General features: G+C 46.8%; 2 protein-coding genes across 2 annotated transcripts in view; both read left to right on the top strand.

The window, feature by feature from the left end:
• LOC144128678 (sushi, von Willebrand factor type A, EGF and pentraxin domain-containing protein 1-like) overlaps positions 1-30,116 on the top strand; it is a 51,984-nt gene extending 21,868 nt beyond the window's left edge. The window contains exons 12-34 of the mRNA XM_077662272.1: positions 40-252; positions 1,217-1,596; positions 2,379-2,574; positions 3,503-3,661; positions 3,998-4,159; positions 6,049-6,210; positions 6,409-6,660; positions 8,106-8,260; positions 9,734-10,019; positions 15,687-15,951; positions 16,989-17,193; positions 17,912-18,062; positions 18,163-18,231; positions 18,382-18,516; positions 18,871-18,993; positions 21,187-21,224; positions 22,129-22,227; positions 22,305-22,356; positions 23,130-23,278; positions 23,877-24,191; positions 24,894-25,018; positions 26,423-26,610; positions 29,756-30,116. Coding sequence (XP_077518398.1) covers positions 40-252; positions 1,217-1,596; positions 2,379-2,574; positions 3,503-3,661; positions 3,998-4,159; positions 6,049-6,210; positions 6,409-6,660; positions 8,106-8,260; positions 9,734-10,019; positions 15,687-15,951; positions 16,989-17,193; positions 17,912-18,062; positions 18,163-18,231; positions 18,382-18,516; positions 18,871-18,993; positions 21,187-21,224; positions 22,129-22,227; positions 22,305-22,356; positions 23,130-23,278; positions 23,877-24,191; positions 24,894-25,018; positions 26,423-26,610; positions 29,756-29,967 — 4,091 coding nt within the window. The 3' untranslated portion in view covers positions 29,968-30,116. The remainder of the gene's footprint in view (positions 1-39; positions 253-1,216; positions 1,597-2,378; positions 2,575-3,502; positions 3,662-3,997; positions 4,160-6,048; positions 6,211-6,408; positions 6,661-8,105; positions 8,261-9,733; positions 10,020-15,686; positions 15,952-16,988; positions 17,194-17,911; positions 18,063-18,162; positions 18,232-18,381; positions 18,517-18,870; positions 18,994-21,186; positions 21,225-22,128; positions 22,228-22,304; positions 22,357-23,129; positions 23,279-23,876; positions 24,192-24,893; positions 25,019-26,422; positions 26,611-29,755) is intronic.
• Positions 30,117-35,669: 5,553 nt separating this feature from the next.
• Positions 35,670-69,690, top strand: LOC144130451 (vitamin D 25-hydroxylase-like). Its single transcript, XM_077664370.1, has 10 exons — positions 35,670-35,793; positions 44,636-44,686; positions 55,637-55,872; positions 56,818-56,939; positions 57,151-57,257; positions 61,110-61,414; positions 63,332-63,447; positions 66,600-66,858; positions 67,335-67,525; positions 68,256-69,690. Exons 1-10 carry the CDS (start codon positions 35,791-35,793, stop codon positions 68,432-68,434), a joined length of 1,569 nt encoding a protein of 522 aa, XP_077520496.1. The 5' UTR covers positions 35,670-35,790; the 3' UTR covers positions 68,435-69,690.
• The last annotated feature ends 1,478 nt before the right edge of the window (positions 69,691-71,168 follow it).

Raw genomic sequence — 71,168 nt, 5'->3', positions numbered from 1 at the left:
CTTTGCATTTAATGCTCGCATTTGTTCTTTGATCTGCAGCTTACCCGTGCCCTTATGTTTCTCCACCCAAGAACGGATTCGTTACATGCGACTCGGAGATCAGTCGGCAATTCTGCAGCGTCTACTGTGACAAAGGTTATGACTTTGTCTTTAAGCCCGAACCTCTCTATCGCTGTAAGCAAACCCGTGAAGGCGGACAGTGGAGCTCTTTCTCGAGAGGGAGGCTTAGGTTTCCATGGCCAGACTGCGCAGGTAAGAAAAAAAATCTTATTTTAATCATGAAACACGCATGGTCGCCGTGGCTGAAGCGCCTTGATTATTTATTTCCTAATGCCAGTTAGAAGAAATGAACAGAAGAAACGGTGATAGTTTACAAGACCTAGCATTCCTTTTTCCTTCGTTTTAATTGTATGTGTTTATGTGGTGCTTGTGTGTCTGGTGCACAGCCAGTGTATGATGGCCCCTTGCAACCTATCTTGGCCCTCATTCTAGCCAACTTTGGGGCATAAAGAATGAAGTGAGATCTGTCTTGCTGCTTTTAATCTTCTGACCCTTTCTCTATGAACGGCAAATGTGGGCAACACTTGCACAATATAGCAATAAAGCGCTTGCACAGGGGAGGCTTTTTTCACAGGCGCAGGCATGGCGCAAGAACAACAAAATATGAAGGTCGCTAAGACGCAAAATGGTAACGAGGGTGCAGCACGGGCCGAATTTCCTAATGATCCACTTCATTCGGCTAGACGTCAATCGTGACGCCGGTCCGCCAGTGCGACAAAGACGCGGGACACGTTTGCGCATATAAGTGGCATCGCGGGTGTGTTCCTGCCGCGACCAGCGTGACATCTTCTCCCACGGCCTACGTCACTGGGAGCAGCGACCAATGGCAGAGGACCACATGTAGGAAAAATGAAATGGATCATTAAAATATGCGGCCCTACATCTAGCACAGTGAAGGAAATGGTGAAGGCCATCAATTAGAGAAAGCAAGGACAGGTCGCCTTTACGTGCCGTTCATGAGCGCTGCGGCCAACGTTGAAGAATGTGCCCGTTAGATGGCTTTACTTGTCACGCGCCAGAGGTGTGCCTGAGTATACTCATAAGTGCTATCGCATTCCTACGCTCCATACCCCCTGAAAGTGGATTGCTTTGGTTTTCGTACACCTTTACTTTCAAATGACGACAACGGCTGAATGTTTTTCCTTGCTTCCTCCAGCGTCATCAAAGAGCAAGAAAACAGACTTGACAGTTGACTTCACGTTCGCCACCAACTCCTGTAATATAACCGAAGAACGCAAAGCGGAGCTGAGGAAAAAGTTTTTCGAGAAGATAACCAAGCGGTTGGCAAAAATTCCGGGCATGTGCGAAGCCTCTAGTGGCTGCACGGTGGACAACGTGGCCATTGACTGCGAGGAGAGGAAATCTTTGGACAAAGAGCCCCGGGTGCACCGCAGAGACCTCAGTGGGCGCCGCCGCTTCGTCAGGAGGCAGGCCACCGACGACGAGGATGGCGAGGACGACTTCGGCTTGAGGATCTCCTTCAAGATTCCACTGGGAGAAGACTTCAACGCGACGCAGCTGATCGACAGTTGCAGTGTGAGAACTCATGGGTGTGTTTGTTGTATGCGCACTTGCGCGCTTCAGGGCATGTTTGTGATATCATGCGAGAAGTCATTTTTGTGGAGTCGACCTGTTGCTCGAGGTCTTCGGCTACTCGGGAGACCAACCACTCTGTCAAGTTCATGCGAGCTTAGTTAACCTCGGCTCACCTCAGCTCGGGTTACACAGGTTCTTGTCAGCATCTTTCACTCCCTCACAACTAAGTACATTGATTAGGTTGGGGCGACCTAAAAGAATGAAAACTAATAAGCCCCTGCACAACTAAATAGAGTCAACTTTGAGTAACTAAGCTTAATATTCTCAGGTCGTTTAGTTTAAACTCAGTTCAGTTCACGTTGCTCAGTCGGTCAGTTAGCCGAGTCAGATCAGTCAGTGCTGGACAGCAAGTCAGGGGAATGCAGCCTGTGGACTTGCGCTGTAGTAAACAGAATTATTAGGGGGAACAACGTTGGGTCAAAATACTTGGTACATACGTCATTGGTATTACGTTCACACTCACAGCAACTTCTTGTCCACAAAGTTAGCAACCTTTTCCTACTATTTTTTGTACTTGAAGCAAGGTACCATCTCATTTAGGCCCATGCAGTTTTGTAGACAGCAAAGTGAGTTGCACGCCGTATCAAATGTCCGCAATTCCATAGAAAATTGGCCAGGCATACTGGTGATGACGAGAGAATAGTGGACCGCTGTTAACACCCTGCAGTGCTGTTCTTGAGCTGCATGTTCTGGGTAACTTATGGCATTATATTTTTCATTAGGACTGCAAGAACACCAGCCTGGTACACCCAAGTGCAGTCGAGGCGACAGCGATCGCTCAGGCATTGGAGGAAGCAGGCCTTGAAGTCGCCAACAGCACAATGGCTGAAATACTGCCTGAGGCCTCCTTCGTCGAAACAACCCATACAATAAGAGCCGTCTGCGACAGAGGACAGGTTTCCAACGAACTATTGTGCGGTAAGCTCTAATGTTTGCTGACAGGTTGCAGATGACCTTGCTAGTGTAAATAACTACTTATTCAATCCTGCTTTGCGATAGTTGTCTTCAAGCAAGCAATTGTTGCTGTTACTAAACGGTTTTCTGTCATAACTTTTAAAGTGTTTGAAACTAGCCAATTATCACCTTGGGCTGGTTTAAGCAGGTGTCGCTTAGCCCTCTGCCTTCAGGCTTGTGTAGTTCTGCTAGTATTCAGCTCTTTTGTGAAGACGGAAGTACCAACTTCCGGGCTAAATGACCGGCTAATCGTTTTGCGATCCCCTCGTTAAATATTGTTTTTTTTTATGCACATCAATTTTGAAAGGGCAGCATATTTCGTTCCTGCGTTGCAGGCCTTTCTCGACCGCCGAAGAGCACACGTTTGCGGAGGTTACCCGAGCAACATGCGCCCTCTTTGCAGGTGTTCTCCCCCCCCCCTCCTCCCCCTTCCACACACGCTCGCTGCGCCCCTTTCCTAACTGGTATGTGCATGAAATGTCAGGAATACAAGTCCAGCAATTTCGGACAAAAATTTCTAAAATTGTAAAATTTTAAGATACTTCTGCGGCAATATTGAAGGTAATGTTCCATTCTTCTGATACGGAGCAAAATATTTCCTTTAAAGTGTTTCCATCGGTCGCATCGAACAGTTAAGACTCCCATGAAAAACAAAAGGGTAAACGCTTATGACGATAGCAAAAACGAGAATAGAAGAAAAAATTCAAGACTGCCGTCGGGGGATCTGTCGACATATTGATTGCTACAGTGAAATCTTATTTTATATAAAAAAATTGCGTTCATAAACGGTTTCCCGCTCAGAAATGCTTGTTTCCAGAATTTCTGGGTATGTGAAAAAAACGTTGCGTCCGAAAGTGTCATATTTTATATTTGCTCCGCCTTTCTTTTGCAGTGAACTGCCCGTTAGGGACCTTCTACGGCAACGAGACCACTTGTCTGCCGTGTCCGATAGGCACCTACTCGGACCGAGAAGCGGCAGACTCGTGCATTCCCTGCCCGGCCAACAGGACCACCCTGGTGGAGAAGGCAAGCTCCGAGTCCGAATGCCGAGGTAAGCTGAAGGCCGAGGCTGCTTCGAGGAGTTGGGCACTGCCGTTTTAACTCCCATGAAACGTTCCCTTCCAGATTTCGTTTTACCGTCACTGCGCCCTCTGTGGGCGATCCAGTGAAATGTCTATCCTTTATCTGACAGCAAAGTCTTTTCTCTGATAACCTACTCCATCCTTCCATTAAATGAATCCTTTTGCACTCATTCCTTGCTACAGATACTATTTCGGGTGTGCTTTCCAGCATGCGAATAACCGGAGAATGGGAGCCGCAAATGCTCACAAATTCGAAATAACCACTGTCACGTGATTATGCATCTGTTGTCTTTCCTCGCGAACAGAGCTTTGCAAGCCCGGCACGTGGTCCACGACCGGAAAAGCGCCATGCACGGCGTGCGCCCATGATTCCTACCAGGACCAAAGTGGCCAGTCGTCCTGCAAGAAGTGCGCCACCGGCCTGTCGACGGGACGTTTTGGCGCTGACTCACCGGCATCCTGCAAAGGTACGTTGCTAAATGCAGACAAGCGTATAGCAGTTATTCCGGAGCTGAGTGTGCCTGAAACGTGCCTTGCGAGTGAGGTCTACCGTCGTGCAGTGCCCGTCTGTGGCGTCCCCTGTTTAACTCTGCGAAAACATGTCTGCGGAGATAAATGAAGATTGCCTTCTTCTCCTGGTATCCCGTCAAGTAGGAGTATGTCACTTATTTGCGCTTGATCTTGACTTTCGGCCCTGAAAAATGGTTGTACGAAAACGAAAGCGCGTGAACGATGGCGGTGGCCCATGGCGTTTGAGATTGGAACGTGTGACGGTCCTGATTAGGGTTGCTCACGCTTTCTACGTTTTTGAGGGGTCACGCAGAGTTGAGAGGAAATGAAACACAAGACCCGGTAACAGAGAAAACAGGTTTATTTATTAGTTTAAACGGCGACTGGCTCCTGTGGGACCCGTCCACGGGATGCGGAACGTGTCGAATGAGACGGCAGCACGAGTCTCACTGGCTCGAACCACGTGATGCTGCTCTGCACTGGAGTCAGGAGAGGGCCGGCTTGTCGGTGGTTGCTAGGCGAGGTGACGGTTGCCGGTAGGAAGACGGCCGGGATTTCAAGAAGTAGTCCAGTCTCGCCAGTGATACGTCGTCTGTGACGAAAGTGGGAACAGCTGTCGGATTTTTCCCACGGCTTGTACCCGGCCGACTGAGGCCAGAGTTGCCGCAGGCGGCGAGCTACTCCAGGGGCTCGGTGCTCGCATTCTATGCCCCTTTCCTAGAGCTCGTGGTCTTCCTCCTCTCCTGCTGCTCGCCCTCCGACGTGCGGTGAGTTTCGTACGCAGGGTCGTCGTTCCCACTCTCTCCTTGCACCCCGCTGTCCAATGTCGTCATCTGAGCCCTAGTGGTGGCGCTTGCTGCTGCGTTTCCGTGCGGCATGCTCTCCAGGCATGTTCGGCCAAGCTCCGGCAAGTTTTGTTCGTCACACATGTAAACTGCCCGCATTTTGCAGTGCCTTCGTCGTATTTATGCAGGCGCAGCTGATATGGTAGCGCGACTCAAGCCGCGCGTGGGCTATATTGTTGTCGAGTTAATAACGCGGGTGGCAGGATGCATCGTTCGTGGAAACCAACAGCTGAGATATTTCTCCCGAAGAGTTGACGACGGCTTCTCTTCGGGACGCCACCTTGCTCCCCGTATCCTCCCCCCCCCCCCGCCCTCACCTCATGAGAGAACGCACTCCAAGACACACATGAGCCGGCAACCGAGGTCTCTGTAAGTGACCCAGGCACTGCAGTGGAGGCAATGGACTAAAATATCCGGCCAAAGCAGGGCGCATTAAACCCCCTGGACCACTTGGATCGTTTACTACGCACGAGTACCAAGGCGACGGTGACGGCCATCGGCACCGACTCGTAGATCAAGCCGGTTGTGTACCCTACGCATCGAAAGGGGGATGAAGGGAAGGAGACAAAAGGAAAAGAGATGGAGGGTTAAGTTCACCATGTCCATATGACTAGGCCATGGCTTAGGTCTGCTGTGGCCAGCTAAAGCAAAAGAAAATGTTCACAGTGTAATTGCATGCTGAAGCTAAGGTCTTTTGCTTTATATTATCTGAACAGCCTGATATCTGACGTCCTCTGCTGTCGAAAGTTAGACACAGTCCTGCAACCTTGTACTCCGTGATAAGGCGTAGGTTAATTGGCGTAATGCGGCCTTCAGGGACACTTGATGCAGCACAGCAACAGAAGAGTGCCCTGAGAAGGTCCCCTGCTACAGTACCGCTGTAGATAGTAATTGTGCTTTTTACTCAGACGAAAGCGATCGCAGTTAGCTTCGAGTTTGAATTTTCTTTCGTATTTGTCACACATAGTGATAAACCCATCCACTGCGACATTTTCCTCCAGGTGTGTGCGACCCCGGCACGTACTCGTGGAACGGCCTGACGCCCTGCGAGGCTTGCCCCCTTGGCCAGTACCAGCCAGCAAGCAATCAAACATCGTGCATTCAGTGCGACGCTGGGCTCAGCACGCAAGCCACGGGATCAACCAGTGAAGCTGACTGCATGGGCGAGTAAACGTTCGCTGAACGATAATAAAGGGATGATTTTGAGTAGTTGCGTTAGTTCCAAGATGTGTAATGACTCGTTTCCTTTTCATCGTTAATGAATAACCGCCGCGTAGGTTTGCGCACTGGCACAAATGGAGAGCGTCAGGAGTGGAATTGGTCCTGTACTGGACGTGACCGCCGTCTATGTTCGGTTCCAGCGCCGGACCAATGTAGCAGGCTCAGCCCCTGTGCCAGTGGAGCCACTTGCGTAGACGAGCCTCGCGGTTACCGGTGTGAGTGTCCTGCCGGTCTCAGCGGCAGGAACTGCACGGAGAATGCGGACGACTGCGCGCCTGGCCTCTGTCAGAACGGGGGCACCTGCGTCGACGGCCTGGACTCGTTCTCGTGCCGCTGCCCGCCGGGATACGCGGGAAGCACGTGCGAGATCGATGAGGACGACTGCGCATCCGGTGAGGACCTATCGCGGTTCTTCCGAAGGGCTCGCATCCGCTGCAATCCGCTGAACTTTGCAGCTGCGGTGTATGCGTGGTTTCTATTCGATAGGCTCAAACAAGTGCAGGCTGGAGGCAGAACAACAAGGATAAACCTTATGTGTACCTAGTTTCTAGCCACCCATTTTTCTTTTGTCTTGGTTTTTTATGCTTTTTGACCGCATTTTCAAGTCTACAGATTAACTGCCCATTCTTCGGTTTGTGCTTTGTTGTCCTCGGTTATCGCTGTTACTCATCCTTAAACTTTAAAACCTCGCATCGTGTTGAATTTTATCGCTTTTATGAATTTTACCGCTGTTATCTGCCCTTTACAGTGTGACTGACATCAACTCAGCTGATATCTTCCCTAGGACTAAATATTGCGCGTGCGCCTTCTGTTGCTTCAGTTGTTAGTCGTCACCTGTGTAGTCTATCTTCATCGTCCTGTCTATTTACTGTTTCTTTCCCCCGTGTAGAACCAGCTAGCCCGCAGCATACGCTCGTGGAAACAATTTTGTTCGATGTTTGTTACAGCGCTAGATTTATTAAATAAGTTTTTTTCCCTCACGTTTCGAGTTGTCGGCGTACTTATCTGCGCGAGTACTTTTATCCGCAGCAAAATGATAGGCACCTATATACCTCGTCATAACAGAACGGTTTATTAAAAATTAGTGGATATATCGAAGGAACGATGATTCCTGATTAGAAGCTCGTTCGACAGGGACTATAACGAAGCCACGGCTGTAACGAAGTAATAGCCGGGCCCCTTCAACTTCGTCGTAACGAGATTCGACTGTACATATGTACGAAACTATCGTCTCCGGACCACGGCCTTTCTACTCTGGACTCCCTCCTCTGGGGAAGGGCAACTTGCGCAACCGAATTGGAACCGTAGACTTTAAGTCAGGCCGTGATGCACAGTACACTTCTCCTCGGCCACGAATCCGCTTAATTATTCATAGGCAACTACTGTTTGTGTTATCTGTGTTGATCAGTGGCAAATCACTGGCAGTGCCAGTCCTGCGTACCGTCATGAATGCGTCAATCATTTCGAGAATCTGCTTGCACTGAAGCCTCTCCGTACCTTGAAGTCGAGCGACTTTTTTTCACTGAATACAAATCCGTATGCAGTTTTAACATGATTTCAGGAAACACTTTACCAGTGGCCTAAACATTCTTGCCCTGTCAACAACGGTTGACATGTAAAGCTCACAGAGAAATTGTTCTTTTTGTGCACACTTTGATGGTTCTGCTTCAATCTTTGCACCTATTACTCGGGATGTCTTTCCTTCCTATTTTCCGCGTGTTTTCTTTGTGCTCAAGTCCTAACGACCATAATCATTATGTCAAGAAGAGAAAGGTCAACGTAAAACTTGTCCAGCTGTGAGAATTCCACAATGTCCGTCCCGTGGTGGCAATTTCAGGCCCGTGCCTGAACGGGGCAACGTGCATCGACGGCGTCAACCGCTTCGCCTGCAAGTGCGCCAAGGGATTCTCCGGAGGGCGATGCGAGGCGACTTTCCACGACTGCGCCACAATGCCCTGCCTCAACGGGGGCTCCTGCTTCGAAAGCCTTACGGTAGGCTGAATTTTTTTTTTACGGCGTTGCTTCTGTATGCCCTGATTCCCTAAAGCGAGCCTGTCACGTGACATTTTGGCGGAACAAGGAGGATGGCCCCGTGGTTCAGTCTCGAGAATGGAGTGAGTAGTCGTACCAGTCTCATTACGTGCGCCCGTTCAATCCCAGCGCCTCGTCTCTGTCCGCATAGGCAACGCCCATTGTTGCGAAATCCTGGAAAATACAAATGTGGGAGCATGCTCTAATTTGTAACTACATGGTTGTGTAAGTTATCTTCTCTTGGCCCTGGGTCTCAACGAAAACTTCCATGACCAGCATATAAAAAGAAAAACAGTTCCAGGTTCACCTGGACCACGTCATCACAGAAGGTGTATTTTCATGATCGCTCACTCTCCAGCCTACATGGTCCTAATGACTTAGGTATATCTGGTCAGCAGGTGGGCGCAGGAGTTTTGAGTAACGACGCATTACATATCGAAGTAACTTCAAGAGCTGATCTAGTCGGCACATATTGGCAGTCAAAGAAAGAATGCCTAGGACAAGTTTTCTCCAGTAGTAGTTCCATAATATTGTGACTCTGAGATAACGTCTGAGAGGAGAGACACGTGGAATGTGTTCCTATTGTGCGTTCGTGTTTTGTTCCGCTTCAGCGCTTTTTTTCAGTCTTGAGTCATCCATTGCTACGGCAAGCGCGGTTTAGCTACCTATTGTGCCTTACCTATTAAGTAAGACACGATCGATGAGCCCTCTAGATCTGTTTCCTTGTGCATTCTATCCTTTCGAGAATTCCTTTCTTTACGATTATTTCTTTTATAACTGTTGCTTTTTTTACCAGTGCACTCACGTCTCTGTTTTTAACAAAGGCCGCCGTACTTCGCAGCAGGCGCAACGCATAAGCGCACAGTTTTTCATTCTTGAATAATCTTGAAGCTTTCGGTCTGGTTTTATCGGGCTGAACGTCCCAAAGCAACTCATCCTATGAGTGTGCCTCCCGGAAGACGCGGTTTAGATCCCGGCCGCGGCTGTCGAATTTCGATGGAGGCGAAATTCTAGAGGCCCGTGTACTGTGTGCTGTCAGTGCACATAAAAGTACCCCAGGTGGTCGAAATTTCCGGAGCCCTTCACTACGGCGTCCCTCATAGCCTGAGTCGCTTCGGGACGTTAAACCCCCATAAACCAAGCCAAACACTATGAGGGACGCCGTAGTGAAGGGCTTCGGCAATTTCGACCACCTGGGGTTGTTTAACGTGAACTGACATCGCACAATACACGGGCCTCTAGAATTTCGCCTCCATCAAAATGAGAACTTTTGATGGGGGCTCGAAGGTTCCACACTTTCGAATCCATGGAGGCATGTATTTGAAATCCGAGCGCTCAGGATTTCATGATGCCCCACCGTTTCTCGTGTAGGCAGTATTCTCTTTACTGGCGCAACTCGTTCACTGGTCTCTGCCTCCCTGCTGATGCCCACAGCATGGTTTCCGGTGCTGCTGCCCGACGGGATTCACGGGCAAGAAGTGCGAGCTGGTGCAGAGCGCGTGCTCGCCCAACCCCTGCGAGAACAGCGGAACGTGCCTTAAGAAGGACGGAGACGCGTTCGAGTGCGCCTGCGCGCCGGGATTCGACGGTGACCGGTGTGAGAGGGACGTGGACGACTGCGCGTCGCAGCCCTGCCTCAACGGCGGCACCTGCGTCGACGGGCCCGCCTCGTTCACGTGTCGCTGCCACGGACTCTACGAAGGGCCCACGTGCGCAGCCGGTGAGTGAAATGCTCATTCCCTGCTCGTTCCCGGAGCTCGCGAGAGTCACGATAAAGTCTTCATACCGAAATTTGAGTTCTACGCCGACCCGCCGCGGTGGCTCAGTGGTTAGGGCGCTCGACTACTGATCCAGAGCTCCCGGGTTCGAACCCGACCGCGGCGGCTGCGTTCTTATGGAGGAAAAGCGCTAAGGCGCCCGTGTGCTGTGCGATGTCAGTGCACGGTAAAGATCCCCAGGTGGTCGAAATTATTCTGGAGCCCTCCACTACGACACCTATTTCTCCCTTTCTTCTTTCACTCCCTCCTTTATCCCTTCCCTTACGGCGCGGTTCAGGTGTCCAACGATATATGAGACAGATACTGCGCCATTTCCTTTCCCCCAAAACCAATTATTATTATTATTATTACGCCCGAAATTGTTCGAGGTGCGCATGCTCCTCCGGGCATGGTTCTTCGAGATTTTACTTGGAGGCAGAGGGCGCAGGAATCAATCAGTCAATCAATGCAGTTTCATTTACCAGCAAATCTTGCTGGTCGACCTGGGCTAGGAGCTGTGCACACAGCTTGACAAAGGCCAAGGGGACCATTACATGACAGTAGCGAACGTAAGAAAAAACAAGTTGCTTCTTTAACACAACATGAAAGGCACACCAGCAACATAAGAAATACGCATTGCAATCACATTACAGTAAGGAAATAATAGTAACAAAAAAACACTTTTACAGAAGGTATACAGTATAAATCAATCAGCACTATAGCGCGAAATATAAGAACAGCACATAAGGCAAAATACAAAAGTGTAAGTTACAATACTACACTTTTATATGCACAAAATGAGTCCTCAGTTTTTTGGGACTAAAAGCAGCTGTGTGATTATATTTGTTTTGCACATATGATAGATCTATGAGCCAGTGATTGTAATTTATAGTTTGTTCTGAAATACGGTATTTCCCATAAATCAGTGGAGCGAGTTTTAATATATGTACTCCTGTAGCCCAAAGACCCGAGGTTTTCTAGAAAGTTTTTGGCACCAGATGTAGAAAAATCCATAACTTGTAGTAATCGAAATTCACATATACGATCAGCACGTATCATGTTATATGTACTAATAGTATGCATAGTTGTGTGCATTGGCTGTATATTCTCTACATGACGGATTGCTTTTTTCTGAAGAAGCAGAATTTTATTTATGTTTGTTTTAGTTGTCGTACCCGACTAATGTGCAATAATTTATATATGAAACAAAAAGGCTTGATATAATTTGGAGTTTAGTAGTTTGAGGTAGGATCATTCGGCAACACGAGAATATTCCAGTAACAGCCGAAAGCATCTATCGCAGGTAATCTGTATGACTGTGCCACTGTAGGCGAGAGGAGAAGTAAACACCAAGGGTTTTACGTACGTTCACTATTTCTACGTTTCGAACTTCATATCGCAATGAGTAACCTGGTGGAACTAATTTTTTTTTTTGCGCGGAAAATAACAGCTTTAATTTTGGTTGGGCTAACCCTTATCCGGTTGCTTTGGACCAGGATTAAAGTTTTGAAAGGACATCGTTGCTCCACAGTATGAACTGCTCGATACTGGGACCTTGAAGAAGCAGGGCGCTGTCATCAGCATATATCACAAACTGAACAGAACAGTCTATGTTTACAATGTCAATGATATACGTATTGTATAGGAGATGATCTAATATGCTGCCGTGTGGTACGCCATATGTGATTGGTAGAAGAGCCGAGCATTGGTTTTTAATTGAAATACATTGATTTCTGTTCCTGAGGTAAGTTTCAATTATATTTAAAGGTGTCCCGCGAATGCCATACGTGGTAAATTTATTGATAATACCATGATCTATGCAGTGAAACGCTTTGCTGAAGTCCATAAAGATGCCAACTTTTAGCAGGCTATTGTCAATGTTCTGTAATTTTTTTCTTTAAGTACTAGCAAGGCTACCTCAGTCGACCGACCTTTTCTAAAACCAAATTGTGAGTCAGTTAAAATAGCCTTCTTGTCAAGGAACTTTGTAATACGAACGAACAGAGATCAACTTTTCCAACCCGTTCGAAATTGCGGGAAGCACGGAGATCGGCCGATAATTCGACGCCACGTCACGATCGCCACTTTTATAAATCATAGACACGCGCGCAGTTTTCATGGCGTCTGCGAATGCGCCAGATACAAGTGATAAATTGAAAATATGAACCAGAGCAGAAGCTATAAATGGTAAGACGTACTTTACTAGCTTTATCTGTAAGTTATCGATATCTAGTGATCTGTTATTGTGTAGGCCCATAAACGTGCTCTGTACTTCATATTCGTCAGTTGGCGCAAAAAACACTGTGTCAGCTCAGCTAGAGTTGAGAGTGACTGTTTGCAGAGTACTTGTTCCTGGGGGATTGACGCTTACAAAATGTCTGTTAAAGTGATCTGCTAATGCACAACCCCACAGTTCACGACCATTGGCAGTCATTGTTTTTGGAACGCAAGGTGTGCTATCACGACTGAGCACAGTATTTAAAATTTTCCACGTGGTGCCACGTTGTTATTTGTTCACATGAGCAAAAAGTTGTTGATAGCAACTTATTTTCGCTCGCCTAAGCTCAGCGTTTAATTGATTTCTAAGGTTTTGAAAGGCTATCAGTGTATCTTCCGAGCGCGTATGGAGGAAAGGATCATACAGGCGTTTTTTATTTCTTATTTCCTTTATATGTTCCTTGCCAATCCACGGTTTCCTTATATTCTTTCACGGTCTAAGAGTTTTGAATGGAAAATGTTTTACGTATACACGCACGAAGCTTTGAATAAATTCATTGTACGCATCGTTCACATTTGTTTTACTGAACACCGTGGACCAGTTGCATGACGTGATATCTTTTTTAAACGATTGCAGCCTATCATCTGTAATACACTGTACAATACCAGCCTCCTGCAGTTCGCAAGGATGGTTACGGTAAATCATAAACACGGGACATCATATGCCAGCGTACAGGTTCTCTGGACTGTAGTTTTGATATTTGTCAAAATGAGGTCAAGAGCACTCGTAGTATTAATAGTAATTTGGGTAGGCGCAGTGATTAAGTTCACAAAACCACTAGATTGCTGCACGGTATTAAACTCGTGGACAGCATTCGTTTAATCTAGAATATCTAAGTTTAAATCTCCCCCACTGATGAGATAAAAATTGTTTGCACGAACATAATCCAGCAGGAATTCGAAAAACTGCATAAAGCTACCAATGTTTCCGCAAGGCGGACGATATATAGCGCAAATAGCTTCATTCTTACTTTTGAAAGTTAATACTTCAAAGTCACTAGTTATTCTGCTAAAATCTGTTACAATTTCACGTGTCTTGTGCGTGGCAACATGTACTGCGACACCACCACCTCGTCTGTCCGTACGGTTCAGGAAAAAGTTGTCACAGCATTTCAGTTTTAACATATCATAACCATTGTAATACTATGTCTCAGAAAGCATGAGCATGGTAAACTCGAAGCCGATCTCTTTCAAAAAGGGGGTAATAGTGTCTTATTTGCCATTGACGACACGCGCTTAATATGAAGAAGAGACTGGCACGAATGGTCGAGGGGGCAAAGATCATGCGGAAGGATAAGTTCATCGTAATGCATGTTAGAGCGTGCCATGGGTAAGAACATTTGTTTTCACAGCAGCGAGTGCTTCCACGGATTTGTAGGAGCAGATCTTATTGAGGCAGCTTTCGTTTGTAATCGCCACGACCGGGCTGCCGCCAGCCTTTGTGGAAAAAAATGTTTCCATCGAACGACCAGACCGACTCCCACTGGTGTTCGTGCTTCCGTTTAACAGCCATTGCGAGCAGCTTTTCTAGCATTAGGGTGATGTTCATTCACGAAATATGGGTCAGGTCGAGATCTTCGTTTGTGAGGTGCGTCTTTTTGGCCTTTCTTAGGACACTGTCTCGTTTTGCCCGCGACCTGAGTTGCACAACAATGCTTGTCTTATCATCTTTCCGCGTGGGCACGCGATGGCATACTTCTATGTCCATTTGCACAATAGCATATTTAAGTCCTTCTTTTCCCGTCTTGCGTCTTGTCCAGTCTGGTTTCTTGAAATGTGAAGGAAATAGTTAATCACTGATAATAAATACTGTCAGGAATTAAGCATTTGTTCAGCAAGTTAACCGGAGGCCAAGGCCAGTGGAGTCCTGGTATAAGGAATCCATCTGCAAAGCTCAAAAGCACTTTTCTCTTACGGCTTCAATAGAAATATTTTTCCTCCTCCTTCTGCTTAACTCCTGCCACTTGTTAGAATTTGGGCTTAAAACTGAACGTGGTTGCGTGAAACGAGACAAATCCCTGCTAAGCGTGCATTAAAGGGACTGAAAGGAAGATTCTATTCATATTGTGTTATTTGTAAACAAAAATAAGTAAATAGATTATGTGGCTCTCCTTCGATACGTGTATGTTTTTACGGCATCAAAAGAATAATTTATTGAGGAGAAAATTGGATCTAAAAATTTTCCCACCATTCGACTCAAACTCGCGACTATGGTGATCGCTGTTATGAAGTGAACAGCGGCGTAACGTAGCCTCAGGGATTCGAAAATACGAAGTAAATCATGGCGTAACCTAGCCACAGGGATTCGCACGGTGAAAAAACAACTGTATCGACGACCCCAGTTAGCCTGAAAGAGCAGCCGAAGACGGCGACACCAGTATTAATTTTTTTCACCATTTCTAGTTTATAAAAGGTTCGTTTTCAGAGAGAGTCGTCTTTGTTATGGTAATGCGGTAATCTGTGGATACAGGCCAGCTGTAACTTGTCGTCAGCGTCCCCTTTAGCCTCACGCAACGTTTAGATAGGCGACATAGCTTCCCGACTTGGCGGCTGAATTTCTAATTCGACGATAGATGTCGGGATGGTGTGAAGAATATGGCGGCGGATGCAGAGAAAACAAATGGTTTGGTTGGCGGGGGTTTAACGTCCCAAAGCGACTCAGGCTATGAGAGACGCCAGAGAAAACAAATGATAAAAATTAAAGCTGCATGGCGTGCCTAATAATAGGTGCCCGAAATGAGTTCGCGAGCTTCCGAGGACCAGTGAATACAAACCCATACCGTACGTCTGGAAATAAGTGCTGCGTTTCGGTGCGATGCGAAGGTGGTAGCGATATATCACAGTAGCCTGTTTATGGGAAAAGAGTGGCATTACTACATGCAGCACCACGCGCCACAATATGCAGCACTATATGAGAAGAAAAATGCGAGATAAAACGGAGCGGAATTGGCAGGAAGCTGTGCGATACGCAGAAGAAGAGCGAAGAATAAAAAAAAAAGAATTAAATAAAAAGGAAGTGACGCCGGGTTCTCCAAACAAGAGGTTAAAATAAGAGGAGGACATGGTGATAACGATGCACCTTCTCTTGTCCTGTTTGTTAGCACTGTTGACCTTGTTTACAATGGAGTAAACACAACACCAGCATGTCTTCAACGCGGTTCGCAAAGCGCCACAATGGGTAACAGTTGGTACCTAGAAAAGTTGCTCCGCTTTGTGGCAGTGCGAAAACTCTGCTTGCTAGGCTCTTCACTTCTTGATGAAAAGAAGAGTCATAGGTCTGTACACCGGAATGAGAAAAATAGAAAACAAAGAAAATATTACCTCATCGCAGTTTTTTGTTTCTCTCTGCCCAGTGCGTTCGTCGCAGTTCTCGTTGAACTTCCCGAATGCCTCCGTCCTGAACTTCGCCAAGGTCTCGCTGAACCGCTTCCTGAGGGCCTTGACGCTGTCCTTCCTTATGAAGACTATCCAGAGCAAGGAACGCGGCACGGTGGTGTCCTACGCGTTCATCGATCCACGCACGACGACACTTCAGGACAACGCGCTCACAATCTCCGACCCCAACAACCTCCTGCTCTACGTCTTCGGCGAGAGCTTCGACACGAAGACAGTAGCCAAGTGAGGAATGCTCTTAACGTATTTGTGGCGGTTCTACTCAGTTCTACTCAGCTCAGGTTCATGCTGCCTGGCTTCATCATCTATATGTAACGAGTCTCATAACAATTTTTTAGACGCTATACACCACTTTAGGACATTCCACCGGACTTATTTGCCATCTTTACACACTCTAATAATGCACGCACTCACTACTCTTATGCACTATACGCCCGGTGTTGATTTTACCATGTGTAGATATTTTAGCTTGAGTCGACCAAAAACCTTGTGTCTGGCGCATTTTGGCCTTAGATGCCCTTGCGTAAAAAAAAAAAACCTATCATCATCATCATCATCTACTCAGCTCAGCGTTCTCCATTCGTTTGTGCATGTAATAAGGACAAAAATTGGAAGGGACACTTAAGCTCCGCCTTAAGGGTATGACGTGATAGCGCAATTGGTCTTTCTCAGCTTCACACCTGTAGATCCCTCGGAGACATCATACCACTTCGCACTGGTGTAGCGGTTAGACGATGCGCCACTGCCCTGCAGTGCCACTGCTGGGGCTTGTGCGACCCAAGTTGCTCTTCCCGAATGACCAATCATTAATTTAGCTGGCACCATCCACTGTGGTCAGCTTGCTCACAATCCGCCGGGCAGGTTGTGATGACGCCACAAGGTCACGTGACTTAGGTGACCCATCTGGTTGGTTGCTTCTCCGGGGATTTTACACTCACAATGCCGTCGACGCCGACACCGACGGCGACGACGCCGGATTTCCTGCAGAACGGGCGTACTAACGTTATCGCGTTAAAAGCAAAGCGGAGGATGTCTAGTGATAGTGGTAGTAAGACATACGAATACATAACGTTATGCAAACTTGCAGAACTCTCGCTGGCCGCCAGCGCGCCCAGTGTAAGATTGTTCCTCAGGATTTGAGGGAAATTAAGGTCACGAAGACCTCGAGAATTTTACATGCTCGTTAGTGAAAGTGTGCAGAGCTGTTTCTCAAGAAGTGTTCCTTGTACTGACCTGCCGTATTTGGTAATCGTGTCTCGCAGCGATGGCCAGTGGCACAGCTGCGCAGTCACGTGGGACAGCACGGACGGAGAGTGGGTCTTCTACTGGGACCAGCAGGAGAAGATTCGGGGAAACCGGGCGGCTGGCGAGCACCTCTTACCGGGCGTGCTGGTCGTGGGCCAGGACCAGGACGACCTGGGCAGCGCCTTCAGTGGGATCGAGGCCTACTCGGGGCACGTGGCGGAGGTGCGCACAGCTACGCTCATAACAAAGTGACTTCGTCGACAGTGATCCTGGTGGGAGAGTCAAGATAGAGAAGTTGAGCAGATTATTGCCTCCTTCTCGGTTACTTTAGAACCGAAGGACGGCGAAATTGCTGCAAAGCAAGAAGGTGGATGGACAGTGAAGCACTCTGCATGATGACAATGAAGCACTCGTGTTTGTGAAGCTTTTCACAGGTAGTAATGAAAAAACATTTTTTAAAGCAGTAAGAAACAGCCGAATGCACTAGACGCGGGTACTGCCGAAGCTGGGCCAAACTTGAGCATGACTGCCCTTCAACGCAAACATGCTATTCTGGACCGCTACGTAAACCGATAGGCGTCAGTAAAGACGTTAGTTACCAAGACGCCTAAACCATGCAAACGAAGACGTGTTATAATAAAGAGCACTGTGAGAGTAGGTGATTGATGGAGCTTAACAGCAAATTAAAACCGAAGCCTTGTCAGCTGTTAGCGACAGCCAATGCATTGCTCATTAAAGTATACCGCGGCTGCTACGAGACTGATTAGCAGTGAAACCTACCTATCAGTTTCTATTGCCCTTTCCTATTCTGCCAGCACACATGTTGCTAGCTGTAAGACTGCAGTCAGTTTTCTTCTGTGTGCATGTCATTCAGAGAAGAAGCTACAGAATCAAGACGCTTGACTCGTACGTTTTGGCGCGCGTCGCTATATAATTACAGATGAACTTGTGGGACTACGCCATGTCGGCTGCCGAGGTCCAGCGCCTGTCAAAGGAATGCGGTCTAGTTGGAAATGTCATCTCATGGCCCGAACTTCACCAACATGCCAGCAAAGGCGTTGTCTCCGAGGGAATAGCAGAGCCATGCGCAGGTATCCGCTACGGTGCATCTCTTTTTCTTGCTGTCGAAGCCATCTTCGATCCCATGCGTCGATACTTTTATAACGCCCATTTCTCCCATGAATGATTCAGGCTCTGCGGTTAGCAGGGACCAGCAGGATGACGTCTTGTGCCACGACGCCTCTAATTCCTTCGAAACACGTAAGTTGTGATCGAACCGCTCATTTAGCGATAACTTAAAGAAAAAATAATGGCAAAGACTTAGCAGACAGTTAACGACAGAACTTCACTAATTATTCTTCATAGATTCTGCATTCCTTCTGCATCTAATTGAAGGCTGTTTACTTGCAGGTGCTCGCTGTTCCAAACGGGTATCTGCGTGCAGCACGTCTCCGTGCCAGAACGGCCAGGCATGCGTCGATAACGGCGACGGCTCTTCCCAGTGCCAATGCGGCGACTCTTACGAAGGCCGATACTGCCAGTACGGTGAGGGAGCCCGGACTTGTCATTTTACTGCCTCGGCAGTATAGTCCTCTTTTGGCGAAGAAGCCGCTGTCAGTGTGTGCGAAAAATCCCGCTTGCGAAAAATGCCTTTCCAGCCTCTGCGACGTCGATGACTGTGAGTTCGGCTAAGCTAGTCGTTATCAGACCCAGATCAACAGTTTTTAAAGATCTCTGCTTCTTTCATTTTGTCAGTTATCGACAGAAAACGAGCAGACAATAAGTTTTTTTTTTTTCGCGCTTCACATATTACTCCGTATGTTTCCCCCCCCTCGTCACTCTGTTTTGCCGAGACAACTGGATTGGTCTTTATTTTCATGACGTGTTTTTAACTTACAGATGTGGACGAATGCTTAACCGGAAGGCACAACTGCTCACACATATGCGTCAACGAGCATGGCTCCTATAAATGCAGTTGTCCTCAAGGAATGTTTCTCAGTGACGATGGTGTCACCTGTCTGGGTGAGAGGCGTTTTTAATGGCATTTTATATCGATTGTAAGAAAGTATGCGCGAAATGAAAATACGGGTTAGACAACAAAAGCAATTATAAACAACTGCCCGCTGTCTGCAGCGAGATGCGTGTCTGCTGCATTAGAAGAAAGGAACAGGGGTTGTGGCAAGAAGACCAAAGACATCGCTGATTTGCATTTTGCTGTTCGTACTCACTGACAAAAATTTGCGACTCTGCTGGAAGCTTTCAGCGCCTGAGTCCACTTGCCTACGCGTACCACCAAAAACGCAGGTCTTTCAACTACGTAAATAATAACGCAATAGCCTTGTATAACCAATATAGAAAGTGATGAGCCGAGGGACACGGATGCAAAGCGTCAAGCAATCGTTTGCGGACGTCCTCAACAGCTTCCTAAAGAGGTCACCTTGTTCTGCTGAGCGCTACCACTCTCACCCTGAGGGTGAGAGAGAGAGAGAGACGCTTTAATGAAAAAGCAGAGAATTTAGCCGACATTTAAAAATCGCCGGCATGCTACTCTCTGTGGGGAAGGAAATTTGAGAAAGACGGATGGAGAGTGGTGCGGGAAAGGTAAAATTAAAGGAAGAAACGAAAAGAGGGAGAACATGAAATGCGGTCTTTAAATGCCTACTAAGGTGCATGGGCGACAGCCGCTTGCATTCGAGAGTCGGCGCAGCGATGTGACACGAAACGCGAATTCATCGTCGCTCTTCCAGCGGTTTCACGCAAACGAATGGCGCTGTTGAGACTACGAGTGGTGTAGTGGACGGGTGGTTAGCTTTCCTTTGTAGCCGTATGGCCGCCCTTGTTTGGATGCCAATGAGTAATTACTTCCTTATCATAAAGCCTTATCATGCCTTCAAGCTGAAAACATATCAGCTGGAAATCCATAACATTTGCAAAATAATAACAAAGAAAGTCAGTTATCAGTTCATTCAGTTCGTTCGTGCGGCGTCACATCACTAAGCCGACATTAGTGTTTGAAGGGCAGTTCGGAACTTTCGTGTGGAATGACCAAACTTCGCAACGACTGGTACCATATGCGCCTAAAGGTTTGGGCACTGCACGGAGGCCTACGCACACTGTTTGGCAGAGACATACGGCGAGTATGAAGGGCTGTTGTGACAACAACTCCAGAGCTGTTCAGCCTTGGAACGGTCAGGATGGCAGTTACCCTTGCCCCCGAGTGGTATGAAACGCTCGCGAAATAAAACGAACTGAACCGGTGGAAGAACGGAACCTGTGAGTCCTATATTTTCTATACAAAAGTACGTGTACACTGTGCTTAAACAATGCACATTCGGTAGATTCGCAAAGTTGGGGCTGCCTAAAAAAAATATGAAAAGAGTAGCCCCTCTTGCATCGCTTGCGCATAACAGGTTTAACGCAACCATCATCATCATCATCATCATTACCATGATGGTCATAATGAAGTAAACAGGCCCTTGCGCACATACGAAGTTGGAAAAATGAAATATTAAGTGGAGGAATGTAATTTAAAGCGAACCAATAGCCAGAGAAGCGGTCCCGGAAAAACTCTCCTGGTTTCCACTGGGATGCAATTGAAAGGAATGGGTGGATGGGAAAGAGAAGTGGGATGCTGGGAACCGATTATGGGTGTTGAGTTGAGAATGGGAACAGTGCGGGATACGGTAATTGATCCAAATAGAGTCGAGCTCTTCCTCGGGCCTCCGTAGAAGGCGAGCATTCGCTCTCCGCCTATTAAGCGTCCCTCGGCCATCAAGGAACGTTCGCGGGAGTCTACGACCCTCCGAGACAGGGTACGTTACAGGGGCCGAGGTCTTGGGTCCTCTACCCCAAGCCCCACCTCGACCGACCTCGAGCACTAGCGACCCGTGTTTTCGTTCGCCCCGAAGCTGCTTCAGCTCTTAATCCAAGGAAGCTGTTCACGCGCTCTAATCTTTTCGCGGTGCTGGCTAAGTGCTGAGGATGTCTAGGTCCTCTGCTAGAAGTTATCTTTATGTCCTCACTTCTCCTCTCCCACATCTTCTGTGATGCGGGCACTCTCTGTGTACGTACACGTGCTGCATCTAACGTACTTGTGTGTATGGGCACCGCTTTAAGCCTCAGTTCTAGTGCCCGTATCAATGTGATCCTTCGGTCGGCCGTCTTCTCCAGCATTTCACTAAAAAATTTCTTTTTTCTTCCCCAATACCACTACAGACACGAGTTACTGCACCGACGGTCCGTCGACATACCTTGTAAGTATGCACTTCCTGAAAGTGCCAGTACATGTATTAACGCTCAAAGATAATACGATGGGTTATAGGTTACCGTGTTCCGCAACTTGTTGCCGTAGAGCGGTACCTGGAAAGGACGCTAATAAAGATATTTTCTGTGTACTTTAAATTCATCGCGTATAAATAATTTTAAGCGCAATTCACGCAGGATTCAATGCATTATTTCCCGGAAATTTGCTTTCAAAAAGGCCATTTGTATTTCCGGCGCTATCACTGTGGAAGGTGACGTCATTCATGATATAAGAGTATGCCTCCTTGCCGTGTAGTGAAGCCGCAACTAATTTTAAAAAGGTAGTATCTAGCACCAAAAAAGGTTGCAAAGCAGATACGTGTATTAAGAGACTATAACAACGATGTTTCATTAAGTTTGCTTACAATAAAAGGCGTACGGATGTCAAGCGCACTGAGCATGAAACCTCAGGGTGCAAACTGATGGCGCGCCACACATTACACGTCCCGACAATAGTTTGTTTCATCCTTGTCTCAGGCCACCAGCGTCTCCAGGTCTCTGTTTTTAAATCAGCGTTTTATTGATAAATAAATAGTCTATAGAGCTAGGATAAATGCTCAGAGCATTATCCATAGAGCTAACTGTGCCCTTGCAGCAATGAGTGAAGTGCACTACAAGGTAACTTTCAAACACATTCACAACTGCTGCAGCCCATGCTCAGTTTCTTCACTGCTTTCATTCGGCGAATACAGTGAAATTAAACGTGCATGATCATAATTGTAGCCGGAGTCAGTGCGCCTATTGTGTACCAACGCTGAAAGCTAAGACAACCCAATGAGCGATACAGTTCACAGTGTGGTTCGCAATGTAAGACCAAACGAAAACAATGGTGGGAATTGCACTTCTCGTTTACAGGACGGAGAATCGTGGCAGCGTGACTGCGAACTCTGCAGTTGTAAGAGCGGAGTGGTCGACTGCTCTCCTATCGTCTGCCCATCGGTGACGTGCCAGAGCGTGAGTGTTTTGCGCTTTCCCTTCTTGCACGGTGTTCTGAGAGCAGCGCTCGGCTCACTCTGCACTCACTCCGCTAGGGCGAGGTCCTCTCCAAGAAACCCGCTCAATGCTGCCCGTCCTGCGTCGACGGTACGTGCGCTCTTCTGGCCTCGCATTGCGCTAGCTTTTGGCTTTTTTAGATTGCGTAGGTTACGACCGGAATTGTGAGACCATGATAACCAATGATCAATTCAGCACGCAAAGCAAATGTCTACGGGCGAAATCTGTAATTCGAAAAGTCTCAGTTAAATGCAAATCTTATAATAATGGAGAAACGTCGAAGCTCCTAACACCATGTCGCTAGCTTTCTCGCATATTTGTAACACGTCGCAAGGAAACCTACAGAAAGCAGGCGACAGACGGCGATGGCAGTAATTGGGGACTTCAGCGTTAAATAGGTTATTGGCACCGGAAGGTAATGGGAAGCCGAGAGTCTGGAGAAACTATTTAAAGAAAAATGAAAGGCTGTTAGCACAGACGTATAGCACGGCCGGGTGTAATGTATTCACAAGCTAAACCTAAATATTAGGATATCGCCAAAGTAAGTACCTCTGCAGATGAGTACAGATACAAAGGCTGTCATTGGGAGTTTTTTCCCAATCTCCGAAAGCAGGGGATAGGTGCTGTTCTGCTTTAACTTTCACAGTTAACTTGAACTTTTTGAGCAAAGCGGCGCCGTTTAGCACACCTGAAGGTGAGAAAAGTAGTACTAAACAGTTACACTGCTTAGTTCGCCAGCTGAAAAAACGTACACCGAGCTCGCTTTTCTTCGCGAAATGCCAAAGGTGATAAAAGCCGGTTCAGTTTTGCAGCTAAAGAATATCAGGGCATGAACTCGACTCACAACCAGTTTTGCATTTCAGAGCCACCGAAATGCACGTTGCTCAGGAACAAGACGCTGACTACATTCGACGGCCTCTCGTTCACTCTGAGTCCGCAGAACGAATACACGTTGTTCGAAGACTGCTACTACGGCAACTTCTACGGCTACGTCAGCTACGATAAACGCAAGGTTAGTTATGGCGTCCTAAGAGTTGTGCAGCAGAGTAGGACGCAACGAAATGGTATCGCTTCTTTAGTTTCCTGTCAACGGTGAAGAGGCCAGCGGCTCACAGCAACAAGACCTTGGCTTAGGTTATTAGCGTGCGTGCGTGTGTGTGTGCGTGTGCGTGTGTGTGCGTGCGTGTGTGTGTATGTGTGTGTTTGACACGTTACAGAAGACGAGTAACAGACTACAACTACAATTACTGCATCTGAAATGCATCTGATTTCAGCGTCAAGTTACAAGCTCCAAAAAGAGCCTAAACAACTGCAAAAGAGCAATTAATTACTATTATGTTATTTCCCTTCCTGCATTTAGTAGCATAATATATATATACGCGGAAAAGAATGAGCAGGTGCGGTTTCTTGATCTGTTTATTCCTATTCGTACGAGGTAACTCTCACCGGCAGTGGTTCTCCTCTTTTTTATCGGTATTTTCTCGGCGTTTCCTCCTGAAAACATAAGCAGCGACACTAAACACTGTCTTTGCGTACATCGATCTTTACAGCGTACGGCAGCCACACGGTTTGCTAGCCATTCACTTCACACCCTTTTCTTTTTCCCCCAGGCCATCGTTCGCGTGTACATCCACTGCCTGACCGCCACGCTGTACTCGAACGGGCGTGCGGTGGTTGGCGATAGGGACGTGCAGTTGCCGCACCGGGAGGACGGCATCCTGAGCCTCGATGTGGCCGAGGGCGGCGATGCAGTTCAGCTGCGCACCCACCACGGCCTCGTCGTCACGGTGCACAGCAACGCCACCGTGGTCACCTCCCTACCCGACGGCCTGGCGGGAAAGACGTGCGGCTTGTGCGGAAACGCCAACGGCCGCGCCCGGGACGATCTCACCACCAGGCACCATATCAGTGCCAAGACAACTGATGTGAGTGTTCTTCCTTTTCTTTCACTACCTTTTTCTTCCTTTGCCTTGCCTTACTCTGCCTGTCTTTTCCTTTACCATTTTTTCTTGCCATGCCTTACTCTGCCTTTAATTGCCTTGCCTTTGCTTTCCTTTCCTTGCCTTGCATTGTCTTTTTTTCCTTTCCTTGCCTTATTTTGCCTTTCCTTTTCCTTTATCTGCTTTACTTTTCCTTACTCCTCCTTTCCTTTAACCGCTTCTCCTTGCCTTGCCTTTCCTTGCAGTTTCTTGTCTCGCCTTGCCTCCTTCACCTCATTCCTTTCGTTTTCTTTTCTGCCTCAACTTTTTTTTTCTCTTTCTGTCCACGTTCCTTTCAGATTTCCTGTCTTGTCATTTAAGGTGTTTAGTTGTTTGAAATTCACCAGCTATTGCGGCCTTCAGCATCTGGAGCGTGATATCGCTACCTTAGCTTTTCGCTTCAACAAGGTCCGTACGCCATTCGCTTGGTAATACGTACCTGTCTCGCACACAACGTGTTTGGTGACTATCTTTGCACTCGACTGCCCTACTTTTTGTGCCCTCAATTTTTGGGCGGAGTGTTTTTAATAAGCCTCGATCAAGCAGAGTGTCAGCTAGAGAAAAATCACCGACGGTCACGGTTTTGATGACTCGTTTCGGAATATATGGATCAAGGTACCCGTGTCGTGTCTGGCATTCCGTTCGCAGGAGTTCCTTGCAAGCTGGAGCCTGCGGCCCAGGAAGCCGAAGGATAAGAAGCACGTGGCAGCCCTGTGCAGCAAGCTGCCTCATCCCGTTGCCAAGAGTGCAATTGGGAAGTGCAAAATGATCTGGTAAGAGCGAAGATCGAACGCCTCAGGAATGAAAGGCTGGGGATTTCACCGCCTTCCTTTATTTTCTGCAAGGATATAAAAAGGAAAGCCGTTTGCTGTGCGCGTAGCGTTCGTGCAGCTGTGAGCAGCAACTCTTATTTTCTGTTGATTAGTAGTTCTGTATCTCAATTTCACCGACGACATTTAAATCTTAAACGTCGTTAAGAGAATTTCTCAGTACGTGACAGTGTGGTAACACGTACAGCTAGTATAGATACTGGTACTGTTATCTTTGCAAGAAAAAGTAAAGAAGAGCGCCGAGATTTCGGCGTTTCAATGACCACAGAACAGCGCATATGTGCACCTTGCCAAGAAATATAAACATTGGGCCATGCCGCGAGCATTGAAAGTCGCGAAGGTGCGGAAAAATCAGGCGACATCCTTATTATTCATATCTTCCGACTACCTTGCAACCAATCCAGTATCCGTATAATTAATCGTAGAGCGTGGGAGCAGGAAAACAGCTTTCCGCAGAACTCCTCCATTCACATGGGTTCGGGTATAGTTTGACAACCATCATGCAGTCCACTTCTATAAATTAATCGACATTTTTTATACAGAAACATGCACCCACATTTTTAAATTTCTGATCATATGCGTGCCTCTTTGGTTAGCGGCCGTCCCCGAGACCGAAGCTGTAATGAAGGGCATTGCTTTGACTTTCTTTCTTGCGTTGCTATTTTTTCTTAGCAGTGCTGCTCTGTCTGTTTCTTTTTCTCTTTGTTAAGTGTCAGTGGACCCTTAATAGGGCCTAGTCCAGAGTCAGTGAAATCTGAATAAATGTTCATACACATACCGCACCGGTGGCATGGTGATTGAGCATCCGCCTCGCATGCGGGAGGTGCGGGGTTAAATCCCGAGTACCAACCGGTGATAATAAGGGTACAAGCTTCCCCTGGACTGGTGCTCGGCTTATTTAGTGCGAAGTGCTTAGGAAATGGGTCTTTGACCCCACCTCGAGCAAAACTAAAGTACCTTGTGCCATGGCGCTCTTTGCCCGCAGGTCCCTTTGCGCCATAAATATTCAGTATCATTATCAAGTTTTCAGGCACGAAAAGTATATATTGCCCTTTTTTTTTTGCTTTTCACACTCCTCGCTTATTTGGCCTCTTTCACCCTTACCTACTTCTGATCCCTGACTGCCTCACTGTTCTTCATGTGCATGTTGCATTCTTTGCGACTAGTGTGTTTATTCGTTTAATTTGTTTTGCTTTCTCACTGGATGTTCTTGTTATCTTGCACATTTTGCTCGGCCGTCGGACTCTAGCGCTTTGTAAATAAGTAAATACATAAATGTTGTTCTTCTCAACGCTCGACTGTTACGATGATCTTCACCCCCGTTGTCTCTCTGCGCTTATGCAAAAGGAACAGCCAGGCACTGCAGCCCTGCTTGACGCGCCTCAAGCACGCGCGGAGTTTCTTCGAGAGCTGCGTGGAGCAGGTGTGCGCCTGCCGCGGTGCTGGCTACTGCTACTGCGACTCGTTCGCTGCTCTCAGGCTGGCCTGCGAGCAGCTCAACATCACATTCAACCAGCTGCCCGGTAAATCGTGCGGTAAGTAACAACATTCTGTCCTGGCGTGCTTTTGCATATGCCCAAAAGATGCGCAGCAAATTCCCCTACTATCGCTTGAATATTAATATCAGCGCGCAAGATATAGTAGGATATCAGTCCGCAAAGCAGTTTGAGCCTAGCTCTGCAGCAAACTTATGATTTCAGTAGCCTATTTAAACAGCAGATTGTTCAGATTGTCTGCGCATGTTCGGCGCTCTGCATAAAGGAACATTGATTTTCTATAATGCGGAAATCTCATCTGGTTCACGGCTGACTCGTTTCCGGTTATGCTGAGCGCGATGCTTTGCCAGTGTGATACTTCGTTATAATTTATGGTACTTTATGGTACAGGTTATGTTGAGCGCGAGCGCGATACGTCTTTGTAGGTTACATGCATGACCACGGTTAACGCTCACTGTGCGCGTGGTCTCGCAGGTAGGAGGGCAGGTTTCGCAATGAGCCTGAAGAGAAAGAAATGGGCTTGGGCAGGGCATGTAATGCGAAGGCAAGATGACCGCTGGTCCTTAAGGGTAAAGGAGTGGATTCCAAGAGAAAGTAAGCGTAGCAGGGGGCGGCAGAAAGTTAGGTGGGCGAATGAGATTAAGAAGTTTGCAGGCAAAGGGGGGATGCAGCTGGCAAAGGATAGGGTTAATTGGAGAGACATGGGAGAGGCCTTTGCCCTGCAGTGGGTGTAGTAAGGCTGATGATGATGATGATGATGATGGTGGTGGTGGTGGTAGGTCTAGGAGAGGGATAAGAGGGGATGAGTGATAAAGGCTGCTGTCCTGCAGTATAAACTGAACTCGACAGATGGCGCTGATAAAATCAGGCGGCATCACATAGTAAAATACACAGAAATAGAGAAGCTCGCCAGCACCGCTTTCAGGATGCAATTAAAGAGCCCTTTTTGCTGCAGACGTCATTTTGGTTCACAGGGCTCCGCTGTGCTCACCTGTGGTTTGCGCAAGCATATAAATTTTTGTGTCTAGACTCTAGAGACACCCTAGAACCTGACAGCGGAGGAAGCGCTGACTATATCAACGCTCTAAGGCACACTATCCTAGTTGCATGCTGGGTCGCGGTGGAGTGACCCACGCTTGTGAAGTACAGGGAACTGTATGAAAGCTAGTCTGGTCGTGAATAGCCATGAAAAAGCAAACGACAACATGCTGACCTTAAGAATTCGATTTAAAGATGTCATGGTATCAGCTACGTGCGCGAGAGGAGGCAGTAAGTAGGCGAGGTTAGTCTTTTACAGCAATAGCTGAGAGTATGGAGTAAGGTGCGCGAATGAACTGGGATGAGATTACAATAATGTAGCGTGAATGCTTTTACAACACTTGAACCTTGTTATAAGAAAGTTGAAGGGGGCCCGGCGTTTACTTCGTTATAGCCGTAGCTTTCTTATAGCCCGTATTGACCAAGCCCCAAGGGGGATCGTCATTCCTTCCTTATATCCACTGTTTCGTTCTAAACGGTTTCGTTATATCGAGGTGCCACAGTATTCCTGCACTTCAGATGCCGCAGGTGCAAGGCGACTCTGCGGACCCATCTTCTATGTTATTTGTTCTTGTTTCCAACCTACCCTGTCTGGTCTCGTCTGTTCGCGCATGTTTCTGCGGACAACTTTCTTCCTTGGAAATTTGCGCTTCTTGGGCGGAGCCTAGTTCTGCTAATGGGCCAACGTGCATTCGGCGAAAGCCACCTCTTGCTCATGGCGTATGTCTCACGCACGCTGTGCTCATAGCAACCACTTTCCCTGGTGTACCTTGAACGGCAAACGTGGGCCGTCGCAGTTTCAGGCAGATAAAACCAAAGACCTGGTTACCTCTTGCGGAGAGGAGGCGGAGAACCTCTGGCGCGGCACAGGTTTCATTGACACCCTACTGCTGGCCTTCGTTTCTTTAGTAGGTTGCTCGAACTTCTGCTATGTACACGCAAGGCCGTTGTGCTTCATAGCTTGACTGCAGCGCAAACAGGCGAGGACAAAATAAACACAAAACGCTGGTGCGAGCACTTGTCTTAGGTTGTCCTCGCCTCCTAACGCTGAATCAGAAACTATAAAGCCACTCGCCCTATCCTCTCGCCGCTATACTTGTCACGGGAGACAACTGTTATTCATGTTTTTTCTTGTGTGCTACTACTCCATTTGTGTGTTTACGACCAACTCAGCGCACTCGCAAAACAGGAAACGAGTACTTTATTCGCTTTTAGGGTTTATTTAAAGCTTAAAGCGGAAAAAAGCTTCCGGTGAACAAAACTCCGTTCATTTAGTTTCACTTCGTGTTGCAGCCGTGACTCGTGTGGCTCACGACAGTTCTGCATCTTAAAAGCTTCAAAGTCTACATTCTTTTCTTCTCGTCTCAGACTTTTCTGCCCCTTGAAGTGCAATGATTAGTCTATGCTGCTGGTGCATCCGGCTTAGAGCTGCGCTCAGCATCCGTTTTTTGAATCAAAAAGCTTCACTACACCAGCTTTTGGAGCCGTCAACGGAGCCAGAAGTTTGACCTTGAATGTTGCTAGAGGTCAACCAAGGGAATGACGCCTGTCTCACATATATCGGTGGACACCCGAACCGCGCCACAAGCGAAGGAAAATGAACGTTGGTTTTTAGAAAAAGAAATGGCGCCTGTCTCCCATTGCGCCATTTCCTTACCCCCCAAAAAACAATTTCTTTTTCAATTTGGATTTCTGAAATTATCTGCAAGGTTTGCGCGCCGTTTGGAACTGAATATGGTTCCATATATCCGCATACAACGAGCAATAATACAGTTGTAAATATCACCGAAGCTATATTAAATATATACTGTCTTGTGTGAATGCCTTTAATGTCGTTTCGAAGAAAGCAAGATGTTTAACAAATGAAAAAATGCCGCCTACTACTGTGTGTGTGTGTCAGTATGGCTATCGATGGAAACCGCCAGTCGCTCGACTACAAACGTATCCAGGAAGATGCAGCTTTTCGCTTTCGACAAGGCTTAACCTGAGCTAAACCACCGCCAATCTCTTATTGACGGAAGCAATAAACAAGTATTAATCGCTGGTTATATAGGATTTTCTCAAGGATGGAGCGGCCTGTCGAGGTGAGGTAATTTCATCCCGTATTAATCGCCAAAATGCCTTCTTCTCTTCACCACCCGCGCAGAGATGCCCTGCCCGACGGGAATGGAGTTCCACACGTGCGGCCCTGGCCAAGTCCCTCGGTGCTCGCCTCTCAAGGAGGAGTCCGCCGACGGGGCGCCTTGCGTGCCAGGCTGTTACTGCCCCTCGCACCTGATTTGGCACAAAGGAAAGTGCATTGAAAAGAACAAGTGCCCGGCTAAGTCGCTGCGGAAGTTCTGGTTTAGGCCAAGCTGAGAGCCAAACAAGAATTTAACACGATTTCATTGCTGCTTTCTTCTCTTTATTGTCATCTACTTTATTATAATAGGTCCTTCCCTGAGGCAGTTGCCATCACATCGTGTCGTTTTTTGTTTTATTGAAAAATAAACTATGTACTCCTACAAGCCAGCTTCTCCGCACTGGTGAACATTCTCTTCGATTTGAGAGTATTTCGCGAACGAAGCCGGCTTAGGTCGTCTGAGCTTTGATGTAAAAGAGGAAGAAAATGTTTATCGTTCTGCAAGAACTGAACAGTTTCCCCGTGTGTTTCGGCTCAATAACGCCTATTCAGTAGTTAATCATGGATTTCAATGCATGTTCGTTCATAGGAGAAGAAAACTTCCAAAAACATATTTTATTTCTACGTTTACAACATGATTTCAGGGCTACTGTAATCGCCAGTGCCCTAAACACATGTGCGCATGTTTCTGTGGAGTATGGGTTGGCTGTTTAATGCGGTCATGCTGCAGTCTTTGCCACCCTTAACCGTTGCTCCGAGTTCGAAGCTTTACAGCTTAAGTGAACATTGTGGATAACTTCCCGAAATGAATGTTCTAAGTCAAAACATTTTTTGGCTCTTTCTAGGAACGTGGTCGTTTTTTACGGCCGGAAAAGACGGATCGGTCACCAAGAAAATTGAATTTCACAATCTTTCCGCCGGTCGATCAGAATTCGTGACGTCCTTACCGAAAAGGACGGGTTTCCACCGTTTTGGAGTGAATGGAGGCGTAGCGTGGCCTCTGGGATCTGCGTTGAAAAATCTGTGTCGCCGCACTCATTTTACTTGCGAAATCGTCCAGAGGGGGTGACACCTGGGTTTAGTTTTTTTTTTAATATTTTCTAGCCAATAAGAGCTCAGCTTTCGTTGACAGCAGTATCTCGGTCGTAAAAATGCCGTACTCTATAGATGAAGGCAAACTTCAATTTCTCCTCAGTGTCCCTTTGATAGAGCTTCCCATCGAAACCGCAATAAAGTGAAAAACGTCTGGAGAGTGGAACAAAAACTTGTGCCATGTCCCGTCGCTGTTGAAGCGAAGGGAAACACGAAGCTAAACGTCACTGTTTTGTTAGGTCCTTTAGCTGCCACGCCTTAAGGTCAACTGTGTACGCACACCTGGTGTTCAGTGTGGTATGAAGTGACTCTGAGCGCAGGTCTTGCAGGAATCGATAGTGAAATCACAGATTGAAAAAAAAAAAGAACTTGTGGCTAACTCTTCATCAAGTTCACGGATTACTTGTCCATGAACTTTTACGGTCCTGAGTGAAAAATGAGCGCCCTTAAATTTCCACACGCCACGTTCACTCTTTTTATGGCGTATTTCCGAGCACCGTCAGTTAACCGTCTCAGGTACACACAAAACAAACAACGGATGGGAAAATCAATACAACAATCTTCTTCGTTTAATACGGCCTCGTAAAAAACTACGAATAACTCAACTGGTGGCAAAAGAACAGTGATGTAGGTTGGGACCACCCCCTTTGCGTAGTCTATATAACCGCTCGGTTTGTTGAGTAAACAATCATTCATGCACCACATTTTGCCGATTCTACAGTGATCATCCATAACTTCAGTGACTTCACCACAGGGACCATTGTTCCTGAGGATGTCACGCAGCTTACATGCACACAGGGGAAACACGGAATCACAATTTCTGACTGCCATTTGAGGCACCCAGATCGCATACAAGCCTAGAAGAAACAGCCATTATACGGAATCAGCTCCTTCTTAACAGCGATAAACTGAATACCTCTGGGTGCGAGCGGCAGGTTTTCCTAGTGCTCTCGCGCAGTGATCCGCTGTTCGCGCCGCCGCGGGTGCGACTCCCAGTTGTGTATATTTCACTTGGCACAAACCCACAAACACTGCAAGCATACAAACATGCCAAGATCTTGGTCGAGGTTTACACATTGGAATAGTGAGATCGCAGTAATACACATCAACGGAAGCCATTCATTCTTCATTTCCGGCATCAATAGAACCATCGACCCCTGAATCAGGCGATCAATCAACTTAGCTACGAGTTCGCATTTCTTTTACTGCCGTCGTCAATCATCGCCAGGTGTTGTTTTACCCTTGCAACTACACGGGTGCCCTTTTTTAATTCTTTAGGACAGAAGTGACGCCAGAACCAAACACCTCTGGGCACGCACCTAATGAGAGAGATTGTAGGCTCTGGCTAAGAAATTCACAAACTAAGCCGCGCGGGCAAAGTAAAAAGTGTGTGCTAAAAGTGCCCCACAAGTAATACACATCATGCCAGTAGAGCGCTCTAGCGACGGATGCGCATGTGTATGCAGCATAGCCTGCATAGGTGCACATGGCAGGTCTTGCTGACCTGTGTTTTCATGTGCGCGCGCCTTACCAGCGCCCTGATCGAAGTGGCACAATTTTTCTGCAGATCCCTGCTTCGTTTTTATACGGCGGGGGGGGGGGGGGGGGGGGGCGGGGGGGGGGGGCACCATTACACGTTTAAGCCGGGGCGTGTATGCTGGGTTTCCTCTTGTGAAATAGGCACCATCTGGAGAGGAGGAAAAGCGTGCCTGTGCGTCACGCGAAACTTCCGCACGTGCTGTCGGTGGCGTGATAAATCGTGCTCAATTCCGGAGTTTTTAAATGGGAGGTACGGATTGTAATCAATCGTGACTGGCGTTTTATTTTTGTCCACTGCAAAAACAACCGAGAACAAAAGGAAGCTGTACGTAGTATCGAGTTGCTTTTACGCAGTCTGCAATCGGCGTTCCGTACTTACGCCTCCTGTTTGCACTGGCGGTGTTGAGGTGCACAGCCTAGACCCAGTATCCAACGCTTGTCTTCAAGCCATGAGCCGATTGATGCCAGGTCTATAGCTCTAAATAGCTCGTGATGCTGCCGCTCTACGATGCCGGTGCCGCGCGCAGTTCGGAACAAACAAGGAAATTCTTCGGCACTGTGAGAACATAGAACAAGCAATCAGGCAATAGAAGTCGTACACAATACTAACAGGTTTCATTGGCGTGGCAATTGAAGGCAATTATGCAGTACATAGTTTTTCAAGTTTTTATGGAATTGGGCTTCGGTGCGGAATGATTTAATGATTGCGGGTAGCGAGTTCCAGACAGTGATTGCTGAAAATAAATCGGACTGTTTGCCATAATTAGTTTTGTCTTTCGGAAGCAAAAGATTATGTTGTTCAGCGAATCTAGTATTATTAACGTTACACAAACAGGTAGCTGTAAATATAGGGAGAGTAGTGCTATTGTGACGGGTGCGATAAATTAATAAACCTAGTTTCAGTTGGAGTGAACAAAGGAGAGGTAAGATATTGAGCCGGCGGTAAAGGGGAGCGCTGGATGCGGTGTGAGAGCTTAATGTCATTCAACAACATTTCTGACTAATTCACGTTAGCATTTTTCTGTTATATATTTTTTTATTTTTATTTAACCTAAAATTTGTCCGCAGCATAAAGTTTGAATTATTTACAATTCTGGCAACCTACCTCATGGGTACATGCTATTTTTGAGGAGAAGCAGCTAAATGAATCACGTGCGCAACCTGTACACATTTATTATTGTGTAAATAGTTTGTGTATGTTACCTCTCCCCCCTGTCCTCTCTTTCTGTCCCCTCACCTCTTTCATTTCATTTCTCCATTTTGCCTGCTGTCCTTTATTTCCGCTGTCCGAGCTCAGGTGCTTCAGTATCGATGGCGGATGCCGGGGCCTTTTATTATTATTTTCATAAAACCAATTACTACTACGGCCGTTCCAACGTATTTAAAATTTGTCACTCATTGTTTAGTTGGCATCTTGAGCGTGGTTGCATTTAGGTGGACTATACCTGCTTAGTTCAGACTTCGAGAATTGGACAAGCACAAATTATTTCCTTTAGTTTCAGGTTTTGTGACTGAACCAATCAGCGCTTACGTAGAACGCGCACCTTTCGCCTTTGATTGACGCGCGTTCTAATTAGAAGCGACTCTCTTGACGTCAGGTTCCCCACGAAATGTAGCTGTGATATTGAGTGTTCGTGCGATTCTGCAGCGATTCGCTTGGACTCTCAGCCCGTGGTCGCCGCAAGGCCACAGATTCAGACTACACTTCAACTCTGTGCAGCAGCCTCCACGTTACGGAACTCACATAATGCATCTATGTGAGTTATGGGCGAAAGCGACTTACAAAGATAACTCCTGTCGTCGAAACGTTGGCAAGCACCATGGGGCTTTCCCCTCCCTTTTGCACTCTGTGATTATCAAGAACCATCTGGCCAACCTCTCTCTACCATAGACTTATACACTTCTGAGCAGACACTCCCTGCGTTTTTTATTAGAAGCCATTCTGGTAATGCTTCTTGATATCCGTTACCCTATAGGGATGAAATACAGTCTACTACTAACCTGGCGGCGCCCACCTGATCACCTGTGATGTATGTCTTTTTCTTTTGCGCCCACTCCCGCTTGGAGTTAAGCGACTTTGCAGTATTTGGAAATAAACTTAAAAAAAAACTTGGTCCTAGCCGACACCATGATGGTCGTTATTGTCATGAGACTGAAACTAACAGACAGAATTTCCGCATCGTTTCTAGGATCAAGGAGCCTAAAGGCACAAGAATATATTCTCCAAGTGTATTTCAGCATACTTGTATACACGTGTGTCGCTTGTTCTGCAAGTATTCTAGGTAGCATCATGATGGTGCCATAGCGGCTTCGCTGACTCTCCTGAAGGAGACCGCTCAAGTGTCGATCCAATTAAGAATTTCACATGAAGGAATGAGGTGAAAAAATGATAAAATAGGACATTAAAAGAAGACCGCAGGTGTCAGTGAGGAGATATACCGCTCTGCCTATAGCGGGCAGGAAATGGGTGAAGCTGACGTAGCACAAGAGCAGATGCAGAGATACTTCAGATATCGTCGCTGTGTATACCCCCGACGACACATTAGTCGACGCAGCATCGCCCTTGTTTGTGCGTTCTTCCGTTGTCGTTGTTTCTTCTCTGCTGCAGTCTATTATTATCAGTGTGCACACTATCTCACAAACCCAACTTATTATTATTAGAGGAAGGCGCACGACGACGATAAAAATGATGACGACAGTGACCAGAAACCCCCATAGACGATGACGCACGAGGAACGCCTCTCAATAACAAAGTCGACGTTCAAATTGAACTCATCAGCAAGGTTTTTGTCGAACTGACTGCGCTTGACTAATATTCCCTGCACAGCGGGCCCAGCCCGCGGGCCTGGCCGCGGTGGTCAAATTTCGATGGAGGAGAAATTCTAGTAGAGGTCCGTGTACTGCGCGATGTCAGTGCGCGTTAAGGAACTCCAGGTGGTCGAAATTTCTGGAGCCCTTCTATACGGCATCTCTCATAGCCTGAGTCGCTTTGGGACGTTAAACCCCCATACACCAAACCAAACCATCATCCCACGGGACATGGCAGGCACGCCTGATGTGTACCTGGCCGCGACCTCACTGCAGCTGCTGTTATGGAGCACGAAACGACTCTGCTCGGAAATGTGTCGTGCGCTGCTTGTGTTTTGATTCCGTCATTCCAGGCTAAGGACGCGTTAACGGTGACAGGGTCCGCCACAAAGAGGATTCGCTTCGCGTCGCAAGTGCTTCTGCGCACCTGTTCATCACCAGTGGCTTTCCCTTTCCCTATAGTGAACCGCTTATGTGATACTTCAGTGCTAGATGAACTGCAGCCTGTGCTCCGAGAGCACTGAATCCATTTGACGAGCGCTGGGGGCCCTCGTCAGTTCTGCTTGCGCTCACACAAGTTTTTTACGCCAAAGGTTCTGCGTTCCACCAGTGACTATCAAATGGTAAGCAACATTCCGTTTCTTTCTGGCATTTTTTTGCGTCCACAGATTGAACAGCGCGGAGACATAGGACGAAACAAGGATCACAGAATATAAGTGCGAGAAAGTGTATAATACATGGTTTTCCTGGATAAACAATGAATCTCTTCATCGATTAGTGTTAGTGATGGATCGCTTATGCAAACCCCTTTTTTTAGAATGTGTGCGGAAAGCTCCTAAAATTGCACGAGTTAGCTGAACTATATGTTTTCCGGTGATGACAGTATTAGAAAACTGAATAATGCAACCCCTTTCTCTGCAGTGAACAAAAAAATCTGATAGCGAATCACTGAAACGGGAATTAGCAGTTTTAGCCTAGCATCCGTGCACCTTATCGTCTGCCCAATCTACGCTGCCCCGACGAAACAAGGTATCTTAAACACGACTCTAACATAAAATTGTACACACCCCACGCTGTTTTCACGGAGCCGAAAACACAAACTTTTTATCGGCCGCCAACGTTATTTAACCAATGGGTCATACTATGTACGCATGGCAGAGCCACCAATCTCACTTTTACTTGTTTTTGCTTCATCCGTGTGGTTTATAGGGGTTTAACGCCCCAAAGAAACTTTCGAACACCTGTGGATCTCTAACGGGCACTGACATCGCACAGTACACAGGGCTCAGAATTTTGCCTCCACCAAAAGTCGACCGCCGCGGTGGGGATCGAGCCCGCGTCTTTCGGGTCAGCAACCAAGCGACATAGCTACTGAGCCACCGCTTCATGTATCCTCTTTATATATACAAGAAGCTGACCGCATGCCCTAGAATTCAAACATGAGGAATATTATATTATTGTTTTTTACATTATTGTAATAGTATTGTTATTATAACTGGTATCTTTAGTATTAATGTTATCAGTGATTTTATTAATGATATAAAAACTGAAGCAAACTATGTTGCTAGCCGCGGCATCTGTTGCTGAGCTGTGGCTAGCTGGAATAAAGGGACAGGAAGGAGGCAATGAAGAGGGAAAGGAAGAAGGGAGCGATAGAAGGAAACGACAAGAGTAGGGTGGCAATATAGCCTACGCACACAATACAAAAATTCACGCAGGGTGGGGCGCCCGTGAATGACTGCCGATAGTTCTACGCGCGCGGCCGTCAGCTTGCTTGCTTTCTGAAGCGAAAGCTTCACTACGCTAGGTAAAGCCGATTTCGCCGTGCGTTGCCTGTTGACCTTCAAGTGAGACAGAAGTCAAGTGTGGCTATAGGCCTTGCCATATGTGGTCCACCATGATGTCGCACCACTTGACCTTTGACCTTTTGATTCGCCGGTAGTGGGCGGTTGAATAGTTACGTGACAACCGCGTGATGTCGCGCGATGGAAACTGCCGTTGTGGCATCAGTCTGGGAGGAATATATAGACCACAGCGTTCACAGGGTGATCATCTCTCTCGATCAATTTTTAACTGCCACGTGCCAGGGTGGCAGGGTGGGCGCGCTGCCTATCCATTGTGCGGAACGCACCCAACGTCACAGACGCCAAGCCGCGTCTAGTTGCGCGATATACCACACCTTTCGCTTTCTAACCAGGTTCAGCACTAATTAAACCATAGCTAATTCTTTTTGTGATTTTTGAGGAAAGGTAGGGGCGCAGTAACTGTCTCACTTTTCGGTAGACACCTCAACCGCGCCGTAATGAAATTTGATTTATTGAACAATTTTTATTGCCATCAGAAAAGACGTTTGCCCCCTCCCCGGCACGTAGACATGGAAGACGGGGAGTTGCACGCCCGCGCTTAGAGGCTGGCTGGCAGTCCTAGACTGGTGGCGGCCTCTTCCGCCAGATGGATGGTGGTGCGCTGGAGCTCAGATGCCGGGCTTCTTAGCAGGGGCTCCTAGGCTTCCCTACTATTAATATTTTGCCCGCCCGGGGAAAATTTGGCCGGCCCTTGCGATGTTTCCGTCCCCGGTACTGATGAATTATTACCTTGCGCCGTTAAAAAATCACGCGGGGCCATTCTTTGCGCGTGGAGGCACAGACGCACGCATTTAGCCTATGCGCGCCGCGCCCTCCTGCTAGATTTCGGTCAGACAGAAAGGAGCGTAAATGTTAGGCTAAAAGGGCATGATAATTCCCGTTTCAAAGATTGATTGCCTCATTTTGCTGCGGACTGCAGAAAAAGGGATTGCATTCCTCAGTGTTCTAACACCGTCATCCTCAGGAAGCATGAACATCAGGTAGCTGTTGAAATTTCAGAAGCTTACATACACAGTAACAAAGGCGTTTGCTTAAGTGATCCATGAGTAACGTTCATTGATTTAGAAATTAACTATTTATGCAAGCACACTATTGCGCATGCGACACGGCTAGCAAAAGTTCTTGCCGTTTTTTTTTTGTGCGTGTGTTCAAATGTATGATGAATATAGCCTGTTCTTGTTTTCCTTTTTTTATGTGTTAGTCTTTTTGAGTATAGAAAAAATTTAAAAGCAACATTTATTCCAAGGGGGAAAAAGCCTGTTTCAAGCCAGTGCTTGCCCTTGTTGCTCTTAGTTTCGCCCTCTATCTCTACGCGATTTTCGCAGTGAATCACTTTTGACTTGTTCAGATCGCAGCCTTAATTTTTTTTTTGCGTTAGCTTGTTTCATTTGATGAACATCACATGCTCCAGAATTCGCCCTGGAAATCCGCGACAATGCATCGTCCGCTGTATATAGCAGGACATATTGACCAAAACGGGCAAACAGTTCGTATGGAAATTCATGATGCTTCAGTGTTGACGGCTTCGGAGACTGCCATCGCAGCCATAAAGCCACGTGCTGCTTTCATCTGTTAGTTCTTTTTTATTGTCGTCTTGGGCAGCAGCAACAAAACAATGCCGCAAACTCCCTGGCACCAGCACCACGAGTCCAGAGCTGTAAACTGACGCGAATGAGGGGCAACTGAACGTGTATGACGAATTGGAAGGGACTGGCATGCTTCGTGTTTCCTTGCGAGGGCTGAAGCGCCCCCTGCGGAAGGTCACCAATGTTGCCACACAGTAAGGGCCACCACTAACCGCGTTACTGTAACGTTAACCTTTGCGTCTCTGCCAATTTGAACTTAGAGGACGAGGAGAAGGCTTGAAGCCAGGACAAGGACTCGCACTTTTTGTCAGCACCTGTTTAGATTTGGTTTATGGAGGTTTTACGTTCCAAACCGACTCAGGCTATGAGAGACGCCGTAGTGAAGGCCTCCGGAAATTTCGACCACCTGGTGTTCTTTAACGTGCACTGACATCGCACAGTACACGGGCCTCTAGGATTTCGCCTCCATCGAAATTCGACCGCCGCGGCCGGGATCGAACCCGCGTCTTTCGGGCCAGCAGCCGAGCGCCATAACCACTCAGCCACCGCGGCGGCTTGTCAGGACCCGTGCATATTGTTTTGCTCGTGCTCACTTCTCGTGCTCATGTAAAGTCTGCTCCTAATAATTCGAACCGGAAACTGCAGACCAAAAAATTGTTCGAAATATGCGGATTTCGAATGAAGGAGAGGCCGAATTGGTAACCGGGGTGTTGACGGGAAGAAGGCACCATTTAGAATAAACCGAAAGCTCGAATTAAGCCAGCTGGAATTTATGAAATCCCGCTGCGCTTACTCGCACCTTTTGAATTTTGTGACCAGTGCGTAACTGCCCCCGGAACAAATTCGCGTGTTGGCCTTCACGTGTTCGACAGACATATGTGACGTTTACAAGCAAAAGCAAAGGAGCCACTCAATTAGAGCTATTACAGTGCTTCGGTAGCGCAAGAAACCTTCAAGACGGGTAATCTGAAGCATTCGTTTACCGCTTTGTGTCAGTCTCTCTGTTTTGCTTAAGGGTATCGCACTGGGCGCGAACTCCACCACTGGAGCGAACGGCACTAGCGTCGACTTTGCGCGGCCGGTGAGATCACGTTAGTGGGCTTGCTGCAGCAGGAGTGGGTCTTAAACGAATTTCTGCGTTTTCAAAGGTACAAACCGCGTTATTCTCTTCGTTTCTTTTCTCTTTTCGAGTTCCTGCACATTTTGATCGTTTGTTGTCGTGATAACAGCAGCTCGTTCTTTAGGCTTCTGCTATGGTTGTTTATGTCAAACGTACGCGACGGGGCTCACTGCAAGCATAATTTTCGATCGGACATACATTAAGATGTGAGAAAGTTGGTTAGTTACGGTAGCAATGGGCAAAAACCGAGTGCACGCTGTCGTACGTGCAGCAATCATTTGAGGGTACAAAGTACTTCCATACAGTAGCACCCGATGCCGAAGGAGCGAGCTGAAACACGCCTCTATCGAGTTTAAGCATTTAAAGATTGCTCCGTGTCCTTCCTGCTGCCCTGTTTATCTACTTTTAAAATAGTTCAAGGCACCAATCGCACTGCGCCGCATCTGCTTGCCAAAACCGGAACCTTGTGGCCCTCATTTTGTTGGTACTGCATGAATACGACCTGACGCGCTGCCAAGCTCTGCACTTTCAATTATCTTTTCACCGGGATTTAGTGTCCTAGTGACCGCTTAGTCAACGTTGGAGTAGCAGCTTCAGTGTTTTTCATAACGGTGGCAACATGTGCGCTGAATGACGGCTTGGTTCGCTGCACCCTTTTAGAGGTGTGGAAAACTCACCGGGTCGCATAATGTGGCAGCTCGTCTGCCGGTGAGGTGCTTGTTGGCGAATGAGTCGATGTGAGGAGGTTGGAAAAAAAATGATTTCTTAATTTTCGCATATAAGGATCATAAGCTATTAACGAACATGACTTCAACGTTTTGTCAAGATGTGTGCGCTGGAGTTAAAAAAAATTAATTGCTTTCCATTGAAGGGTAACGCATGAGATGTCGCCGGCAGTGCACAATCAGGTCGTTACCAGCGTGTAGCACAGCTGCAAACAGCCGCATCGCCTTGGCTGCTGCTGGCGCGACGCTCCTGCCAGCTTACACGAGTTGCTCCGAACTTCACCTCCACCTAACAGCTTTTTAGCTAGTGAACCATCTAGTACTGGCTACCCGTAAGAAAGCTAATGTTGTTCATGTCTAGTGAGAACTGCTAGTGATATAGCGAGAATTCAAAGTTGCTAGCTGCTGACAAGTGGCGAAAGCGATCGCTCATTGTGCACATCGCGCACGTGTTTCTTCTGAGGGCGGTTTCTGTAGAATGGCAGTAGCAACGCTGCTGGTCTTTTTCTTGTTCTTTTTCATTTTCTCGTCTTCTTTATTCCGGTCGTTTCTTCTCAGTGCTTGGTGGATTTTCCGGGCTTACTGCCACTCTTTATGTCTGGCTCGGTTGTTTTTCGTATTGCAAGCGCTTCTGCCTGCGGCAGGCAGTATGTGGTCGTTTTATTTTTCTTTCTGTTGTTTCTTTCTTTCCTCCTATTTCTCTTACACTTTCTTTCCTTTCTCCGAGCCTGGTCCGACAAGCGCGGCGTTCCTTCTGGCAGTTGTCATTTTTTGTGTTTTTCTTTCTTTTCGATCCCAAACCAAAAATTAATAATACGATGAGGAATAATTTGTATCAGTGTTGTTGGTCGTGCTGTTGCTGTCGTCATCGTGACCAACCGCATAATGCGTAACCATCACTTGGTAACTAAATAATAAAATTTGGTATGTAAAGCTCGAAAACAATAAAAACAAATATCTATTTTTTTTTCTTCAATGCAGTAGCAACATTGGATATGTATTCTGTCGTTTATAGTTGTCAGACGAACGGTCATGTGCAAATATTTTCGAGCGTCTTTGAAATCGGACTAATGATAAGAACAAAACAAGATATATGCCCGATACCAGCCAGTCTCTTCAATTTATGTTGTACCTTAAATCACAGTTTATGCATGCAGCACAATTTTTACATGCCTGCCAAGATCGTCGATTTTATCTTCAAGCGCTAAATTTTTAGGTTCTTTTACAATTACATATATACTTACGATTAATTTTTTTGCGTCCCGCTTGAGAATACCTTGGTGTGAAACGCACAAATGTCATTCCTGTGGTAGCAAATTGTAACGCGGACATTCTTTTGCGCCGGCAATAGTGAGCCCTGTTTACATTTCTCGGCTTCTTCCAGTTACACCTAACTTACCACTGAAATTCTCGTACTATAATACGTGTGGTTCAGCCTCCCGAACCTGCACGTGGGATGTAAGGGACACCACAATTAAGGGCTCCGCATTAACTTCAGCCGCACGGGGATCGTTATCATCCACTCACATTGCACAGCAGAATGACGTTTTTCAGTTGATCTCTATCGACATACTGCCTCCGCGGTCGGAATTCCATACCGCAACAATAAAAGCGAACGATACCTACACATAGACGGTCTCCCCTCCCAAAAATCACGGTTGAGCGGCTGCTAACCTCAATGAGTAACTGTAATGTGCATCCATAAACAACAAATGGGAAAGGCGAATGCAGCTGCATCCTAAGCCGGGACCTACCCATATATTCTGAAATGTTTGCGCAGAAGAATGTTTATGAATTAGGGCAGTTCCGAAAAAAAATAAACGCAATGCATTGGAGAAATGAAACAATATTTCACATTTTTCTCTGAATTTCGGTATTCTTTAGCTTTGATGTTATTGCTTAAACCGATTGGGAGTTGGCAGGTGCGTAGTCTTATGACGCAATCAGTTTTACTCTGGACGTATCTATACACGCGGTCTTCGAATAAAATCGTATTTGCAACACACGCCGGTAAACAGTATGCAGCTGTTGCAACAGGGGGGTGACCGAACTGAACAGCCGCAAAGGCGACGTCAGCAGCTGTACGACAGTACGGAGTGGTGTGGATGTGGGAGCTGAAGCGTTAACCCCATGGCAGAACGTCTCTTCCTATCATGCCGCAAAGCGCAGCTTACAAAATTCAGGAGATGCACTTTTTAAAGTCAACGGTGATCGCCCTCAGACCTAATTCGAGTGGCTGGTGAGCTGGTGTCCTTCAGCTCAGTTTACCTGATGTTTTGAAACATGCGTCAACAGTCCACTGCAGTTTTAAAGAAACATATTTAAACACATGCCTCCTAATTTTTCGTTACACGAGCACATTCAGCGTCAACTTTGCCTGCTAAAGATGTCTTGGAACCTTCCTTGTCAATTTGCTATGGAAATGGTCCTAACACAAGCCTCCTTTGAAATATAACGGCTTTATATATTCATTGAAACCAAAGAGCATAAGGGATATTTTTTTTTCTAGTTTGTGGTGTATATTAATTGGAGCTTAATAGTGTAACATTTATTAACTTCAAGATAATTGATTAGAAAGCAGAATAGAAAACAACCACAAGCCGCCGGTAGGATTCGGAGGTCGTGCGTTCGGATCACACCGGCGGCTTGTGGTTGTCTTTTCATGTACTGTTCTCCGCAACCTATCTGACACATACAAAGAAACGCTGCTCTCTCACTTAAACCAGCATTGGAGCATGGGCTCCCTTCCAGAGGAATGGAGAACATCACACATTACCATTGTCCCAAGACAAGGAGAAGCATCCGCACTTATCAACTTCAGACTGATATCCTTATCGTCATGCGTGGCCAAAAAAAGGGAGCCTCTTGCATTGAACAGACTAGAAGAACACCTGGAAAACACGACATTTTCTGGCCCAGCTGACAGGGTACCATTAAAATATCTCCACGCAAGACTTATTTCTCATACCACAGAGCACTCTTCTACAGCCAAAAACAGCACAGACACAAGAACTTCTCACAATAGACATAAAAAGGCCTTCGCTAACGTTAAGGATCATCACTTAATCAAGTCCGTTCCCGGCACAGGATGTGGCCCCAGCATATACAATTACATGCGCAGTTTCCTCAAAGGTAGGCCAGCCCGCTTCAAGGAAGCGCAGTCTCTCTCCTTCCCAGTTAACATTGCCCGTGGAACACATCAAGGGGCGATTATATCTCCCACCCTATTTAATCTATGTATGGCAGCTCTATCCAGGCAGCTATCTGCAATCCTCAACCTTCATCACGCATTCTAGGTGACGACATTACCCTGTGGTGCAAAATCGAATGTCCAGAGGATGTTGAAACAACCCTCCTGCAAGGCATAGACACCGTAGTGAATCACTTACACAAAACCAACCTTCAGCACAAAAGTCGGAACTCCTCTCGACGTATCGAACACAATACCAAAAGAAAACCAATTCCCTGTTACAACTCACACTGTTCGGAAAATAGGTACCAAAGGTAACAGCATGCAGAATACTCGGATTCATAGTACATGATAACAATGCTAATTCTAACGTTGTACAAGAAGTGAATAGAGGTGTAACCTGGCTTCTGGGATTGCTTCTGAAAACTGCCGTCGATGGCGAATTGGTGTCTTCTTAACTTAAAAATTCTTCATCTTCAATAAAACAGCGCCTCCAGTCGAAAACACAATAGAAAAAATTTCTGTCATCACAACAAAATTTTTATAGCATTTTTGGCCAAAGGCTTGTAGTAAGAGTAGAAATTCTTGTAGTAACAACAAAATTTTCTGTAGTATTGCGCTGCCTCTTGTCGTAATGACAGAGCTACAGAAAAGTACTTGAGAAAATAATACAGAAATACAGAAAAGCTTTTCGTTGCGGCAAAAATGGCAAACATTTTGTTGTATTCAAGGCACGATTCCGTCACTTTTTCAATGGGACTTTTTCATTAGAACGAAGTAATTTGCCTATTAAATCGTTTACTCGTTTATCACCAGCTTTGATGTTTATTCGCTAATGTAATATAACGCTTGCGAGTGCAGTGGTCTCAAGGAAGTTGTAGGTGACCTAGTTCATTTTAATGCACGCAGAAGCACATGCTTTCTTTGGCACGCCATGCGCAGTTACACAGTCTGGTTTTCCTTTTCTTCAAAAACACAGGAAGAAGTATCGCCGGCGCTCTGTGAAACTACGGTTTCACTGGTACAACCCGTGAGTACAATATTCGGATCTTTTGGTCTATACGGAACTCAGGCGCCTTTCAAAGCATGTAGCATATGCAAGATGAGTGAGCTGGTAATGTGCGTGCACATTTGAATTGGTCCATTTTTTATGTAAAATACAACAAACGAACGTGCCCAACGGTTCTACCAACACTCTCTTGTGATGAGGAACAACTCGCTAATTTTGACGGCGCTTCTGGTGGAGGAAATCACGAGTATGTGTTGGGCAAATTGGTTGGCCATCTAGCCCTTTAAATTATAGACAACAAAAAGGATAGAGTTTCTATCTCTTGGACACTTTACATAATCATGTGACTGGTCCTATTAGCGCCATAATAAAATAATGCCAGTGTAGGACAACTGCGCTGGGTCGCTAGTCCCGTACACGACGGGTCCTCAAAAGACGCAGCTCCGCTGTTCACGCCGCGTTGACGAGGTGCGAAGCAAAGGACTCCACGACGGATGTTCGCGAAGAGTGTGCACCGTAGGATGATCGTAGAGTCACCATGCCGGCGGAAGTGGATGTTCTCCACTCCGACGGCAAAGCCGAAAGCGTGTTTATATCCGTGCTGAGCGTGCAAGACGGCACCGCTAATATTGATGCTGGCTCATAAATCGGCGAAGCCGAGTGGCCAAATGAGTTCGAAACAGAGAGGCTAAGCCAAGTACCTAAACTGCTCGAAAAAAACAGGCCAAAGCCAAGTAGCCAAACATGCTTCAAAAGAGGCGAAGTTAAATATCTAAATGTGTGCGAAATATGAAAGCAAAACCAAGTCGCTATATGTGTATCAGGTCGGCTCGTCGCGAGCATAAAATGTCTGTAAATATGCTTGTGCCAGCGCTACCGTCCTCACTGCATGCATGCGCCAGACCAACCTTAACGTGCCTGAAGTGTCATTGATTCCAACCAGCTTTCGATGACTAATATGCTTAGTCGGTAAGCTTAGCTTTAATTTTTGTCGTTTCTTCAGCTTTTCTCACTAGCGCAAACTTTTTGTGTCACTGAACGCGAGCGTGACGCACTTCACGGCGTCCTGTGATCTGCAGCTGCTGAAGTAATTTTAACGAGGGCATGTGAGCTCTTTTGAGGGCAGTGCTGCTATACACACTCATCACACATATGCAATTTGGGCATTTCCTGTGAATAGCGGGGCCATTTTTTGTTCTCACTTTAATCGCAAGTATTGGCACAGGCGCTTGTTTATATTATTTATTTGATTGAAACAAAAAATGCTCCAAGGACACCAGATCATTTAACAAAAGGGATCAGCGTATGTGGCAATGAGGCTGCGATACGGCGCAGGCATTTTCCGGCGCGCGTAGTACCTCGATCATTCACGCACACCACCGTGCTTCTGGGCCGCGCAGCTGCAACGCTATGATACGCAGAGTGAAAGCGTGAACTCTATTCTTTACATTTTTTTGTCATGTTTACACGTATGCCCTTCCTGAGATTACACCTCAGCGCCTGTAAGTAGGCCGGCATATGAGCGCACACATGACACGGACAGTCGCAGCGAGTTGACACATATACGTGTTGCAGATACGCACCGGCAGTCCCGACACTGCATGTAATCATGGAAAGCGGCAGCGCGAAGTAACAAGGACGAAAGAGAGACACGGTAACACAAGACAAGCGCTGAACTACCAACTGAATTTATATTGAAAACAGGCCAAATTACGTACAATCCAATACATCACGGGCCCAGTGACACGAGCAACCATGAATGTGCAACCAGTGCCCACGCAACACTTTATCACTGGAGGCCAGATACCGGCAACCATCTCAAGAGCGTGTCACCAAACCAGGAAGGGAGGAAGGGAGAGAGGTCGCGAAGTGCAAAAGTGCAGAACGCGTCTTTACGTCATAGCATAAGCAGAGTCAACAGGTCGTAGCAAAAGCGGAGTCAACAGGTCGTAGCGAAAGCAGTCAGAGAAAACCCTCAACAAAAACAAAATAAAATAAGGCAACAACAATATCCAACGTCAGGAGGTAAAAGAATCTCTAAGATACCATCAAAACCAGGAGGTCATGGGAAAAAAAGTATGACTCATTTGATGGCGCCATCCACAAAGGCCATTTCTTACATGGATAAGGAGATTGATGGCCTACAGGCGCACCATTCACCCCCTCTATATATAAGCCATGCCTGAATCACTTAATAATAATAATTGGTTTTTGGTGGAAAGGAAATGGCGCAGCATCTGTCTCATATATCGTTGGACACCTGAACCGCGCCGTAAGGGAAGGGATAAAGGAGGGAGTGAAAGAAGAGAGGAAGAAATAGGTCCGTAGTGGAGGGCTCCGGAATAATTTCGACCGCCTGGGGATCTTTAACGTGCACTGACATCGCACAGCACACGGGCGCCTTAGCCTTTTTCCTCCATAAAAACGCAGCCGCCGCGGTCGGGTTCGAACCCGGGAACTCCGGATCAGTAGTCGAGCGCCCTAACCACTGAGCCACCGCGGCGGGGCGCCTGAATCACTTCCCATTGACGTTTTTCCTTCGCACATGCCCTTATCTCTTACTCATGGAACAACGGTTCTCACTGAAAAGTGCATTCTGAACCACAAGCAAAATCAGTAACATTTTTTGCATTTTTTTTGCGATGGTCAGCAAGATGGCCGCCCGCATTACTGTTAACAAAGAGAATGTGCTTCTTTATTATCTCGTTTACACGTTGGCCGCTCTGCGTGATCTAGGAGCTGGCACATAACAAGGGAATCTCGTGCACCAGGCAGGTAGCACTGTTTGTGGTCTTCACAGAATGCTTTTTGGAACATTCATCACGCTTTTTGTTGTTTTTAGACAAGGTACTGCGAACAAGGCGAAGAAAAGAGCACATTCACCTTACAGCCCTTTGCGACTTTCTTTAAAGTGTGCGAAAGCTTGTGGTGGTAAGGAATTACATGCTTTCGTTGCCTTTCTTCCTCGCATTTGCGCTGCTTTTTCCCTCTCATCCGTTGCAGAAGGCTCTCCATAACGCTGACGGTTATATTTGCTGGATAGCCTGCTCCCTTCAATCACCTCACCTGCGCCTCAAAGCTGTCAACGATGCAGTGCTCGCAGCTTTATCGTAAGGCCGCTTGAAGGCTATTCGAAACTATGCCTCTTTGTAAGAGCTTCGAGTGGGCGCTCTCTATGGAAGGGGGCTTTCTGTGAGCGTGGGTTATACATCCAACCCAGCCTGCGCTCCGAAAAATTCAGGCGCAGATCTAGGAACTGGATGCTGTCATTCTGTGGCGCTCGCCGAGTAAATTTAAGACGACCAAACATTGTAGTGAAAATATTTGCAACTTCCAGGATATCCCGCGGGGCATCCACAAGAACAAGAAAGTCATCCACATACCGGAACACCTTTTGCACTTTCGTCTCGTGAAGTTTTTTCGCTATGGCGTCCAGAAAGATGTTGCATAAGGCCGGTGCCAGGGATGAGCCGATGCATATCCCCGCCTTTTGCACGAAGTGCTGGCCATTGTGTTCTATTACCGTTGACTGAAGGTACAACTCTAAAAGGACAAGAAAGTTGTCGCCGCTTAGTCTTGTCTCATTCTGTAAACAGACTGCTCCTGCAGCTTCCACCTTGTACCTGACGGCCTTAAAGAGTTCTGGATGCGGTACTTAATAGAAGAGATCCTCAACGTCAATGGAGAAGGCTTTTGTGCACGACGCATATGTCTCTAGCTCTTGAATGACTTCTGTAAGGCTTTTCACGAGGAAAGGGTTGCCAATTTCCAGGCTACTAAGGTGAAGCTGGAGGAAGCTGCGCACTTGCACTTGCCATGTACCTTTCTCGGTGACGATTGTTCTTAAAGGGCACTCTGGTTTATGGCTTTATTCTCGTGAAGACTTCGAGAACGTCAAGGCTTGCGTTCTAGAGTTTGTTTTTTTCCCGAGTGCGTCCAAGCGGATAAATTTGATACTTTTGAATTTCTTCTGAACAGCGGCCGTTGCCTTCTGGTGAAACATTATGGTGGTCATGACAACAAAGCCTTTGTCGCTCTTAAGGACCGTAAGGCCTGCCTCTTGAAGCCGTCTAGCAATCCTAGCCACAGCCGTCTACCGCCTTCCTGCAGCCGAAGCAGCACGTAGCACGCAATCGACGCCTTCATCAATTTTTCCCATGACCTCCTGGTTTTGATGGTATTTTAGAATTCCTTTTACCCCCTGACACTGGTCATTGTTGTTACCTGTATTTTATTTTGTTTTCATTGAGGGTTTCCTTTGACTCTGCCTTCGCTACGTTGTGTTGAGTCTGCTTTTGCTACGACGTGTTGAATCTGCTTTTTATATGACGTAAAGACGCGTTCTGCACTTATGCACTTCGGTGCACCCTTCCGCGTTTGGTGACACGCCCTTGATATGATTGCCGATAGCTGGCATCCAGTGGTAAAGTTGAGTGTTGCGTCGGCACTGGTTGCACAATCATGGTTGCTCATGTCACAGGGCCCGTGATGTATTGGATTGTATGTAATTTGGCCTGTGTTCAATATAAATTCAGTTGGTAGTTCAGCGCTTGTCTTGTGTTACCGTGTCTCTCTTTCGTCCTTGTTGCTTCGCGCTTCCGCTTTCCATGACGATTCACCAACTGGCCTGCACAAAGATATTAATATACTGCATGCAACGTTGGTACATTAAAAATCTTCACGTGTTGAGGGTATGAGCTTGTTATCTACACACGTTTACCTTGAGGACCGGATGACCGTTGACCTTGAAGATCAAAATTTATTGCAGAAAACCCGCCATAAGAGCAATTTTTTTTTAACTTTTTTACTCTCTATGCGAAGCTGTTCGTGCTGCCTATTGCGAAAACTGTCAGGCCAATTTTTTGTTACCATATCGCTAAGGCATGGTTTCCTAGGCAAAACAGAACCCTATATTCTTTCCTGAGAGCCTAGCTCGAGATTACGCCAACCGAGCGGGGCACACTGACTCTACTCTCTACCCCCTCTCAGCCCATTTTTCAACCCGCCTAGATACCCTCCGCCTAAATAGGCGTCTCTACCCCCGCCACATAAGGAACTTTCCCCGGGGAACTCCTACCCCCTTAGACGCATCCAAACACTTACTTTCTTCAATATTCACCACCTACACCGCATTCACCCAACATTGTAGGAAGATACATGTCTCTTGTGTGGTGGTATTTCTACATTCACGCACATTACATGGACATGCTCAGATAAACCGAACCACTTAAAGGTGCCAAACGCGGCGCTGCAGCGGGAGGTGACGCTGGCCAGCGGCACACTGGAAGACCAGGAGGCGCTAGTCGCCATAGCTAAAGCGTCGGCGGAAGCCACTGGAGTCTTGAACTGAGGATCCCACCCACAATCCGCTCCGATCTTCTTTTTACAATCAAGTGTTTATTCTCTCTCTCTCTCTCGGTGGCGAAAGCGTAATTTCTTTCTGATACCATCAGGGTAGAACCCAAAAAGTTGCATCCATCACTGCGCCGTCGTGCGACACCACGCCTGTAACAATCACAAGAGCTTTGGCCTTCGAACTGTTGCCACAGGCATACAGTTGACAGAAGTTGTTAGGTTTGCTTCGCGGCAATTAAGTTGCTTGGTAACTTTTCTGAAACACACTGGGACAAGGAATGCTTTCTATACATTGCACGACGACGATGGGACCACTACAGTAAACCACGAAAACTTATGCCGTCCTGAATCTATGACAACTTTTTCTATGCATGATGATGATGATGAAATAACTTTATTTGCACCCATCAAGGCATCAGAGGGTGATGAAGACTTTAGTGTTGACCGTCGTCATTTTCCTCCCCTATCGGCAGGCTGGAATCTTTTGGGATTCAGCGGTGTCCAGGGCCAGACGGCTGACATTTTTTTTGTTCTTATTCTTTCTGGCTGGCTATTAAAGCCTCCCAGGACTCCATATTACTGTGTGGTTCGTTGTGGCTAGGGCATGTACACACCATGTGGATGATGTTTGCAATTTCATTACAGTGTTTACACCTCGGGTCTTGGATCGCCGAATGAAAATCTGCTTAGTGCTAGTGGGTTGGGAAAAACCCCCGCCTGTAACTTTCTCCATACGACCTCTTCATTTTTGCTGAGGCCCTTGCATGCTCCAGGTAGTGCCTGTCTTCCTAATCTGTAGTGGCTAAGAATATCTTGATACGTGCTGAGCTCCTCGTCCGTCTGAAGGGGCTCTCTGCTTGACGAGACCGCAATGTGATCGCGGTGTGTGAGTCCTCGGGCCAATGCGTGCGCTGTCTAGTTTGCAGGGAGGCCCTCGTGGGTCGGAGTCCAGACTAGGTTAATTAGCTTGTCTGGACTCAAGCATCCGATGTACTGCAGCAGTTTTGATATCCAGTTCAGAAAGCACCAAAAAAGCACAACTTGATATGAAGAGGTGCCACCTCTAAGGAGCAATAGAAATATATTCAGCGCACAATGAAAACAAGCAAAAATGAACAAACACACTCCTTCTGAATACTAATAATGACAGGGCGTGCATAACAAAAGACCTACTTTGAACAACAACCTCGATAACAAATCAATAAAAAAGCGAAAGAAAAAGTGGACAATAAAAACGCACATCTCATCACAGCGTAGCATTTGCGATAGATAATAGATACACCTTCATGCCATCACTCATGCGATGGTCGTTTTGTTGAATCGGCCGTTCGCGAGAAATGAAGAGGAATGTAGAATTACAGAAACGAAAACCATACCAAAATACAAAGACACATAATAAATCAGTCACACGGCTGTAATATATTGTTAGAGTTATTTTAACGCAAAAGAGACATTTAGCTTATGCTAGTTTAGTACAGATGGAAGGTTGTGACCAAGTCTGCCATTCGTAATTAGTACGGAAGCGGGGATTTAGATACCGCAGTATCCGTTACTGAGGTCGCTCGGCTGCTGAACGAGTATCACCAACGCGGAAATGTTTCGACCTAACTGGATTACTCTAATGAATCATTTTCATTGCTCAAGAGAGGTCTTGGCGAGCTTCGTGGTAGAGCCCCTAGTCCAGATCGCCTGACACTGCTGCGACGGTACGGTCCGGTCGATCAGTCTACGTTGATCTTACAGGTGATCGCTAGACCGCGCTGGCTCCCACAGCTGCGTTGGGCCGTTTTGCATGTGAGGGACTGCTGCTATGAGATCGCATAACCGTGTTATCTGATAAAGGTTTCGACGATCCCCGCCGCAAGGGCAGGTGTCCCTGTATGGGAGAGACAGCCTGTGGCCGGAGAAAGGGCAGTAAGAGAAGATTCTTGACAACACAAAACAAAGTGAACAAGGATTGAGGGGCAGCCTCAGTCCGCTAGCCAGTGTTTCGACAGGGGGGACTTGTCATTTTAACGCGTTAGCATTAGAAGCCCCATCGTGAAGAAAAGGCAGCGTCCGGCGCAGTGTTCTGTGCACTTGCCGCCTGTATTACATTTTATTAGTTTCCAAATTGATAACTGCCATCTGCCATCTGTTTGTTCATATATATATATATATATATATATATATATATATATATATATATATATATATATATATATATATATATATATATATATATATATATATATATATATATATATATATATATAAGAGAAGTGGGCACTTCTACAAAGACACATTTATTTATCAACGTTTTGCGGTGCGGTCTTCTTCAGGACTGTAGTGGTCTCGCGTCACATGGACGTTTTAAGTTATATATATATATATATATATATATATATATATATATATATATATATATATATATATATATATATATATATATATATATATATATATATAAAATGTTACGAACGTAGGTTGCGTTGGCTCCGCAGAATAAAGATTTAAGAGAAGTGGGCACTTCTACAAAGACACTTTTATTTATCAACGTTTCGACCGCGGTCCTGAAGAAGACCGCACCGCGGTCGAAACGTTGATAAATAAAAGTGTCTTTGTAGAAGTGCCCACTTCTCTTAAATCTATATATATATATATATATATATATATATATATATATATATATATATATATATATATATATATATATATATATATATATATATATATATATATATATATATATATATATATATATATATATATATATATATATATATATAGCAGACAAGTTAAAGGAAATGAGGGGCCCGTTTGACAAATTTATGAAGGGGGCCAACAGTCACCGAAACCAAGGTGCATAGGGGAACGTTAATTTTTTTTTTTTTTTTAATGTGTTATGCTTATGAGTGGGATAATAATACTTAGATTAATAAATTGCTTAAAGAAAATTACTTATAAAGCAGCAGAAAAAACAACCATGCCGCCGGTGGGATCCGAACCCACGACCTCCGAATATCGCGTCCGGTGCTCTTACCAACTGAGCTACGGCGACGGCTGTCCAATCTGCTGCTGTCGTGGGTATTTATGTTTACTAGGTGTAAGCGAGCCTTGAGAGTGTTCACCAGCGCCACCCTCGACCATAGCGGCGGACGTAGCACGTCCTGTAATACCGCGATCGTGACGTAGAACGTCAACTAACGGTGAGGGCGGAAACTGTGCGAGAGCCCTCTTATGCTACCTATGGCATCAAGACTGCCAGAATCGAGACCCTCGTTAAGCTATTAGCAGACAAGTTAAAGGAAATGAGGGGCCCGTTTGACAAATTTATGAAGGGGGCCAACAGTCACCGAAACCAAGGTGCATAGGGGAACGTTAATTTTTTTTTTTTTTTTAATGTGTTATGCTTATGAGTGGGATAATAATACTGAGATTAATAAATTGCTTAAAGAAAATTACTTATAAAGCAGCAGAAAAAACAACCATGCCGCCGGTGGGATCCGAACCCACGACCTCCGAATATCGCGTCCGGTGCTCTTACCAACTGAGCTACGGCGACGGCTGTCCAATCTGCTGCTGTCGTGGGTATTTATGTTTACTAGGTGTAAGCGAGCCTTGAGAGTGTTCACCAGCGCCACCCTCGACCATAGCGGCGGACGTAGCACGTCCTGTAATACCGCGATCGTGACGTAGAACGTCAACTAACGGTGAGGGCGGAAACTGTGCGAGAGCCCTCTTATGCTACCTATGGCATCAAGACTGCCAGAATCGAGACCCTCGTTAAGCTATTAGCAGACAAGTTAAAGGAAATGAGGGGCCCGTTTGACAAATTTATGAAGGGGGCCAACAGTCACCGAAACCAAGGTGCATAGGGGAACGTTAATTTTTTTTTTTTTTTTTTTTAATGTGTTATGCTTATGAGTGGGATAATAATACTTAGATTAATAAATTGCTTAAAGAAAATTACTTATAAAGCAGCAGAAAAAACAACCATGCCGCCGGTGGGATCCGAACCCACGACCTCCGAATATCGCGTCCGGTGCTCTTACCAACTGAGCTACGTACAGCCGTCACCGTAGCTCAGTTGGTAAGAGCACCGGACGCGATATTCGGAGGTCGTGGGTTCGGATCCCACCGGCGGCATGGTTGTTTTTTCTGCTGCTTTATAAGTAATTTTCGTTAAGCAATTTATTAATCTAAGTATTATTATCCCACTCATAAGCATAACACATTAAAAAAAAAAAAAAATTAACGTTCCCCTATGCACCTTGGTTTCGGTGACTGTTGGCCCCCTTCATAAATATATATATATATATATATATATATATATATATATATATATATATATATATATATATATATATATATATATATATATATATATATATATATATATATATATATATATATATATATATATATATATATATATATATATATATATATATATATATATATATATATATTACTCCAAGCCACAAAGTCCTGTCCGTACACCCGATATCCCACAGAGGTCCTTATACGTGTCGCTAGATTTCTCTTTCCTCCGTCAGACACCGCCCCCGTCTCGTCAGCTCCCCTCTGTTTTACGCAAGCACTCTCTTTGGACGGCAGAAGGCTTCCTTCTCTGACACGAAGAGAAAGCTTGTAGGTTCCATTGTTGGCCAGCGGACGCGATGTTTTCCATCAAGCGAAAATGAGGTAACGTTCCAGACGGAGATGAGACGCGTGAGTACAAGTCGCCATCATATCCGTAAAATAAGCAGAGCCTCGATGTCCGCTATATCAGTTAACATTTCCACAGGTTAGTGAGAGGAATAGCAAAGGGGAGGGCGTTGACCAGAAGCCCATTGTGTGCAAGAAAGGAAAGAGGGGATGTAAAGGCAAAAAAGAGGAATGAATTAAGGACCAAGCATCCCCGTAAAAGACGCGCGTTCGGCGGAGTCACAACTTGTCTCGCAGGTGTGGCGCCCACAGAAGAGTGTTCGCTAAATCCTCATGGCGTACAAAAGATATGGCCACCGCGTGAAGATTTCGCACCAGAAGTTCTTGAAACGCAAATTACACTGGTACCCGAAGTGTCGGCAGAGCTTGCCTTTTTTTTTTCTCCATACCCCACAACACTCCAAGTCTATGTGAGAATAAAAGGGACTAAGTTGTCCGTAAGCGCGCTCCCCATTTGGGGCAGGGTATGCTTCACAAGTCCCGTGGCCGCTTTCGATTACTACCTGTACGCAATGCTTACTCTTGATAGTGGGTGCACATTCCCACCGCAAAGCTTAGTAACTTGATGCAATTAGCAAAAGAAGGAGGCTTTTAAACGCGGCACCTTAGATCCTGAGGTTAGGAACTAGAGGAGATCGAAACTTCCTTTGAAGTCTTCGTAACCGCTAGAACTTAGCATGTTTTTAAGAGAGAATTTGTTTCCGTCCCCGACCGTATTTAGTATTTCTAGTGATGGGGAAATCTACCCCAGGGCTTGGACAACATACCCTGTCCCAATTAGGGAGTGTGCTAGAGTACCGTTGGCTTCCTTTTTACTTCCTCACGTGGCAGTTCTTTTTAGAGTGTGGTTGTGTAACTTTGGACACCTAGCAGACGTTACTTATCAGCCTAGTGGTGGCGGCGCAGTTGTCGGGCGTCGTGGCGCTCTCGTGCAGCGCATTGCTGTCGCTGGCCGCTGTGTTGCTGGCGTCGGTGCTGGCGCTCAAGTGGTTGTCCCACGGCGACAGCAGCAGCAAGATCCGCTCGACATTGCCGCCAGGTCCTCGAGGGCTGCCACTCCTGGGAAACCTGCTGTCCGTGAACTGCAACTTCCACTTGGGCCAGTGTCCACGGTGGGCCAAGAAATATGGAACCATCTTCATGTGAGCATCCTTTCACTGAATGCACATCCATGCATGCATCAGTGCGCACGTGCTCAGAATATGCAGACAGAGTCCTCGAAGCCCCTAGCCCCTACACGCAGGGCACTATGCTGTTTCTGTTCTTTGTACACCCGTTTTGCTACAGTTATTCTTGTACAACTGTCGTAATACTTGCCGATAGTGTGGCAGGCTACAGTTTACATTCGCGGATTTAATGCTAAAGCGCACGACTAAGCGTCTCCTTCCCGCATCCCCCTGAGTGAGCAGTACGTGTCCGACCCACCTGTCAATCATAGTAAACGACTTATGAAAATGCGGAAGCAGTTGCGCTCAGCCGCGATCAATCGAGATAAGTCTGGTGGCATCGCAAAGAAAATGGTAAAGCCGTGTGGCTGATGAGAGTGTGACGCCATCGAGTGGAGCCGCCATCGCTCGAGAGGAGCGTTCCCCAGGCAATTTTGCCAGCCGCCTCCTGAACGCCGATCTGGAAGGATGCCGCCTAAACGCTCTTTGTAGTCTTTAATCAATATCTTCACCACACATCAGCGGCACAAGCAGCAACACCGCGCTAAAGGTTTTCTTCCCAACACACTTCAGGTCAACAAAGTGTCCCCTGAATTTTTTCCACCTGAATACCGCTTTCACCTCCAAAAGTTCAGGGAATGCACTGGACAGAATAGTGCACCTTCGCCTAACACCAGCTCGACAGTTGCTCATAAGCCGTTCTTATATATTCTCTCTCCGTACGTTAAGAACGGCCTTTTTGAGGAATCTATGGCCCGACAGTGAGTTTCCTATTTTTCAACGCGCCTTCCTCGCGAGCTACACGCACCCCTCATGGTTAGACGCACGGGTGGGACAATTAGCGTGCTCTACCAAGAAAGCTATTCTTTTGAAGAGGTCGTCTGTGTCCTGAAAGTGTCGCGTCTGCTCACTCCCCACCAGGATGAGCCTCGCTGGCGTCAAAGTGGTGGTCCTCAATGACTACGAGTCCATCAAGAAGTTGTTCGCCAGGAAAGAGCTGCTGGACCGCTCTCAGAAATGGGCGCTCAAGAGCGGCATAGAAGGTAAGCACCGCCGAGCACCATCGTCACTCAGCAACTCGTAAACGGAAGCGCCATTTAGTCTAGTGCGTATACGATATCTGAAAGGACTGCTTCGTCCTTTTACGGCACGCCTTTTATGTGCTGTCTCAGAAAATTTAATTGAAGCACCGGTTGTGTGGATTGATGCTTTCTCTATTCTTTGCTACAAGTGCGACTCGTTTGCTTCTTCTAGGTTTGTCGGCGCAAAACGGCAAGATCTGGAAGGAGAACCGGCGGGTGTGCATGCAGGCAATGGCCGAGCTGGGATTTGGCAAGGAGGAGATGCGGACGCGTGTGCAGGTACAGAAGCCATCGGCCATTGGAACGCACGCTTTGGACCCGAGTTTGTGACATCATGGGCTGCGTCTTGAGTGCGGGGCACTAATTTTGCGAGAGTGGAACGTTGACCGAACCTTGCTTTTTTCGCCTAGTCGGTCATCATCATCATCATCACCATCATCATCTTGACTAGGCCCACCGCAGGACAAAGACATCTCCCATATCTCTCCAATTAACATTTCCCTGTGCCAGCTGTGGCCGCCCTATCCCCGCAAACTTCTTAATTTCATCCGCCCACTTAACTTTCTGCCGCCCTCTGCTACGCTTACTTTCTCTTGGAATCCATTCCGTTACCCTTAAGGACCAGCGGTTATCTTGCCTTCGCAAGCTGTCCCAGCTGTCGTACTCACTTACCAAACTGAACTTGAAGACTTCAGTTAAGGTGGCAGAGAGGTGTCACTATCGCAAGCATTTTTATCCCAACCTACAACTACACGCCCGGCGTTGCAGGCCGGGATAAGCGCTGCGATGAGTTAATTACACACAAAGTCGATTTTTCATGAAAATGACTCATTGCATGGTTTCAGTATTTCACACGCGTACGCAACACTACATCAAATTAATAGGCATTGAGGTAGGTTACGAATTTTTAACTGCGTTAACTGGTCACGTTCAAATCAAAGCCTGGTGCGAAGCATGGCAGCAATGCTCTATACGGGGTAGCCATTTTAGCGTCTTTCTCACTGCGTTGAGGGTACTTTTTGACTGCCAGAAAAAACTGTGACTTTGGTGAGACACCCGGCTGCGCGACCGCATTTCGACGGAGGCGAAATGCAAAAAACAGCTGTGGGCTGTGCGATGTTGTAGCGTGTATATGAGCTCCAAGTGATCTAATTCTCGTAAAGCCGGTCATGGTCCAAATTAAACCGGTGTCCTCCACTACAGCGTCCCTTATAGCCCATGTGTCACATCGAAATATTTTACGGTACAATGAGGCCAAATTGAAGACGGCTTGTATCGATGGGCTACAGCCTTGTAACGACAAAAAGATCACTTTCACCGAAACCGGAGCTTGAATAAGCTAGCAAAAGCCAAAATCTAAAGGACAAGTGTCGCCGTCACCGGCGGATTCCGCAAGTAAGCTGCCTGCGTTGACACCATTTTTCAAGCGCGCTAGCATTTACTTCTATACTTGGCGCTCTTCGTTTTTAACTCAGCTCTATTTTCTACTTTCCTTTTATGTCCCATCTTCCTTTTTCTCCGTTGTGCTGGGTAACGTAATGGCAGCATCATTTGGCCAAACTCCCCGCCTTTCCTTCTCCACTGTCTCTCTCTCCTTATAGTTTGTTTGTTTATGGGGGTTTAACGTCCCGAAGCGACTACGGCTATGCGGGACGCCGCAGTGAAGGGCTCCGGAAATTTCAACCACCGGGGTTCTTTCATCGCCTGAGTAACTCAGCAAGGCAATGTCAACAGCGAACCGCAGATTATTCAAGTATTTTCTATTCACTCTTATCCCCGCCTGCTCCCAATTCAGGCCTCGGAATACCTCCTGTAAACAGGCAGTGAATTGCATTGGCGAGATCGGGTCTCCCTGCCTGACGCCCTTCCTTATTGGAAATTTATTGCTGACTTTATGGAGGACTATGATAGCTCTGAGGTTGCTATAGATATCTTCCAACATTTTCACATTAGGCTCTTCTACACCCTGATTCCGCAAAGCCTGCATGACCGCTCAGGTTTCCACTGAGTCAAATGCCTTCTCGTAATCATTAAAGGCTATATATAGAGGTTGGTTATATTCTGCGCATTTCTCTATCACCTCATTGATAGTGCGAATATGATCTGTTGTGGAATATCCTTTACAAAAGCCTGCCTGATCATTTGGTTGATTGAAGTCTAAGGTTGCCCTGACTCTATTAGCGATTACCTTAGTAAATACCTTGTAAGCAACGGACAGTAAGCTGACCATCCTGCAAAACCAGTTTCGGACACTCAGCCTGCAAAGGCGGTTCGTGATTCAGATGAGACAATGAGTTGATCTTGGTGTTCGATGGAGTTTAAATGAGCTGGCACTAGGGAGTTCAGCAGATGAGAATGTGCTCGAAGAAGTTCAGCATGCTGCGGAGAAGGTTAGTTAGAGAGACACGGGAGAGGCCTTTGCCCTACAGTGGGCGTAGTCAGGCTGATGGTGATGATGGTGATGATGATGATTATGACGACGACGACGACAATGATTATGGGTACCTTAACGTGCACTGACATCGCACAGTACATGGCCCTTCAGAATTTCGCCTCCATCGAAATGCGACCGCCGAAGACGGGATCGAAACAGCGTCTTTCGAGTCAGCAGCGGAGCGCCATAACCACTGAGCCACCGCTGCGGCCCCTTATAGTTAGTCTTAGTTGCTTTGTTGGGCGTTATTCAATTGCGTATTTGAGCTACCTGATAGCCTACAATTTAATCTGTCATGTTGTCCGCAACAGCTCGATTTTTTTTTTTCACCAAGTTCGAGGCTTACAGCTATCTATCACGTTAAGGCTTCTACAAGGTTGAATTTTAAAAGCTTTGGCGCAGCTGGCGAATGTCTCGTTTCTGAATGACATGTCCTAGTGAGGAATCTATAACACATTTAGCCTGTTAGTCCTCGGTTTTAAACTAATAACTCAAATAAGCAAAGAGTGAGCAACTAAATCTCTTACGCATTAAGCACAGGATTAAAAGCATGTTGTTCGTTTGGTGAAACATGCGCAGCGCTTCACATATGTTGAGCTCACTTAAGATGCATCCAGCCTTTTAAAATTTAATTCCAATTACTGAGTTCACAAGTGCTTCTTCTCCGAGTTCAAGCTCGGGTGAAGAGGTATATTCGTTCCTTATAAAAGTGCCAGGAATGTTCTCTTTCGGTGAAGTGCAGTCCCCTCCTAATTCGCCCCAATGGAGGCCAAAAAGTTTGGAGTGTTTCTAGGAGCGATGTAGCGTCTTTGTGGTTATATTATTTAGTGAATCATAATAAGTACATGCACATTTCAGTGACGCACATTGTTGCCTCATCTCCATTGACTGTCCATAACGGCTTCTAAATGCATGCATTGTCCCAGAGGTACGGGTGCAGTATACCAGTAAATATATAAGGACGCCAGATTCTGCCGCTGTAGTTCTCGTGGCCGCCACGAAGTTTACATGCTTTGCGTTGTTACGCTACCTACAGCCACGGGGAAGAACCACCAGGTAAGGATTTATGGGAAGCTTTTGAAGAGGACAGCTAGAGAGTGCTCATTAGAAAAAAAAAAGTAATGAGGACCAGTGTTGCTTGCCATGAACAATTTCTTGCTTGAAGAAAGCAGTCACCACGTATCCCCCCCCCCTTTCCCAGCACCCCTTTAAATTTTCTTATATGGTTTGGTTTGGTTTAATGGGGCTTAACGTCCCAAAGCCGCTCAGGTAATGAGGGACGCCACAGTCCAGGGCTCCGGAAATTTCGACCACCTGGAGTTCTTTAACGTGTACTCGGACATCGCACAGTACACGGGCCTCTAGCATTTCGCCTCAATCGAAATGCGACCGCCGCGGCCGGGATCGAACCGGCGTCTATCGGGTCAGCAGCCGAGCACCGTATAGCCACTGAGCCACCGCGGCGGCTGCTAATATTTATATATGAGAATCACCTTTTCGTGTAATGCTGGCGCATTGACTGGATATCAGCCAATATGCTGTCTAACTGCAGGAAAGGGAGTGCGGCAGTGTTTCCTTACATCCGCAACAATAAGAACGGCACCATGCGGAAAGTAGGGCTGTTAGATTACACTGCACGCAGCGGCACGGCTGCGGAGATCATGACCGTGCTTTAGCATCGGCCGCACCTTTCGCAGGCCGAGGTGCAGCACCTGGTCGACAAGCTGTCCGAGAGCGGCGGTGCTCCGGTGCCCGCGCGACCCCTGCTGGCGGCCAGCGTGGCCAACTGCGTGGCGCTGTACTTGTTCGGCCAGCGCTACGACCTGGACGACCCGCGGCGCCGGCCTATGGACCGGCACGTGGACGCCTTCTTAGTAGTTGGCGCCTCGACGCCCGTCGAGTTCCTGCCCGCGTGGCTGAGGCGTCTGGCTGGGCGCTGGATGCCCGACAGCCGAAGCGCCTACGTCCAGCGCTTCACTGAGGGGGTGACCAAGTTCTCCAGGTACCTCGAATATGCGTTGCTTGGCGGAAGCTAGAGTGTCAAAAATCAACGGTTCTATTTGTAATGATTTGCGTGTTTTTATCACTGTTTTGTGTCTTTCATCCGAAGTGGTATTCAAAGTATGGCGCAATATGAACCAAAAATTGGACGCCAAGCGCAAGTTCTAATCTTGTTTGTTGACCATCGTGAAGGAAGATAGACACCAAATTTTTGCTCGCGCGTTTTCATCTTTGTAATGATGCGTATAATATTTGTATGCATGGAACACCAATAAGCGGATATAGTGCATTTTTTCATGTCACATGTGATAGCTGTGACAAGCGACGTCACAGTTATCGCTGGGCTGCTGAAACCAAAATAAAATGTGAGAATAAATTCAATTGTGAATTATTCAGCAGTCGTAGGTGATCACCAAGTGATGATTTGTGTATAGTAATATTTCACGTGTCATTGCGAACAAGAAAACTCGCAACCAATATTTGATGTCTGTACTACTTTAATACGCTTCGAAAAACTATTTTCTAACTCGCGCTTGGAAAGCTATCTTTCATATTACTCTATTTGCTCAAGGAATGGCTTTTCCTTTAGATCCTTTTCGAATGTATAATGAAAACAAATTAAGGAAATAAAATATACTCTCTAAAGATCGACAGAATATCGGGGGCCATGTTGACTGTTACAGGCAAACCTTCTGTTTCCTTTCAAACTGTATAACACTGCAGAATCAAAAATCTGAAATGACCACTGGCTTTCGGGTGATCCCAGCTTCTTGAGTTCCGTAGACCGATCAGTACATTGCGATATGCAGGGACTTACATTACACGGTTTCTTTCATGCCGTTAATTATCTTGTATGGCTCAACACAGAAGGGGAGAGGTTTAATGACGTCGATGTACTAAACATGTTCGAAGCGACAGCGCATGGTTTGATTTCTGCCTGGTCATTACCAAGAAGCTATCCTATCAAAGTTCTAGATCATGTTTGTACTTCAGGCCATGAGCAAAATTCCAGACACTGATCAGATCAAAAACGAACATGCCGCTTCACAACGTTTAATGGTTCCTTGCTCACATGGAAACAAAGACGAAACACGTAAGGCTTCCGACACATCATCTTGATTTTTTGACCTGGCCAGTGACTGCAGTTTCACTTATGATCATGAGATGTATCGCGACCAGTGGGGTTCCTCGAACCTTTTTGCTACATCCGGTCGAGTTTTCTTGTGGTTTTTCGACATCTAACAAACTGTTTAGCAGTTTTTCTTAACAACATTCACACATACTTTCAGCGCTGCAATACACTAAATTGAGGGAAAGGGAATTTTTTTATCTTAATACTTCCCACTAATGCAAGAACGGAGCAACACATCTACGTAGAAGAGGAAGTGAAAGGTCCATAGATGCTCACACTCCTCGGCTATTATAAAACATAGGAAATGCACTAATGCACAGGCAGCTCCAATGGCTGGAACTAAAGGCCATACCACAAGGTACTGTGCTAGAGGAGGCATTGTCATATCATAGACAAAATGAAATGTTCTCTCTGTCCAACTACTGCAAATTTTCCTGTTTTTTGTAGTCTTGGAATCTGTATACAAGAGTATTAGCTTTCCATCAACATCTGATATGCACCTTCAAGACACATATAAGTGTCAGGCTGTCCATAATATGCGCAGTTTGGCACCAGTTTTCACGAATGGCTTACAATCACATAGAGGGGACAGGTTCCAGCCGGTCACATATATACCATGAGGAAACTTTAAGTGCTTGACTGTGCGCAACTTTCAGCGAAAGAAAAGCGTTCGGCCGCTGTGGAACTGGGACACGAGACCAGGCGCATATATTAGTGGTCTAGATAGGTCGATTCAAAAGAGCTGTTGCTTAATTTTTCTTCCTTATGTTTAACATGTCATTGCAGAGAGCAGATTATAATCGCCCAGAAGACCCAAAACGGTAGCCGCCATCTATCGTTCATCGATTTATATCTAAGCGAGATGCAGAAGAATGAACCCGGCGTTGACAGCACTCTCACAAGTAAGACAGCTTCGTAATTCATGACTTCAAACGCTTTAAAGAGCCTATTTCTGAAAAGTTTCTGAGTGCTTCCAGTTGGCATCTCCAATTCCTTTCGCGTAGGGGTGAAGATGTGCACGCCTTGTCAAAAGTTGACAAGGTTTGCCTTTAAGCCGTGTCATTCAAGGCCCACGCCTAGCAGTAAGCTTCTATAAGGTGAGAACCCTTATCCTGGACTTTCCAGGCTGTTTGGTATTTGAGGGTGCTATGAGTTTTCCACTAGGTGGCTCAAAGGGAGACCAGGCACGTGACCCGACAACTTTTGACCAAGACACTACAGTGGCTAGTAAAAGAGATTAGCACAAGTGACCGATCACCGGACGGGCAGAATGGTAAAGCCACAAGTACACAAGGCCACTGGTAAAGCATCAGTCTCCTATTCGGGGTGCTGTGTTCCCTCCCCAGCGCTACCGGCTATACCCATCGGTTTTCTTATGGGTGTTTAGCAAACTGGTTTAATCTCCCGCTTAACCTTTCTGCCTTTCCTCCTCCTCCTTCTTTCTAATGGGCACAATCTTTCCCCCAGCCTGGTGCTCGTCTTTTTAAGGTTAAGTGCTGGGGAAAAAGAGTCTTGAACCTAACCGCTGTTTTGACTGGTCGGTGATTCGTTCCGCCGTCGAACAACTGAAATCCGCCTTTTTCAGGATTGCCTGTTAAAGTTCGACAGAATTTGAAGACGCAGGTTCATTTACCAAGCCATGCACCCTGGAAAGCTGAGCACCACGCCGGGGGATAAGCTTGTAGCCTCTTTAAAGAAATGAGTAGGCAGCCGGATAGCAGTGGGAGTCGAACCCATCCTTTCACAAAGCTGGGACGATTGCTCTACATCGAGGCCACTCCCACTCTTCAGTCTAAGACGAGCTCAGCAGACAGTCATCACCTGCGAAGAAATCTTTTTTTCTGCCTTTTTTCTCAAAGGACTGCTTACGATAAAACAATAATCAAATAAAGATATCACTGTTCACGATTAGAACGCTAGAAATGAAGACCATGTGCAGAGTCATGCGTTGCCAGCCAACGCCTGAGTCAGCACAATGACACAACGGCAATGGACAAAGGTTTCTCCCTGCTGCAAACGTCGAAACGACTCGGCACTGCCGCTGTCGGCGTGTTCGCGAACCGCACCACAGCGTAGTGGGATTCAGCACTTGCCAGCTGTAGGGTCTGTCCTCTCCTTGCCACGCTTCAGCACCGGAGCCATGAAGGCGAGTTTCCACGATGGCAGAACGTGTTCTGACACCCATACCTGATTGAAACAGCTCAGAAGCGCGTGCCTGTGACCGAGAGAGTTTTTGCATCATTTAATATGTGATGCCCTCCAGATTAGGTGAACACCCATGTCGCAGGCTTGCTCAGGGTTGTCTTCCATTCTCCAACGAGAAACAGGACATACATGACAGAGGAGGGCGTACCCGGTCATGAGCAATGCTCGATAGCAATGCTCGATTTTAGGGTTTATTCGCATGAATTTCTTCGCATCTGCAAATTTCTCTGCCAGGCCCACAAAGAGCTTCAGAGCAAGAGCATCCAAAGTCTATTAATAACCAGTCTCCCCAGTAAGACTCCTAATAAATCGTAATATCTCTGACATCAGAGAAAACACAGAAAAGATATAGCGCGAAAGAAGGCCAAATGCAACCTCCACAACTTCTCTGTGCGCTGCCGATCAAATGGCAGAGTGCAGCCTGTTAAGAGCTGTCTTCAGGACTTCGTTATCCTTCTTTGCATGACTTGCCGCTCCGCACGCCTCCGCGCTGCGCAGAGGTTCTTGAGCTTCAATTCTGGGGCCCCAGAATAGTCTGATAACCAACCAGGTTGCTGCGAATTTCCTTGAAAGCATTTTACAAATAATGTCTCCAAAAATGCACCCTAGGTGCTCCCTGTACTTGCCCCAGTTGATAACATGGGCGATTCTTGAAACACAAAACATAAAAAGAGGAAGTTGAAAGCAAACATCAAAACTCGAATATGGTCTCTCCCGATGTTGGTAGCCGAGGATCACTTCAATGACTTCACCCTCGTCAAAGGTTTATGGTTTATGGGGGTTTAACGTCCTGAAGCACCTCAGGCTATGAGGGACGCCGTAGAGAAGGGCTCCGGAAATTTCGACCGCCTGGGGTTCTTTAATGTGCACTGACATCGCACAGTACACGGGCCTCTAGAATTTCGCCTCCATCGAAATTCGCCCGCCGCGGCCGGGATCGAACCCGCGTCTGACGGGCCAGGAGCCGAGCACCATAACCACTCAGCCACCACGGCGGCTGTTCAAGTCAAAGGAATGAATGGTCAAATCGATGGCAATGGCTGAAGCTGGAGGCTGAAATAAAATGGGTCTTCCATCCTTGCCAACACACAAGTCCAAATTGTCTGTGAGGCCGTCTAGTTCCGGTCAGCGAGAATCTGTGTTCCTGTTGCTCCAGACAAAATGATGGGCATTGAAGTCCCTGCAAATAATGCGTGGAACTATATGGGCAGCAGTCACAAAGCAACTGTACAAAAAAATCCAACGTCGCATTCTTCCGAGAAGACAAGTATACGGGAGCGAAAGAGTGTTTTCTTGCACCTCTTGCACCTAATTTTAACCTCACGGACAGCGATTTCAATTCTGCCCGAGCAAAGGGAGTTTACGGCTATATACGCGTGCCGAATTTCACGACGTACATACAAGGCGGTGCTTCCATTTGCCAGAGATTCTAAACTGTAGCTTTCACGTGTGACACACCCATGTAAAGATTTGTTTTTCGCTAAACCAGATTCCACGACACCAAGATTAGACTGCCTTTTTCCCTCAAGATAAGTCTCGGTTCATTCAGTCGACCATTTATCTCAGCTTTCTTTCATTACATACCCAAAGGCACTTAATAGTCGTCATATGGGCCTTGCGGGTTTGCACATACAACGCTCGTACATATATAGCTAAGCGCGAAGCTCAATCCGTGTTGGGATGGAAGTCGGGTCGAACTGGTGGGAGCTCATTTTGGTGGGAGCGCGCAAAAGGCTCAGGAGAAAGGAAAAGTCGAACACAGTACTGGCGCTCTCCGCCATTTGCTTTGTTTTCTGTCTTACCCGCTGTTCTATTCTAAGAATGTCAAGCATCTCGGATCGGTGCGCAGTGTCACGCCTGGTGGGCAACGTGACCGACATCCTGCTTGGTGGAACGGCGGCCCTGACGTTGTACCTCCACTGGCACATGCTCAACTTGGCCGCCCGCGCTGACACGCTGCAGAGCGAGCTGCAACGCGAGATCGACGCCGTGGTGGGCCGCGCCCGTAAGCCCACCTGGGAAGACCACACGCGCCTGCCGCTCACCATGGCCACCATCTGGGAGGTGTTTCGCTGGAAGGCGGTCACGCCTTTGGGCATACCCAGAGGGTGAGCGGTCGCCCGTGCACGTAGTCGTCGTGATGGCGCTTAGGTTTTTTCGACAAATTTTTCTTTTCTTTTGCAGAGAAAGATGAGACACCTTTTACCACCGATCACTTCCAGTTTTTATATTTCACAGTTTTATGCGGCGTCCCTGTATATGCAAACACAGCAACCACGTTTTCTCAAGCATTGTCGTTACTAATGAAGTACCAGAATTGTCGCGGCTATGCGCGGAACATCAACTGGATTTTTCGTCTCCTGTTATGGAAAGCACAAGCGCCGGGGACGTTTCACTAACTCCGAACTCGGGAACGACTGTTCACGCGCGACTAAAAATGGTTTATGGTGCTGCGATAGCACGACGGAAGACTAAATGTCGACGTCGGCGGCGGAAAGATGTCTTGCGATTATTTTAGATATGTCTAACCGGGCGATGGACCGCGTCTACATCTATGCCAGCTTTCGTGCATCCATGGTTGCAGTGCTGTGGAGGACGTGACCGTCGACGCCGTCCGTATCCCCAAGGGGACCACTGTATTGGCGAACCTGTGGGCCGTGCACATGGATCCCAAAACGTGGAAGGACCCCGCCAAGTTTGACCCTTACCGCTTCGTTCCGGCCGACGGGTCGGCGCCCACGTCGAGACCTGAGAACGTGGTCTCTTTTTCGCTGGGTAAGCTCTCCAAACTGGCTGCTTTGGTCCGGAAGTCCTGTTACGTTTACAAAATGCCATGGAATTTGCGACTACACGTCGATTCGACACGACTTGGTAACGTTTCTGTTCGACCCACTCTCCGAGGAGCCAGGCGTCACCTCTTTGGACCTCTTACCACAATTCAGCGTGCCGGAAAAGCCTTGTGTGACGACAGAATATTGATTTGAACGCCCCAGAGATGCACCCCGATTATTAAAGACGGGGTAGCGAAGAACACAAAATGTATTTCTGCCACACGGCGACGTTTAAAATGCCCTATAATCACGCAGCACATGGTCCCGCCAGTCGCATTGTGGCTGATATTAAATTCCGCTGCCTTGTGCTTAGTAGCGAAACGCTTTAGCTGCTGTGCCACCCCGGCGAGTTAATGCGACGCCAGATTTGTCGTATAACTGCTTCATGCACAACGGCTGGACGACGACAAAACATAAGGAAGCGAAAGCACATATAATACAGAACACCCAGAAAGTCCGCAGGATTCGAACGGGGAGCTTCCGTGATAGAGCAGCAAATTTCGATTCTTGTGCCCTTATGAAAATTTTCTCCCAGCGATCCAGAACTGCAGAAAATTATTTTAATAAAGTTGGGTCGGGTAGCAGAGAGGAAGGGGAGAGGGGGGGGGGGTAGGGGGTGACTTGTCGCTGCTCTATTCTGCTCTAGAGGCATGCCCTGCCCGCTTTCCTTACAGGCAAAAGGAGCTGTCCGGGGGAGGCGCTGGCCCTCACGGAGATATTCCTGTACGTGACCCACCTGCTCCACGAATTCCGCATCCTGCCCGAGGACGGTCACAGCCTCGCAGATATAGATTCACCAAGTGCTCGCTCCAACAATCTCGCCGGTGTGAAGCTGCGTTTTCTCAAGCGGTGACGAGTCTGGCGTTGTCGGAAAACAATGCACTAAACAGTACTGCAAACCGAAGAAGAAAAGCGGCTCACACATATCATCGAAGCATCCCACTCCTCCACCCCCTTCTCTTTTTCACTACTTCTCGGAGCGGAGCCTGGTATATCTAGCACAGCATGGAAGAGCCACGACAAAAGGCACGGCTGTGTCTTTTGTCCTGGAGCCGTGTAGCCGTGCCTGCGTTTCACCAAAAACAAGCCCACACCACTACCATAATGTCGTGCAGCTTTTTTTTTTCTTTATTTCCTGCTGACGGGGAAAAAAGAGGTTACAGCAGCATCAGAGCACAATAACAATAACCATACTAAGTTATCCAAAGTGGCTGCCCAAATTGAGGCTGCGCAGTGGCTGGCCCTTTTTCTCAGGAGCATTACCGTCTAGTGCCTACCCCGAAAGCAGCGTGGTTGACTTCAGTAGGAAACACTAAGAATTCATTGCGCCCTACGGTGAAATGTAATTATGCGGGTTGGGTGCTTTTGTATTCTTGTTACCCGTCTACTGCTCTATGCGATGACTTTATACTCGCGCGACAAATCATGGATGTTTGTTTTTTCATATATTGCCCTCTACTGCCAATGTGCAGCCGAGCCCCGATTTTACTTAAGTATCCACCGTTGCACTCGCGGCTTTCGAACAAAAAATGTAAAGCTTTCCCCCTGCAGCAAGCCGGGCGCTAATCAGGAATGACCGACCTAGCCGAGCACAACTTAAGCCTCCCTTTCGATACATTGTACGTTAAAAATAAAAAGCGACGCATTCAAAGTTCACATAAAAAAAAACGTCAGGCATGAGGTTTGCTACCTGCCAGCGTACCCCTTGCTTTGCGCCAGCGGCTGCCTGCAAGCATGACATAAGACACTTGAGTGACATATTCATGCTGATCGCTTCATATCATCACGCCGCACACACAAGGAATGTTATCATGCTGCGTAACGAGGTTCTGCGTGTCAGCGTTCCTCGTTTTTCAAATAATTAAATAATCCTATTGTTGAAAAATTTCTCGCACTTCCTGGCAGTTGTGTTGGACAATAGGGTTCACAATAAATTAGCGTAATTACATGTACCGTATTTTTTTCTTGTTTTAGTGGCAGCGTATAATCTGTGCATGTGTGACTGGCCCAGGCATCTACATGCCGAATGACTCTCCGAGGTCTGGAAGTCAGCACCGACTTTTCTCACTCTCCTTGTGTGAGAAAGGCGCAAATTAAGAAATATTCCTGAAGCTGTGCTTGTGTGCCGATGTGGTTCGAACGGCACAGCTTTGAACTGAGGGGTCGTCATCACATAACATGAAGCACGCCAAAAGGCAATGAAACAATGGAAAGCATATGGGAATGTTTTAATACCACATCGGAAGCAGCTGTTGCAGGCTTGGTTTAGTCATATACAGGGTGTTGCTCCTAATACTTTACACAATTTCTAAAATATGCTTTTTGAGCTAAGAAGAGCGCTTTTTCGGCATGCCATTCTCAGCGGTGTATTACATCAGAATAGAGCTGCGACCTGCTAACTAGCTGGCTGGTTAACTAGTATGGAATAGTCAACTTTTTAACTATTACTGTTAGGATCCTTAATTATTAAGAGGCATGTAGCCCACGGCAAGTAATATTGATATCAGTTTTTAGAATTTCGAAATCCCGGTTAACCTCGGCGCTGTTGCCCAGCAAATTTGGGTTATTTCGACGTGTTACGTGCACTGGAGAGGTTGCTTTGTCTGCAAGCTTCTCGAAAGCGCGTGCATGTTGACGCGATGTAAGCAATTTTTAATTATTATTTTAAAGCATAAAATTGACAAGACAAAGGACAAGGCATAGGGAAGAAACAGACGTAAGTCAGCGTTAGATCTGTCTAATTCTTTTCTGTCTGTTGTTTCCTGCGCAGTCCTATGTTTTTTTTTAAGCAAAGTGTTAAATGCCGTGTTTATATCTTTAAGTGAGGCACATTTTCTCCCCACGAAATTGCGGAGGGGTGTTGACTGCGTGGTTCAACTACTCATAAAAAAATTATAAGCGGTACTAACAGGACAAAAAGCATTCTGGTGAAATGTATTCTTCATCCGGTACGACTTAACACCTACAGGAAACAAAACGCGCTCTTCAGCAGGATTTCCCCGTTCGACAGCATAGCCAACAAATTTTATCTCAATCCGGCACGAATAACTCGCTTCGCGCCTCGTAATTCTGTCCAAAGAGAGCACGAATAGAGTTCACCCTGGAGCAATTACTCAGAGCACTCAGCGTTAAGCCCCACTGTAACCAGTTCTTCCGGTAGGGTGAGGTATTATAGTAGTCTTCCCATTCCACAGAGGAGGGGAGAGTTCGACAGCATAGCCAACAAATTTTATCTCAATCCGGCATGAATAACTCGCGTTGCGCCTCGCAATTCTGTCCAAAGATAGCAGGAATAGAGTTCACCCTAGCACAACTCACAGCAATCAGAGCGAAGCCCCACTGCAACAATTTCTTCCGGTAGGGTGAAGCATTATAATAGTCCGTCGTCTGCCAACGCTACAGTGTTCAGAATTATAGCAGGCTTCAAATTCCACAGATGGGGCTGTTTATTACTGCATAGTTTTTACAACGTTCAGACAAGTGCGCCTGATAGCATTTACTATCGTTATCAGCAGGCTCCGCGCAAAATTGAGAGGATGCGCTATTCATGGAAAGGAAAAAATTTTTTCACTTTCTTAGAGCCAAAG

The sequence above is a fragment of the Amblyomma americanum genome, chromosome 4 (genome assembly GCF_052857255.1).
Source record: "Amblyomma americanum isolate KBUSLIRL-KWMA chromosome 4, ASM5285725v1, whole genome shotgun sequence".
Lineage (NCBI taxonomy): Eukaryota > Metazoa > Arthropoda > Arachnida > Ixodida > Ixodidae > Amblyomma > Amblyomma americanum.
The sequence above is the reverse complement of the archived record's forward strand: the minus strand, read 5'-3'. Positions and strand labels throughout refer to the sequence as shown.

What these genes read in the sequence shown, in the direction of transcription:
- LOC144130451 (XM_077664370.1), top strand. An exon ending in AGATGCGGACGCGTGTGCAG is followed by an intron (nt 57,258 to 61,109) that starts GTACAGAAGCCA and finishes CACCTTTCGCAG; the next exon opens with GCCGAGGTGCAGCACCTGGT. An exon ending in CGTTGACAGCACTCTCACAA is followed by an intron (nt 63,448 to 66,599) that starts GTAAGACAGCTT and finishes ATCGGTGCGCAG; the next exon opens with TGTCACGCCTGGTGGGCAAC.